Here is a 71,054-nt window from a genome sequence, read left to right on the forward strand (position 1 = left end):
TTACAGTGATAAAACTGAGCCTGAGACTGATGATGAGTCACCATTTTATTATTCATGATCAGAGAAGCTGCAGTCTTTAAAAGGGGTCTCCAAAGACCTGAGTCTAAAAAAGAAACCTTACAGCTTTATTTGACATATTTCTGAGTGGAAGTGAAATAGCCCAGGAGTTTCAGAGCTGGAAGTTTGACAGGTAAAACAATAGTTTGGATTTACAACGGAAATTCACTTAATGAATGAAAGCTGAACACCTCCTCTGACGTCGGATAAAGGTTTTCTTTCTTTTTGTTTGTTTTAATCATCACCACCGAATGCTATAAAAAATGATTTAATATTGATCTATATTTACAGTCATATCCACATAAGTTGGGCAGAGTAAGACCAGTACTAAAGTGAAGTCAACCAACAATCATTAACAACAGTCGTTTTACACCCAAAAGTTTGATTAGCAACGTGCACAACTGTAAATACACATCAAATGTGACACGGAAAATACAAGACAAACCTGGCTCAGTTCAGTTCATGAAATATGAGATTCAGATTAAACTAGCGTGCTTAGAAACTTGCGTTCAATTTCCAGAAGGGAACCGAATTCGTCAGTTTTGCTCCATTTCCGGGTAGCCATGTGTTTTCTCATTCGTAATGATGTCACTGGTCTTCTTTAAAGCGATTGGTCACTTGCGTCACTGTACACGCCCCCCACAGCTCATTGGTCACGGATTTAAACCTCCCCTCTCCGATTGGACGGAACGCCGTTCAGCTATTGGTTGATTTCACGCACCGACAATTTGAAATCTGTGTCCATTTTTCACACAGAGGAGCAGCTGCACAGAGGAAGGACACACACAGATTTTTGACTCGACTTGCTTGAAAATAAAGGTAAGCATGAAACTAAGAATTCGATGCGTACATTTTCAAACGTAGTTGTTACATTGTGATTTAGCGAGAACACGATGCTTGGTGATTGACTGTGGTATAGCAGCGCTACATTGTCTCAGCTCAGGCCAGACTACATTGAGTTTACAGTGTTTTCGTTCGTTGTCGGTCATCAAAATTTCCAAACACTTTTAGCAGATATTCCCTGCGATGGATGAGGCCCAGCTGCATTGCTGTGTGATAGTGGAGCAGCTCAATGCCTCCGGTCAGACCACAAGGAGGCAGGTCTTGCGCAAAGCCTCTGTTACTCTGGGCCGCAACGAGTTTCAGGAGATCATCCTCCGGCTCCACGATGGAAAAGTCCCACAGAGCTACCGTCTCAGGGAGTTTAAGATGTTCACAAAGTTTGCCAGAGAAGGAAAGTGCACTGTCAAACTTCTCCCTGAGAACATCCAGTTGCTCATGTCAAACTGCCCCCCTGACAAACTGAACCTCTTCCTCAAAACCCTGAGCATCAAGCACCTGGCCTGGCAGGCCAGCAAGCCTCTGAGCGACAGAGAGAAGCTCAAAGCAGGCCTGCCCCGCAGCTTTGAGGCCATCAGCCCCCTGCAGCAGAAAGACATTCAGAAAGCGAACGAGCTGAGGAATAAAGCTGCTCCTAAAGGCCTCACTGACTGCACCAACAAGACTGCTGTGGCGGGGACAGGACAGCAGGTCAAGAGGTCCAGGAGTGACACAAACTTCAGCCCTGTGAGTTGAACACAAGTGCAAAAAAAACATCTTCTCTACTTTGTCTTTACCTGCAGCACGCCACAATGTAAAATGTCTGTGCCTATTCAGCAATATTATGAAAATGTCTCTTTTTTTATTTATTAAGTAATAAATAAATAAATTTATTTTTTAGGTCAAGTCCAACCCAAGCAAGAAGCCCATCTTGGCTATGCCAACAAGAAAGCTTAACAAAGAACAGGCAGCTGTACTCAGTGCTGTGCTCAGTGGCAGGAATGTCTTCTTTACGGGAAGTGCTGGTGAGTATCATGCATACATACATTTTTTAAAACTTTTTTTTAAAATGTGGTGATAAGCAATCTGGTCATTTTCTTCTGATCTCAACTCATTTATTCTGCAGCCTTAAGTTAACACTTGTTTTCCTGGCATATCAGATCAGTTTTCTTATCTCATGAATGAAACGTAGCTATATAAAACAAAAAAGATCAGACCACACCACACCATGCTGCCTTTGCCCTCTCCAAGGACGTAAGCTAAATTCAGCTAAATTCTGTGTTTGTGATGTGCTTTGTCAACTCAGGATATGAGATATGATCAGCTGATGTTTAATCTCTTTTGGGTTGTGACAGTTTTGGTAAACCCCGTGGAAACGTTTTGCAGGTTATCTAAATACCAGTCATATCCTGTGTTTGTAAAGGAGAGATGTTTCAGGACAAAAATGATCGTCCCTCATTGTTTTAATGTGTGGAGTGTAACTCTTAGTAATTCTTTGGTGTGGAAAGTTAAAAATAAAGACAATTTTGGCATCAACCTCAATAGTCTGGTGTGGTGCCTGTTCCATGGCAGGTCTGACACGTATTTAGGAACAGTCTTCTCTCTGGTGGATCTTTTTGCCGTTATGACTAGAGATGCACCGAATGATGAGAGTGGATTTCTTTCTTTCATTTTGGGGGATTGGATCTTGAATACCTCTGGGAAGGTCTGACAGCCAGCCAGCCATTGCTTTTTGCTCTGAGACCTAAAACTCAGGACACTTTATTGGTTGTTTAAATTAAAACATAAACATTTTATTACCGACAGGTCAAGCTTTTTAAAAATTGGTGATCGGCCGGAAATTGTGATCGGTGCACCCCTAGTTATGACTCCGGACAAGGCATTATTTAAGACTTTTTAATCAGGAGTTAGAACTCCTCACTAGAGCTTTCAGTAGAGACAAAATGTATAAAATGAACACATTTTACATGTTAAAAGAAAAGTTTGATCTAAACCTGGATTTATTAAACACTGATGTTGATTTTTTTCTTTCTTTCAGTAATCTTGTGGTTGTGTTAGACTTTATGTTGAATGTGTTTTCCAGGCACAGGGAAGTCCTTTTTACTGAAGAGGATCATGGGCTCTCTACCTCCAAAGAGCACCTTTGCCACCGCCAGCACAGGAGTGGCTGCTTGTCACATTGGCGGAACAACATTACACAGCTTCGCTGGTCAGTTTTGTGTTTTTTCCGAGGGGATATAATTGATTTTATGTAAGCATGTCACAAATAGATTCCAGGAAATGACACATAATCAGTAGGAGATGATCAAAATAATTGGTCTCTTTGCCGGTTTCACAAAATGCTCGCCCTGAAATCAGGCTGAACTCTTGGTGAGCTCATAGATCAGGAAAAGAACAACTTTTGGGCTTATTAGTTGTTTTTCACTATCTTTAGAGAGATTTGAAAGAACAAGTAAAAGTATCTTTATTGTCGTAGAGTTTCCATCTTTACAAGTCTTGTTTTATGAGACCTGGAGTCCAGATCTGAAAGACAGTCCATGTACATTGAGACAAAACCAAAATGTTGGAGTCAGTTTGCAAAAAATTGTAACAACTTAATGTTAAACAGGTAAATATTTCATCTGTGTTAATCGTGCCTTCATTACAAAAAAGACATCTTAATACATTGAAAGTTAGTCTTTTGTGTTTTCTAATTTGAAGATTTTTTTGTGTTAAAGTGTGTGTGTGTTTTCTCTAGGTATCGGCTCAGGTACGGCCCCTCTGGAGCAGTGCATTGAACTGGCTCAGAGGCCCGGTGTGCTGCAGCACTGGACCAGCTGTCGACACCTCATCATTGATGAGGTCTCCATGGTGGAGGCTCAGTTCTTTGATAAGCTGGAGTCAGTGGCCAGGTGAGATCAAAGCAGCACACTGAACACGGGATCATTCTTTTTAAAACTGAACATAAACTTTCAGAGTGCACGGTATTGGATTTTTTTTTGCCGATATTCCATATGCCGAAATTTAACACCTCATTTAGCCGATTCCAATACTGATATTTTTCCTTGGCATATAATTGCAGAGATCATCAACCCTCTTCTGTAATGGAAGTAGCATATTGTCTTATGGTGCATACCCTTGTGACATTTGTTATGTAATATTCATTTCTTGTGCAAATTCAGAAAAATATTTACTTAAAACTGTATATTTATTTATGACAATTGCTTTCAAACAAAAACGTTTCCAAAAGATATATCCTACCTGAAAGCTGGATGATGCTCTTCCTAAGAAAATCGTGACAATCCCAAGTAGCAACCTCTGGTTTTGGAATATGAGACAATGATGAAGTGCTAAAAATCCACTGTTTCTCAAGTGTTCACTTGAGGCTTGCTTCAGGAGTAGCGGAAGTCACATACACACCAAGCCAAAAAAAGCCATTTTCAAAGCAGAAATTAATCTTTTTACAGCCTGGTTCAAAAAACGTCTCATGTCTAAGTCGCTAATTTTACTATCAGCACACACTGTACGTGGGTGAATTTTTTTCTAACTCTGCAGTTCAGAGGATATCAAGAACACGAGGCACAGCTGAGGGTCACGTGACCAACAGCCACCCTATAGCTGTAGGCGAAGCCCTTGCCACTACCAATATGGCTGCTATAGCCGATGTGCTTCATTCACTGTTTCAGAAACAGACGGGTGACATCAGGAAGACTTCGTCCATGTTTTATACTGTCAATGAGCAATACCCACAACCAGGGCGAATATGGCCAATTTCACAATTGAAAGTCAACAAAAATAACCTCTGTTCACAGGGAACATATGAGAAGTGCAACTGTACGTTAATTAAACCCAAATTGAATAAAATGTTTTACTTTTGTGCATAATACCTTACAGACTGCTGCTTAAATTCAAGTTTATCTTAAAACAGGAGCCAAATATGGGACCACGCAATCGGGTGCAAAAAAATCACAAAAAGTGCAAAAAATATCTGCGGCTTCAGCCCAATATTTTATCGGTTTATTATATCAGCAGATTTTGATATGTTGGCCCATATCAGATAATCTATTTTTAAGCCAATATTGGCTGGAACTGATAACTTGTGGATAATATCGTGCATCCGTATATAATATCGTATCCTTTGAAAGGTTCTTTAGAGATAAACATTCATCCTAGTTTAAATGGGTTATAGGGTTATGGGTTATATTTAAACATCAGGAGTATATGAACATGTTACATTCTAAGTCTCCGAACAGTCATTAGATGACTCTTCAAATATTTGTGTATTGTTTGTTGCTGTTGTGAATTACATATGCAGTGTGTAAAAAACGGTTTAGAATTTCATATTTCATCCATTATTGTTAGAAAAAAAGAGTTGAATTTGAAATAAAACCATCAAAATGAAAATGACCTGTTTTCCACATTTTTAGTTGCCACAAAACCCCCAAGGTGACCGAGGCAGGTTAACATTGGTACCAATGGTTGCTTTTACTCAATAACTGAATGATTATTTGTACTAATCAGAGAAATTCAGTATCTGGGCCTTTTTGTTTGTCTTGATCAGATTTTGGATTAGCCTATTACTGTGCTCCCAGAATAGTGCTTCATCAGTCTCTGGCACTGCTTTTTGGGGGGTCTTGGACTGAAAAGTCAGGGAACACTGCTCTCAGCCTCCTCAACATCTTCTTCCAAATTTTCTTGATACCTTCTTTAAAGTTAGATCCAGTTTCAATCTGAACATATTTTGTTAGACCTGTGCCTCCAGATTCTTGAATGGTTTTTATCTGCATGCCAACAAACAACTGAACAGAGCTTCATAAGTTCAAAGACTGTGTTATTATGAAAACTGAGATGGTGTGAATCCATTTTAGATTGATGCAACAGTCACTGTATTGGTAGCATGATCCAGGGGTAGTGGTTTATTAATATCTTATCTCGAATGGTTTTGGTTTTATACTGTATGTACGAACCACTAAGTAGAAGCTCCTTATCTCACTGTACAGCTGTATAAGTATAAATGCATTCAGATTCTGACATCACTTCACTCTTTGCAGGTCAGTGAGGAGGTCGACCGAGCCGTTTGGAGGCATCCAGCTGATCGTGTGTGGTGACTTCCTCCAGCTCCCCCCTGTGTCCAAGGGAAAGGAAAAGGCCAGCTTCTGCTTCCAGGTCAGGCTACTTTTACCCCTAAAACTTAAGTATTTCTCCAAGCCATTAAGTTATTTTATTAAAATAATAAATATTATACTCTTCAATCATTCATCTTATCACTTTTGAGACGGTCGGAGATGATCTCATTTAGTGGGTGCATTTTAAAGTCAAGATGGTGCTGTAATGATTTGTGTACTCCTCTCATGTAACTGGTTGATGAGGTCAAGGCACTGAATCATTCACACATGCTCACGGTGATCTGTGCTGCAGGCCAGGAGTTGGCGGAAGGTGATTCAGCTCAACATGGAGCTCACAGAGGTGCGGAGGCAAACAGACCGGACCTTCATCTCCCTCCTGCAGGCAGTGAGGGTGGGCAGGTAAAAAAACACCGCCATAATCCTCTTTTTTTTTTTTCTAGTTTTAGTTTCAGAATGGTTTACTGTTGCTACAATACTGTCTTTGCACACATATAATTTAATAGAGTTTATAGAAGTGTACAGTATAAAGTTTTCTGTGGAGTGTTTAACATGAAGGCTTTGAGCTTTTCTGCTTGAACACGTCTGGAGCACAGAAAACAGCTCTGCAGCTGAAACTGTTTTTCCTAACACTGAAGTAAAATCCATTTCCCTCTTCATAAACACTGTTAAGGGTGACGGAGGAAGTCACTGCCAAGCTGTTGGGCAGCGCCTACCACCACATCGAGAGAGACGGCATCCTTGCCACCAGGCTGTGCACACACAAGGACGATGTGGAGCTCACAAACGAGAATAAACTTCAGCAGCTGCCAGGTCTGAACTCTCCCGTTGGAGCTTTACCCCCTGATGAGAGTGAGATATGGGCTCAGGTGAAAATTGGCAGAGCTGTTATCTGAGGCCGGAGTCCTGTGTGGCAATCTTGTTGAAACCAATTTTCCTCGAACGATTTTATCAGTCTCATGTGGGCTTTACGTGGTCATGGTACCAGCTGTTGCCTGTTTGACTGTACTTTCATCATTTCATAACCAGCTTTGAGAAAATGACAACTTCTGTTAACTGGTGGTCTTTTTTTTTTTAAATTGCACATTTTAAACAATTCTTTGGTTGCCAGATCTGATACTTTTTAAGCCTGGTTATTTAGAAGTTATTGGACTTAATTGCAGTAACAAGATTGGGTTGTTCAAACAACAGAATGGGTTAAGAAATTAGATCTTATCAGGTTGTTTTACACCGAGGACATCCCCAGTTTGTGTTGTTTCAGTTTTTGAATGGGACAGGGATAATTTTGACCCTCAACTTGGTCCTTTTCTGGTTCTTTTGGTGCCCCCTGTGGAAAAAGTCTGTCATGTCTTTGTGTTAGCAAAATACAGCCTTGTTAATCTTAAATTAATTCAATCCAGTTGAATTACATGATCCTGGATTGCATAAGAGAGGATTGAAAGATTTTGATGACATTGATATTTTTTGATTTAACAGATGAACTTATTCTCTTTACCTGAATGCTTTTCTCTTCCCCATGTTTGTATTTTGTTCCTATAACATCATCTGTCTTTTTCTCCTCCTCTCTCAGGCTCAGTGCGTGTGTTTGAGGCTCTGGACAGTGACCCGGCTCTGGTTAAGACAATCGACGCTCACAGTCCCGTTAACAGAGTTATCCAACTCAAAGTGGGAGCTCAGGTAGGTGTGGTTCCCAAACTTTGCTTAGTACTGAACTGCACTATTGATATGCACTGGGAACCACAGTTTGAGTTAAACAGTGTTTTATAATCTTGTGATTTTTTTTTTTAAGGTCATGCTAACAAAGAACTTGGATGTGGCTCGGGGTCTGGTGAATGGGGCACGAGGGGTCATAGTCGGTTTTGAGCCTGGAAAACACGGTAAATGCCTTTTTTTCTATATTTAAAAAATAAATTATTTCTAGAATAAAATTTATTACAAACTTTAATCTAGAGCAGGGGTCTACAACCTTCATGCACAAAAGAGCCATTTTGGCTCAGCTCACCAATTAAAAAAAAAAAAAAAAAATCCAAAAACGTTTGGATAAAATGTGTCAAAACATTATGAAAATTTAGTTTTTTTAAAACATGTCAAAACATAAACACACTTATACAATTTGAAAATATTTCCAGCAGTTTTGAAATAAATAAAAGCAATAACTTGAAAAAAAGTGCCATAAAATAAATAAATAAATAAAAAATTGATAAAATAGAAAATTTCAAGAATTTGACAGAATTCTTGAATTGTATAACACACATTACTTATATTTCTCAACTCATTTTTTGCTGTCTTCTGATTTCTTTTCACATATTAAGCATGCTGATAGTAAAATAAATCCATCCACACAGATTTAAAATCTGTTTTTCTCACAGATTTGTCTTTTTGTTGATTTAGTTATTTTACTTGAGGTTAGCCACAGATGCATGGAAAGTTGTAGGCCTGTTGATGTTGTAGGTCGGGGGTGAAATAGAGTGATGGCAGGCTTTATTAACAGAGGTGATGCATACTTAGTTTTTAACAAAATGTTAAATCATGATTTTATTCAGTGTCAATGTCAAAATCGTCAATACCCTCTAAGAAAAAAAAATCTCCAAGGAGCCTTTAAGACCCACTGCAAAGGAGTCAAAGAGCCACTTGAGGCCCCAGAGCTGCAGGTTGCAGACCCTTGATCTAGAGGAATGAGCCAAATCTTTTTTCAGTCTGATGCACCCCATTGTAAAAATGAACAGAGAACTAAAAATGATCACTGGGTGAGGAGGCAGCCATTGACCATGTGCGTGTCTTGTGTATTATAAGGTCGAAACAAAGCTGCAAACTCCTGCTACGAGAAATGACACTAATGTGGAAGTGCTAAAAAGTGCCTGCTTAAAGCTGTCTCCTGCTGTTCCTCATCACTTTCATTTCCCCACCACAAACTGTATGGTTGGGATTTTTTGTGTAACTCCTTTGTTTGGAAGATAAGATTACAGGTCACAATCAGGGGCACAGCTCCTCGACTGACATACAGGCACACTGTAGCTGTTACCAAAAGGGTTAAAAGCTTGCCTCAACTCCACCTCTTTGCCTCACATCACCTTGATTGAAGTCCGGCAGAGATTTGCATTTCCAATAGAGCCGCGGATGACGACCGGCTTCAGAACCACATGGGTGACATGGAGTGTGCACAGCAGACATTTAGCATCCAGATGAAATGCTAGCTTACATACACAAACTAAAGTGTGAAAAAGAGTCACATCATCGTGTAGTTTGACTCCTTTTTTGGTATAAAGCTGAATTCTTATTCATGGTTTACATATCACTGCAGTTGCTTCTTCTCCTGTTGACATGAGAAACACATTTTCAAGATTGTAATTAGAAAAGAACTTGAGGTCATCGGGGTCAGACCAAATCAGTTTTTAAAATGCCACTGATTTTCTCATTATTTCAGCATCTGCAATTGATTTTGTTTTTCATTTATTTACTTTGCCAACTCATTCTTTGTTCCCCCAGGACTCCCACGTGTGCGTTTCCTTTGTGGTGTCACTGAGGTGCTGAAGACTGAGCGCTGGGTGTTTAAGTCCGGCGGAGGGATCCACCTGAGTCGACAGCAGCTACCACTCAAACTGGCCTGGGCTATCTCCATCCATAAGAGCCAGGTGAGCACAGTCACAGCCTCACAGAGTGTATAACATCTTATTAGCCAAAAACACATAGAAAGAGGTCCACTACAGCTCTTAATCATGTCTGGAGGCCAGCGTATAGTACCGCTGTATACTGCTGCATGCTGCCTGGGACTCGCTTCAATGAATGACTCACTTCATTAAAAGATACTTAATTTCATCGTCCTGAGACCAATTTATTTTCCCTCCATGCTGCAGTTGTGGATCTCTCCAGGCAGCTAGATATCGCAGGCGGTTTGATTGTTATGTCAAAGTCAGCCTCGAAGCTCAGTCAGTGTCCACATTATTGCTTCTAATCCAGGGTTGAGAGCCACAGGGGAGAGAGGAGTGTGTCAGAAATACAAACTGTGTTCATAACAGAAAACTTACTCCTGTGTTTATCATTCACATGAGTTCCAGGAATTCACCAGCAGCTCGATCAATTCTCATTTCAAATGGATTTAGCTTCACTTCAGCACAGTGGCAGGAATATAAAGCTTGCAAACATTTTGTTGATCTGCCTCCTTTTGCCTTTGTTGGTGAGTTGAATTTATCATGAGCCTTGCTCAGATATGATGAAACCCAACACAGACATTTTGATATTAATGCAGCCACATTATGTTTCTTTACTGGTGTAAATCTATCAACATTCACTGGATGGGTCTGCAGATAACTTTGACACAGACATTTAGTCTGATGAAGCCTGATCACTTTAGTATTCAGATTATTCCAGTTGGGGGTAAAATGTGTGGTTTTAGTTAAATGACCATTCTGCACATTGCTCTTTAATTGTGTTTGGACACTCTTGTTACATGGATCTTTCATCATGATTGTTTTTAATTTCGCTCATTGACCCTTTTTTACATTTATATTGTGCTTTAGTTTCCAATCAACGTGATTTTGAAAGAAACCAGTCTTAAGTCTCCCAGCAAACAAGTTACCTGACTTAAAGGTCCCATATCATGCTCCTTTTCTGCAGTTTAATATGGATCATTGACATCTTCATGAAATGGTAGTAACATGTTTTGGTCCAAAAAGCCAATAAATCAAGCACAGCAGCATTGTTTCCAGGCTCTCATAGCCCCTCTGTTCAGAACGCTCTGATTTAGTGGGCGTGGCCTTCATATGTAAATGAGTCACTGCTGATACCACCCCGCTCTTCCACGTCACTGAGAGCGGCGCCACGAGCTCCGAGTGCACAATGTTTAGAAAACAGCAAAGCTCGTTTACCGTAACATTACAGGCTAAAACAACAGGCTAACAGCAGCTAAAGTTAGCATCCTGAAGCTAACACAGAGACAGGGGGGACACTGAGGAAAAGCTCTTACATCTGCTCCACAGCACGCAGCATTTAAAATACTCACATTTCCAGGGTCCGAGGTTTGTTGGTGGATGGTTTGTAATGCGCCTGGATTCAGGACTAGTCTATTCACTAGCCCTCTGTTGTACTGTCCAAAGTTGGAAAAGCAGTCGGCCGTGAAGTGACTAGCACACACATGCACAGTTTTACTGAGTGTATCTGGCACATTACCCTCATAAATTAACTCTAACCACTTAGTCTTGTCTTCTTCCAAGATGGGAAGCTTGTGCATGGAACCATGTGGCCGTTTACAGCCAAAAACAGAGCAGTGATGGCTCTTCAACTTTGGCATACCCCCCCTCGCTGTCGGAGAGATTTCTCTCCAGCAGCGGGGAGAGGAGTGGACGTGGGGGTATCTGCTCCGGTGGACCAATCAGGTCAGACTTGCTCCTGATCGGTCAAAAAGGGAATCGCTAATGTCGGCAAATCCCCAAATTCCAAACACCTCGTTTTAGGTCAGATTTTACATTCACAAGCACTACTAAGTACAGGTTTTGTCATTAAATATCACATTTTGTGGGCTGGGAGGAAAGCCAAAGACCCACAAATTTCACTAAAAGCCTTAATAAAGTGATTTTTGCGAAATGTGGGACCTTTAATGTTGGAGAAGTAAAGGAATGTTTTGGTATGGGTTAATGTCTGCAGCCTGCAAAAAATTTGTAGCAAATTCATATCATGAAGCAAAGCAGTGATTTGTGACAATATTAGATGCTCACTTTACATACCAAACATATACAGAATGACATTGAAGCTTTCTTTATCGGTATCAATTAGCAAATTGATTTGGTATGCATAGAAGGTTTAAGATAATTCATACTCATTAAAATAAACAATCAGCCTGGATTTAATTAAAAGGTTATCTTTTGTTTATGTTGTAGGGTGTCTTCTGGCACCATACAGCCTCTCACAGTGTTGATAAGACTCTCCAAGGAGTCTGCATAAATATAGAAGCCCACAAGGTGGCATCCAAGCCATGATTTTAGATAACTCAAACCAATAAATCTGATTGAGACGTTTAACAAAAGTATGCCAAAGTAACTACACAAATGTCACTAATCATGTGCATGAGTATCAAACCCGCCAATATCAAGAGGAATACTGCCCCTTCCCCATTTTAAGTATTACTTCTTTGTAGCACGGACCAAACCCTTCCAAAACATTTGTACTTTCAATGTTTCGAAGCAGATGGGAAGACATTTGACTCTCCAACCTTTCATTTTGTGCAGTATTAGCTCAAAGTAATTCAGATAAATCAGTGGATACCACAAAAAACCCTTGGATCAAAGATCAACAAAATAAAAACGGGAAAACAGTTAAAACAGATAAACTATATGATTAAATAAACATCTCCTTTGCTATGCTTTGGATTTTGGGTTGAAACATGAAGAACTGATTCTGGATTTAAAAAGTGTGAACTCGTGCATTTAAAAGTTTTTTGATAGTGGAGTTACATTAGCATAACAAAACATAAACAAAATTTGATGATCTAATTCTGAGGATATTAACATGAGGCTATCAAATTTACTCTGTTGGTGTTTTCTCTATATTCTTCAAAGACTTAAAGGGGCTGTGAGGAGTTTGAAAGTGATCTTGAAGAAGTCTCCCTTCTAGTCGGATGGTAATCCAAACTTAAAAATGACATAATCAGTGACAATATAGGGTATTTTGAAATGCTACTTTGTAGCCATTTTGTAGCTTCCCAATCGGCTCGAGCAACAATGGATTGATTTATGGCATGTCCAAGTCTCTATGACAACTTCACGCCGGCTGATGAAGTTCAGAAGAGAGGCCTGGGTTTTTCTCTGCTGAAATCGATTTCCGTGATTAACTTTCTAGAAAAGAGGAACACTGGAGCATAACTGTTGAACAGAAAAAGGACAGAAGAGCAGAAGGAAGTTAAAAGGCAGCGTGATACAGCCTGAGCTAAAGGCTAGACTGCAGTGGTCTGTTCAAACTTGAGAGTCCATCAATAAAATAAAGAGTGAGGTTACGTTAGCTCTGCTTGGTAGATGACTGGTATAACATAGCTAACCAGGATTTACTAACATAACACAGCACCGAACTGTCAGTGGGGCAACATATGGACAGCTACTAAAGTACTGTACGAACTGACAGTTTGCCTGCTGTCACATTAACCTACGGATACATCATAGTACCAGGCTGCTAGTAGCGCTACATTTTGCTGGCTACCGGCGTATGGTTAACACTCAACATTTGCTTGTTGTCACGTTTCAAACAACAGCGCTACTTAACTGTACTGATAAATACCTCACCTTGTTGTACCCAGTTAAAGTACAGGGTGTCATCTTCACGACAGTGTGCATGAGACTGCAGGCCAGAAGGTGGCGTGGCAGTCCAATTAAAACAGATCCTCATCATAGCATCTTTCAGGTAAAGGAACCACAGGCCACAGTTGATGTCAGAGAGAAACTCAGTGCAATTTGTTATTAAGGGATCTTTTGGTAAGACGTGTGTAAATTTACAATTAAGATGTAAATTACTGCTGAGACATGCTCCGTTTGTAAAGTGTCTGTAGATTCTATTAGCTGTGAATTGTGCTAAATAGATTTGAATGAAGTGGACATTCACTAGCTCACATGTGTGGTGCGAATTTGGGTGGAAGGGTCTTATTTTTTTTATTCTCAGTAATTGTAAATTTTAGATGTAGATGTCACAGTCAATGGCATATTTTTTGATTACAAGAACCCTTCTGGGGGAAACACAATGCATTTTGTATTATTGTTTGGTGCAATAACTACCTGCTGTGCAATTTCCATATTTAGGTATATGTGCAATAATCATAACTTATGCTCCCTTTTTTAGTATCATATTCTCAGCAATGATATAACTTATGTTTTATACTTATAATACACTTCTGCTTCAATTTTTTTCACTTCTTGTAATTTCTTACATCTTTAATTTTATAACTTCTTATATTGTTATATGTTGTAATTTCTCAAATCTTGTAATTTTTGTACTTTCTATTTTCAACTTTTTGAAGGAGTAGCTGTGACTAAAGAGCAATTCCCCCTCAGGGATAAATTAAGTAATTCTGATTTTGATTTAAAAATGTACTCTGCTCTGACCTGCCCCTGATATTAAATATGTTGTTCTTAGGAGGTGTGGGATTTCAGGCAAGGCTTGTAAATAAATACAAAAAAAAAATACAAAAAGAAAAAAAAACAAAAAAACAGACAAAATGGAACCAAATCATAAGAAAATCTTTAATGTCCATGTGACAATAAGGAAGGTAAGCCTAGTCTATGATACTGTTGGTATCTACATGTACAACCAGGTTGTCACTGGCTTTAAAAAATGCTCCTGAGGTGTACTGATGACCTGTGTGGGTTTAAGCCGTGACCGTACAATCATACATCCCAAATATCTGCAAGCTGGGAACACTGACTCTTCAACACCCCCTTCTCCTGTTTGCATCCATCTGTGAGGGATCAAATAAAGGTCCTCACCAATCGCTCACCTGTTTCACCGGCAGCTCCCTCTACTCCCACAGCAGACTGTATATCTGCAAACTCTGAAGTCAGTCAGAAATAAAAGGTGCCCCTGGGTAATTGAGTTCACTGGTCACAATGGTGTGTCACCAGTAAATGACTACAGCTGAGGCGCTAAAGGGGAGAGAGGAATAATAAATCTAATTCCTGCAAACATTCAGAGAGACCGAGGGGACACAATGGGAAAATGGTGGGTGAGATTAATCAGGTGAAAATGTCACTGATGTAGGATTGAAAAATGAGCAATGGAAAAAGCTTCACTCAGTAAATTTATACAAGAAAAGAATATTTCAGATGGTGAATCAGGGCTGCGCTGATCCTTTTATTCAATCTTACACCAATACACACTCTTTCAGAGCCCTGTGTCTATTCTTCTATTCTGACTTCAGCGTGTCTTTCAGGGCATGACGCTGGACTGTGTGGAGATCTCTCTGGCTCGTGTGTTTGAGAGCGGACAGGCGTACGTGGCTTTGTCTCGGGCTCGGAGCTTAGAGGGTCTGAGGGTGATGGACTTCGACCCCAGTGTGGTCAGAGCAGATCTAGATGTTCTTGCCTTTTACAAAAGGCTGAGGAAGGAAAGGCTGCTAACACAGGTAAAAAAAAAAAAAAAAAAAAAAAAAAAAAAAACAGGGCCCTCTATCACATTAACTATTGTTGAATCTCCATTTTCATTCTTTTCTTAAATAATATCTCCAACTTCCAACTGCTCTGCTCTCCTCAGGCCTCCATGGATGATTTTGTCAGCAACAAAGAAAACTGCTGGTGAGATGATGAACTCATCACCATCCTGTGTGGCAAGTCATGCACTGTGTGCATGACTTATCTGCACATTATCACCATTTTTTTAACCTCTTGGGAGTCCAGATGTATTGAACTGCCGTGAACACATGAACACTCAACGTCTACCTCGGTTTTCATAAAGTTGTGGTCATACTGCCCTCATGTGGTCAATACTGTAATTTTTTATTTTTGTAAGAGCCAATTTTTAAAGACATTCTTATTTATTATCATGTTTTCTGCTTTGTTTCCAAATAAATTTTGAGTCAAACTATATCTTTGGTTTATGCTTTGATAAGAAGCTCCCTTCACACACTCACACAAACACAGAATAATGCACCTGGAGACCTCTGAGGCAGGTTATGTGATTCTTGATTTTTAAGCCCCTTTTTTCTCGTCTTTTTTTTTCTTTTTTTGTTGTTTTGTTCTTTGTTTTAAGTTACACATTTTGCAGCATTTTTGTTTTTATTTAGAAGGACAGCTGAAGGAAGAATGTTTGATATATTTGATAATCAAATTAGATTTTTAATATTAATAAATAAAATTTAATCTAAACTAGAAAAATATAAAAGGAAAATAAATTTGCTTCTTGTCTTGAGTCCAATTATCCACAGTTTAAACGATTGTGGTAATTGGTAAATGTGTAAGATTTACTAGCAGTGACAGTCTCTTAATACAAGTTGAATATTTGTAGTTGCTTGAACAGCATTAAGTTTTTCAGGTTTCACTTTCAAAACACTTTCACCTCTCCTACTTTGTACTGTGAGAACATAGATCCTTCCGATCTGAAGTCTCCACTGAAATCAAACTATCCTCTCTGAGATTCTATGTACCTTTAACATTATCAAGTCAAGGTATGGAAATCATTTTATCCCAGAATATTTTACTTAATTCTGATTCACCCATGCTGTAGTAACAATCCACAATCCGTACAATATACATTTCTAATTTCAATTTTGTCCACAAAGCTCAAGCATGAGCTCATAAAATGGGAGTAGTGAGATCTTCATGATACCTGAGAGTACAAGTTTTATAAAAAGAAGAAATTTCATTAAAGTGATGAAACTCAAACTGAAAACTAAAGAAAACCTTTATTTGTCTGGTGAGTAGTGTGAATCTATGACCAAACCTGAGAAGTTCTGTTAACAAAGCAGCATACTTGTGTTTGCATATGAACGGGCACAGTGAGAGGTTGTTTGTCGCAGCCCTTCCCTCAGTCAACCTTGATCAACTTGGATGCACCCATTGCCTATACGAGCAGCTATTTATACTTCACATACTGCCTCTGACTAAACAAGCATGCACTGCATATAGAAAGGGTGACATGTACAAGTATTTAGTCCAGGAAACCAAGGAAATAATTTACATCAATACACAAGAGAACAACAACAACAGAACGGTCCTGATTCATTTACAATTAAAGCTGTTTCTTGAGTAAACAGCTGCAAGTGGTGGGCACTGGGAGAGCTGGTCATTTCACTTTGTGGAAGAGCTTGTGTGCTACCTAAAAAGGACAAAAGAAGATACAGTTATTATTGGACAAAATCAAAACCAGATCACAGCAATGACAAATCATATTACTTTCTACTCTGTTTGTGTCTAAAACTTACACAATGGTCCCTTGCATGCAAAAAGTCAAAGAGTTCTTCAGTGCAGTCCTCTTCAGTACTGGACCTGGAGCTAACTCGAGCCTCACAGAGTTCCAGGCGCTGTTTTGTGTGCACACAGTGTTCAGTCTGTTCACACTTCTCTCTTATTGTTTCTAAAGGGTCCTGATAGGGACAAAAAGGAAAATGACACCATAAATACTCAAACCTTCTCAGTCATTAAACAATTCAAACAAAGTATCTCTGAGTTATCACTGTACAATGGTTTGGAAAGGCTCAAACTTAAATACTGAGGCATTTAGCAGATCAAATACCAATCAAATAAGTAACCACACGATGACCACCATGCAAAATATTTATTCATCTCACAAATGAAATCTTTTCACTTAAGCTTTAATGTGAATGTTGTGGCTGGTGAAACACTGCTCAATAGCTGGTAAAGTTCCAAGTGTGGACCAATAAAATGTAGCTTATCAGCCCCAAACAGACAATCAAATCAATCATAATACTACATCATTATAAATTATAAGCAGAATGTGAAAGGTAAATACAAAAAAAGTTATCAAATGAGCACAAGTTTATAAGGTATCTCCAGTCATATGTTCATTCCAAAACAACAGGTTGTTTATTTTTTAAAGAGACGCCTTCACCTCATTCATCATAATGGCATTTTGGAAAAAATGCCATTATGTCTTCGTTTTCAAATTCACACCACTAATCTCTAATTCTTTCAATATAATTTTATTAATTGTTACAGCACTTTCTTTCCTTTTTAAATCTCATTTTATTTTTCGTTTTGCTTTCTGAAAGAATGTTGTATCAGGGCACTGGTGGATTTAATGGTTACACTTAAACATTCAATAAGTCTGTTGAGAATTTACATACCACCATTTCTTCCTCCTCTTCCTCTTCTTCTTCTTCCTCCTCCTCTGCTGCTTCTTCTTCCTCCTCAGCGGGAGCTTCTTCCTCCTGTTCGGTGTAATAAAGACGGCAGGTATTTTCATAAGTTTGGTCTATATTTATAAAATTGAAAAAGAACTACACAACAGCATATATCAGATGTCAATACTAACACAGTTGACCTTTATCTTACTTATCACTGCTGCACTAAATGGAAAGGGCACTGAGCTGGTGAAAAGTCGCTGTAAATCATTCCTGCTTTTCCTCTGAATTTTTTGTTTTGTTGTTTGTATTTCTGTTTTTTCTTTTTCTTTCTTTTTTTTGTCTTAAAAAAAACAAAACATTTTTCTCCATCATACATCCATGTGAATATTGAGACGACGGTGTTACATGTTAAATCTACCGTGATGAAACGTGTAGCCGGTTAATACAGTCGGCGACGCTGAGTGTCGCCGGCAACGATATAATTTAGATACAATTTCAGCATCAGTCAGCATTTTTTTCTGATTTTAAATCCAATGTGTGCTTTAATAGTCAGCGGCGGCGATTTTGACTGTTTTGAGCGTTACATCACCAACGTCGGACTGACCAGCTGAGTGTGGCTCCTACATACAGCTAGATAACCACACACGCATATAAAAAGCTACCGAATACATATGTACCACTTTTTCATTACCTCGTCGTCAGGGTCATCGTATGTAATCATCTTCCTCTCGAAAACCATGATTCCGGCCCTATAACACACCAAATGATCCCGGCAGAGGACAGGGGTCCTAACTTCACGGCAGCACCGCTGTTGGCTGAGGACGTGAGGTCGGTCACTCGTAGGAAATGACTGAAGATTCACCGGATACAATTTCCTGTTGGTTAAATTAGTTATTGACGTAGCTCTGATCCAATCAGAAGAGAAGCTGTAGTGTAAGGCCCGCCTTTAACTTTGTGAAACTATGCGGAACTTTTGTTTTGGCTGTTAGGATTAAGACGGACTGGAAACTTGTCGCACAGAAACATGGCGCTGCTCATGGACAGCAGACTCCTTTTGAGAAAAATTAAAGATTTAAGAAATTTAACTCCAAAGCGATATAGAGTGAAAGAGAAATGGGTAAGTTATTGAAGCAGTTGTGAATAATACAACAAATAAGTCAATACATGCAAAATCAGCATCAGCATAAGGAATTTCTTTGTGCTTGAATGGAACAAAACTTGTCTATTTTAAAGTTGTTCCGAGTAAATCTTCCAGAACAGAAAACTGAATGTCTATAATAACTATAATTATATGTTCACAGCTTTTGATTTGCTATATCTGGGCTTAAAAGTTTAGCTCCTGAAATAAAACTAAATGGGCATATAAAATGGATTACAGCTAATATGTAGTATCTTTAAATAAGTATGATGAATAGCATAATCTGAAAGTCAAATTGTTAAATTAGTTTTTTTTTTTTTTGTATATGTATATATTTATATATGTATCTAGTTTAAGTGTTGAACTTCATTAATCTCACGCAAAGTTCAAACTAAATGTTTTGCTCCTTCCACACAGGCAACCACACGCGCTAAGTACCCTTCCACTACTCTGGCCCTGCGACACTTTGATTCCACATACGACAGCCAGCTGGGGAAGCTGTGGCCGTCAGTCAGAGTTGCTCTGCTGTCAGAGAGGAAATATGGAGCCCTTTTGAATAATTTTTTCCAACATGCTTGTCTGGAAGATCTTGAATCTCAGGGATGCCATGATTTTATCAGAGATGCTGATAACGAAGGTAGGAGTCTGGTAGACCTGTTAATGTCGGCATTGTAATGGACTTGCACATTGAGAACACACAAATTAATAATTACTATTGTCTCTACCTTCCTACAAATTCTTATTTCCCACTGATGGACTTTTAAAAATCAGACAAAAACCAAGAAGAAAACTATTGTTGTTACTCCTTTATAAAGTCTCTGAATTTAACTCTGTGTTTAATGTTTATAAAAATGGATCTCTCTCCTTGTTCTTCTTATGTAGTTCAGCCAAGTCTAGAGCAAGAATCTGGGGTTGTTGCCGAGAAGGAATCAGTTTGTGTTTCTGACAATCAGCTGCTATCTCCTCTGCAACTAAGTCCTAACATCAAGTGTTTGGTGTTTCCAAGAGGGAACATCTCAAGATTCAAGCCTGCAAGGTGAGCTCTGTTCATTAGTTTTGGGGAAAAAAAAATTGAAGCTTGCTTAAAGTTTGTTTTTGTAAGCTCTCACTTGGCATAGTAAGCCAATTTAGGCTGTCAATTCTTTTTCCTCTAAAGACCAGATAAGTTTGGCTTGTTGGGTTATTACCTGATGGATGCAGCTTCAGTGCTGCCATGTCTGGCACTGAACATTCAGGAGGGTCACAATGTGCTCGACCTCTGTGCTGCTCCAGGAGGGAAATCTTTAGCTTTACTACAAACACTTTCTCTTGGTAAGTGGACATTTTATACATTTCTCCGACTATTCATGATCAAAGCTTCTTCCTCCAACACCTGTGAGAGTCATTGCCCTCAGAACACGTTACCAAGTGTTGTTTGTTTTATACTTAAGGTTTTATGTGTATGAACGACTCCTCTGTGTCTCGCACGATGCGACTAAAAAGGGTCCTCAAAAGCTACGTCCCCAAGGAGCGTCTAAGTGATGAAAAACTGCGCGTCACATCCTTTGATGGCACCATGTGGGGTGAAATCGAAAGGAACACATTTGACAGAGTGAGCCAGTGTGAGGATTCACAGCATTGCCTAAATGCTAAAACGGTAACAATCACTTAGACAAACTCTTCTGGTGTTCAGGTTCTTGTTGACGTCCCCTGCACAACAGACAGACACTCGGTTATGGAGGATGACAATAATATATTCAAGAAGAACAGGGTCGGCGAGAGACGGAGGCTGCCACAGCTGCAGACAGAGCTGTTGCTGTGAGTTTTGTGAATGTTTTTGCAATTATATGTCATATTTTCACACTGGTAAATATCTTTCTTTAAATCAACAACTGAGCAATCCTGTCTTCACTCCGCAGAGCAGGGATCCTGGCTGCTTGTCCAGGTGGGGAGATAGTTTACTCCACCTGCACACTCTCTCAGCTCCAGAACCAGAGTGTTGTGGAACAGGCCGTCCACTTAGCCCATGAGAATCACGGCATCCAACTTCAGGTCAGTCACTCACAGTTGTCTGTATTTAAGAAACTGAAAAACAGTTATTGGAAAGATTCAAACCTCTTCAGTGACAGAGATTCCAATGTTATGATGAACATGGGATTTCAACAAATAGTTTCACTTTTGTGGTTCTTTTTTTTTTTCCTCTTTTCCTCATCATGATCTACATTCAGGTTGTTGACCTTCGACCCCTCACACACATGTTTAGGAAAACATTTCACTTTGTTCCTGACCTCCCTCTGGGTGAGATGGTTATCCCACACTTAGCTGCTAACTTCGGCCCAATCTACATGTGCAAACTATGGAGGCTCACATAGACTGTGGACACACTGTGGTGGACTATTGAAACAGCGGACTACTGTTGGTTAAATGGTTGAAACAGCAGAAAGCCAAAAGAAGGATCTGGAAAGTGATTGCTATTGCTTTGGACAATCCACAATTTTATGAATGGAAATGACAGTTCAAGTCAAAAAAACTAATGTGATACAAGATCAGGACACAAACTGTTGTGACAATTTTCCTTGTACCAACTAATAAGATATAAACTTGGAGTCAAACAAGTCTCTGGAACACTTCAGAAATTGATCTCACAGAGATGCAAAAAAACTTAAATGTCCAGATGAGTATAACATTCTTCATATTTTATATAACTAAGACATTTTTTCTGGGATAAAAAGAAGAATAAAATCTTTTTATTTTTTTCCTCATTCCACTAATAATGTAAACACCTACCCTCTGCCAGCCCTGCCAATCTCTGCTCACAAAGTATTACACCAACTGTCAAAGTCATCTTCTTCTTTCAAATTAAAAGAATGAAGACCTAAATGTTTCTGAAGAATCACACTAATTTCAACATTTAACACATAAACACCTGAAACAGAATCATAGAGCAGAGACTGTATTAATTGTATAAAGCTTCTTCAAAGAGTTTTTGTTTGCTTACAGGCTGAAAGAAAATTATGTTTCAGTTAAACAAAAGCAAAACAAAAGTAAAAGAAACGATCAGCAAGAAGAATTAATGTGCCGACGTTTCAACACTGCTGCCAGAAGTCAGGTGATACATCCCAGAAACATGCTGCCAAAGAAGCTCTTTTATTCCAACTTTCCCTGACAGAAATTCACTGCAGATGATTTAACAGTCAAACAAACCACCTCAGACTTTTTTAAACCAGAAAACAGCTCCAATGTAAATGCAAGACATGATCAACAAAGCAATGAAAGGAATCAAATTCACCTGAACAGCAACTTCAAAGCACGTGTGAGGAGCTCTCAGCTTATACAGACCTCATTCAAGTTGTAACACTGCTGAGCTTATGAATATGAATAAATTAAGAAAAAAAAATTGTTTTCTACTTTAAGATCTCATCTTGCACACGGTTAATCTTTGCTGTAGGAAAATGTCAAGAAAGTGTGAGCAGTGATTGAAATTAAGGTTATTTCCCCAAATGATGATTTCTGATCCTTTAAGTTAAACTTGAGTAATCTGATGACTAGAATTAATATGAACTTGTATTTCGCTTACTTGAGGGTTACAGCACTGTGAGTATTATTTGCCCAGCAATATATTTTTTTGTGTGACTTTCATGCAATGTTCATACAGTTGTAATTCAATTACAGTTTTATCCAAAAGGAACATTGCATTTTTTCCTCATTTCTTTTTCAAAAGAATTAATGATTGAAAAATAAAAAGTGAAGAATTCTATATACATTTACATATATACTTAAACATGTATTAAAAAAAATACGAGTGTGGCTCACTCCTGTTCCCCGTATCCTCTCCAACAGCTGGAGCCTGCAGATGAATTTTTGCCATATTGGCAAGGAGTAATGAAATACCTTATGCTGAATTTTCATGTAAACTCCCTCCAATGTTTAGATTGTGAGGTCTTTCTTCTTAAACTGTCTCTCCACTCTTCAGGGATATTAATATCTCATTCTTTTGCCCAGTTTTCACTTATTTTATTATCTACAGTAGTAGTCTTCTAAAATAATTTGCATATGTATGGAAGATTTCTTTGTCTTGACTTTTGTTTTGAAATAGCTGTACAAACCTATTTGTTAGTTTTTCCTCCACAATAGATCTTTGAGCTGTAGTTTTATTTTAGTCCAGTAGGTGGCAGCCTTGATCAAAGATAACAGTGTCCCGTATCTTCTGTCCCGAGTCAAGGCCTAAGAGATTTATCTGTAAAGGTTTAAAGGTGGAAGAAGCTCCAAGTCTGTCCCTGTGACAGACTTCAGAATCACACGACACGAACACAGATTTTCATCATCACCTCCCGTGAAAATGTGTGTTTGTGTTTGCTCTGTGCTTATTCATCAGGCTTGATAGCTGTGCCTAATAATGCAGTATACGGCTGTGTTGTAGGAGGGAATAATGAACAGGCAGGTAATGACTTATTGACCATTTGGCTCCTCACATCTGAATCTGTGCAACTTTCATTATAAGAGCTGGATCGACTCGTGTTTTGCATTGACATCACTCAGAGGTGAAATGTTTCCTCTTATCATGAGCTAATGTGAGCGCAGAGGTGCCTCTCTTTTCCATCACACCACGGATGACCCTTTATGTTGTCCTGCACAGGCAATGTAGCGTGAAAAAGGTGTGTGTGTGTGTGTGTGTGTGTGTGTGTCTGTGTGTGTGTGTGTGTGTGTGTGTGTGTGTGTGTGTGTCTTTCAAACGAGTCTACCATCCGCATCCCACTGCCATTAAGCCAGTACAAACGCAGGAGCTGAGTCCCATCCCTGTGCAGGGACGGACGGCAGCCATGCGGCTCCCAGATGAACATTAAAGAGGCAACAGAAAGCTAAAATGGGACGTCTCGGCCTGTTTTGCCCCTGCGCTTTTTTATTCCACAGATGAGTGCAGATAATTTCCTGTGCGATTGTGAGTGATTACTGTATTACTGCGGTAAAAGGGGGATGTATCTGGGAATGCAGAGGGAATTAATGACACATAAAAACTATTTTTGTATTGACTGCTTTCGTCTCCGGGGCCTTGAGTGCCTCCTCGTACATCGTGTGATTACCTAAACGTATTGTAAATATGTGTTTCCTATGGGCTCTTACATAAATTTACATGTTTTAACACTCAGGAGACGGCACACTGTTAGAGATGAGTTACTCTCTATTCTGCCTGTCTATTGACTCCGCTCGCTCCCTGCTTTATTATTGAATTAGCCAATGAACCGCTGTCTATTTGTGTCCCTGTGTGTAAGCCTGTGTTAGGGAGACATATGCTGTGTATTAGAAAGATGAATATTATGGATTTAACCACACAGCCGTGCCTCTGTTGTCTTTTCAATTTGAATGTTGCTTTTTTTGGTAATAAACATGCAAAACACAGCTATAGTCAGCAACCCATCAGTAATGATCCCCATTTATTCAAACTGAACACCTACAGCAGGTGATTGAATGACAGCAGCAGAGAAAAGTGACTCTTGACAGGTGACACCACTCTTCATTTCAGGTCAACATAAAGTGCCATCATGTTTACACTGAAAACCCCAAAGTTCAAGTCTCTCCATTGGATTAAGCTACAAAAACTTAAAATTTGTTATTAAGTTCAGTTTACTCAAATGTCTGAGTTTTCAGTTTTGAAAATGATGATTTCTGAGTAGATTTAACTTTTGTTGCTGTTTAAGTAAGCACAACTTAAAATCATTAGTTTGTGACTGTGTTTTGTAACTGTGAGTAAGGAGGGGATGCAGTCAATATTAGACCCTGCTGAACTTCTAGACATGCAGCAGTTGCACAGGTTCTCTGTGCTCCACATTATACAGAGTGTCTGTCTGTGCTCCACAGCATGGACCAGCTGTCTGTGCTCTGTGTGGCATTGATCAGCTGTCCATGCTCTATGTGTGGACTGACTGTGTCAAAAATAAAAAAGATATATCTTTATGCTTGATTTTCAAATTGGCCTAAATTGTATAGTCCAGTCAAACGTTTCATTTATAAATACATTAACCATTAGGTGCACACTGCAGACCCTGTGCCATGGAGCACAGACCACCAGTCAGTGCTGTGGAGCTCAGACAACCTGGGCCCCCTGAAGAAAAATATTTCAATGTACAGCAGGGTCTCATATCTACTGCCTTCCCTCCTCACTCACGGTTACCAGAGTTATGAAATTAGAGCTGATTTTTGTTGTGATGTCATTTTTAACCATGAGTGAGGAGGAAACACTGTGAATATCAGATCCAGCTGTTCTTTAAAATGTTATTTAATTTAGTTTTTCAGATCTGCTTCAATTTTTATTATAACATTTATTTAATTCATAAGGCAAATTTATTGATATCACATCTCTCAGTTTTGAGTAAGGTCAACTTTTTATGTTTTACAGTGATATGAAACATTTTTTTTAAAGTACTTCATATTTTAATTTTTTAACAGATAAGCATCAGGTTTATTTTATTAAAGACATTCAGCTGAATGATTTTCCATAATAATTATAACTACTTAACATGTCGAGTTAAATTAACATATTTCATTACTTAGTTTTTTTTAAGGTAACCGGTTTACAAACATTTTTCAAGGAAACTCAACATATCTGGGAATACGGCGTGATGAGACACACCTGGTGGAGTAAGTTGTACTTTGTGTAGTTAAAGCAGATGTTGATGCTCCTGCTGAGCTGATTCCAGCCCAGAGGTGAAGATCAGACACTGTGTCCCTGTTGGCAGTGGGAGTGGGGATTTCACCAGTGGGAGTCTTTGTCAGAGCAGATACATTGTGTGGACTGAGCCCAGCAGGTTGTAAACCCTGCAGCTTTGAGCCACATGGGACGACAAAGAATGCTATGATGTGTTGTTACCCAGCAATTTGTATTTTCATCTTTATCTCCTGCAGGTATTTTTGTTTTAGCACTGACATCCAGCTGAAAATAGATCGTTTGTGTCAGCTCTTTAGATAAAAAATGAGGAAGTGGTGAAAGTGATTAAGAGCAAATGATATAAGATTTTTAAAATCACTCTTCATTTTATTAATTTTTTTGAAGGTTAAGGTGAGCCAGGCCTGTATGACTCCTTTAATAAGAGTAATACAATAGGGCATTAAGTATTTTAAATGTGCATGGAGAGCAGTGTGTATTGAGTCGTTCAGTGGATGAGGGTGAAATGCAAAGAAACATTACTTTGCATTACTTGGTCATTGACCTTCACTTTTACCTTTTTCTGACTTGTTATACATTTTGGGAGTTGATCTCAAACTTTACTCTGCAACCACAGCAGCAGAGCACTAAGCTCATAAAAAAGGTTTTTTACATCTCACTGAAGCTTATTTGAGTTCCAGAGGATGGCAAATGTTGTCCTTCATAACGCAGCTATGCTGGGCTTCATCCATACACTTTTTAAAGAATTGTAGAGATTTATTGTGAACATCCTTTTTAAGAAAATCTCCTTTTGGAAGTAGTGGTAGACATAACTGCAAATCATACTTTTGCAATTTTTGTTTTTATTTCAAATCACAAGGATAGCCAAGGCTTACTTTTGAAAAAAAATGAAATGCCTTTATTGTCTCAGCATGCATGTTGATTGTGAAACAAGCTGTATTGATTGACCTCCCTCAGTAAGGTTTGATCAATGCTCCCATCACCTCCTAAAACTCAGAAATGTTGTCAGTCAAATCCATTAGCGTCAAAAAACTTGATGCAAATCTTACCTATGGAAGTTGTGGCATTTTCCCCTGACAAATAGGTTCTTGTGTGGACAGTCTGGTGGCACAGTTTTGAACAGATAAAATCAAATAATGATATATTTTAAGACCACTGTGAATATGCTTCAAGTGATTTTAAACAATCATATTGTATCAGCCATCCACCCACTAACTGATCCAAGTATCCTGTGTCTGTTAGACTCAGAGCTCCATGAACTGGCTGAGAGCCTTCATGAGCGTTTCAGCCAGGCCCGCATTGGAAATGCGGCCGCAGGTTTAGGCTGCAGCCAGATTAAGAAGAGAGAGAATGGGGGTTTTCTTCTCTCTAAGAAGATTACCCAGGGAGGGGTGAGATGGCAGTCAGAGTGTTTAAGAAAAAAAGGACAAGAAGAAAATAGAAGATGAAGTGGAACTAAAGGAGGGTGGCCCAGGATACACAGTTTAGCCACCTGTTGTCTGCCTCTCGAAATCACTGCAGTTTTGTTTTCATGTCTCAGTTTGATCCATCTTCAGTCTTTTTCTTCTGATTCCTTTTTTAAACTCACTGAGATAAAAGTTTTTAAATGCTCTTGAGAAAAAGTTAAGGATCAGTTATTGTTTTCAGAGTTTTGATACCTTGTACCACTGTATCTATGTTGAACGTCTTTGCACTTGATGTTTCTGCCCTCTACTTGCGTGTACATGTGCAGCCTTGAGCCTGATTGTACTCTTGCCGCCCCTGCTGCTGGTTTCCAGGAGGGCTTTGATGTGTATCTGAGCAATGCACTATTAGAGGGATTTCCCCGGGCCTGACAGCTTCGAGAATATGCTGCGAAATGGCGATGCCAGTGGGCTAAAAGAATGCTGGAAACAGGATTAGGATCATATTCTGGCAGACCCTGTCACCTCCTCAATGGGCCGAGCTCTCTAACGCTGGCACTTTTCATTCTCGCCATGGTTAAAACCTTTAAGAGAACCATGGAGAGGAGGGAGAAAAGCACTGATTGAATGGTACGCTGTGATTTTGTGTGGCGGTCTTGCTCAAGGGGGCCTGCGAGTGAGAAAGAAAGAGAGCTAGTGGGTCTTACCTGCCCCTTTGGGTCTGTTACAAATAAAAAAAAACAAATTTTCTTCTGTTTTAACATTTTACAAATATAATCTCTTAGATAGGCAGACATATTTTGGATGCATGAGTTTGATCAGATCTAGTAGTTTTACTGCAGCATACTGAAAGCTCTTTGTGATTGTTTTTACACAAAAAAAAAAGTTAAATGTAATGTAATTTATTTTCTACTCTGTTTCAAAGTCATAGACCTTTTTTGATGGTTCATGTCAAACAGTCCCAATAAAATCAATTAGACTCATACTTGTAACCTGATAAAACATAGAAAGGTTGGTGAGGGTAAATTATGGTACATTCATCGAGTGTAAATATTTAAATTTCTAAATATGACAAAAATACTTCGCAGGTATATGATTAAAGCTAAATTTTTGAAGGTAAGAAAACTGCAACACTAAAAAGATCTGGAGTTATGACATAAGTTTAGCATATGAAATTATGTTTCTGTAAATACTTTTAAGTCTGTTTGAAGTTTAGAAAACTACGAATCAAACTTGATTCAAGTCACAAAGTATTAGGTTCATCTGTCACATTTTTAGCTCATATCTCCCTCTCAAATACTCTCATGTCATGACTTGCTGAAAGGAAAGTGGATGAAGATCTGTGTGCACCTATAAATAGAAGATTACGGCAGTATATTGTTGAATATACAGCCCTGAGTGTTAGAGATGGAAGCACCTGATCCAGCATCAAGGGCTCAACACACTTGACCCTGCAGCACTACAATCTAGCAATCCCTGTTCAACCCCCGGGCCGTGTGTGTGTGTGTGTGTGTGTGTGTGTGTGTGTGTGTGTGTGTGTGTGTGTGTGTGTGTGTGTGTGTGTGTGTGTGTGTGTGTGTGTGTGTGTGTGTGTGTGTGTGTGTGTGTACATAGATGCTTGGGGGGATGGGTGTTTAGAAAAGAGAGAACATTTGGAACAAGAGTCGTGTGTTACATTCAGCGCTGCAGAGCCCCATGGGAGGAAACTGTGCTGTGTAGCTGGATAGATTCATCCGCTGGATAACAAGGACATTTACTCCTGCTGCATATCTGCACCACCATCTGATCAGTCACACAATCAGGGTGCCCTTGGCTGAGGACACACACGCACCAAGATGTACATGGTGTAATGAAACACAACAAGGTGAGGGTGAGGTGTTACGCTCACATTAAGGCTGCTAATCTGGCGAGATCATCTCCCGATTTTCAGATGGTGGTCATTCATAACAGTGTTGAAGCTGCTAAATTTATCGGCTGAGGTGTGTTTGTTATTTACACACACACACAGACTTAACACACACACACACACTGAGGGGACAATAAATGTTGAGGCGTATTAAATTAATGGTGCACCAGTGTCATGATGTATGGATGTGTAGGTGTAAAGTTTGCTGTGGGAAGAGTAAGGGCACATTCAAGAGGAGGTGGCAGAGATGCTCAGCTGCCCTGCATGTGTGTGTGTGTGTGTGCGTGTGTGAGTAGGAGCAGGGTTGGGGGTGTGGGGGGTCCGTGCGTTTTGACAAACCATCCTGTTAAAGATATAATAGCAGCATAATCACCGCCCCGGGCCGTCATTCTTCAGGATAATGGCCTGCTTATTCATTGGGGATGGCTTATGTCTCTGCTCATTTTTTTATTTTTCGGATTCTTTTCAGGTTACGTTGTTCTCCTCTGTGTCAAACACACACACACTCTTTGTCCCCTGCAAATTCACATACCATCAATTTATTTGTTATTTATTGCTCCCTCATTTTGACCCTTGTCCACATTCTTCCAAACCCCCAATGTTATTTTTTCTGTCTCTTTCTCCTCTTTCACCTTTCATATTTATTCCAAAGCAATGTGACCTTAATGAAGTCATTTTTTTCTTTTTTAGCTTTGATTTGCAGTTCAATTTTACATTTTTTTAAACCAGGATTTTAATTCAGCTCCGTTTCCTTTGTTTCATTGTTTTGCACTTCATTATGAGTGTTTAATCTCATGCACGATAGTTTAATTGACAGTACAAGAAATACCTCAATTGCTAGCAATGTGTTGTAATTTCAAATGTTTTTTAATCAGGACTGTTCTGCAGATTTGTGGTTTGTATTTCCTAACTGGGTGAGGAAAACAGAAAGGGATATCACAGAAAGAAAAGTCACTGTTGTAAAGATCTCCAAGCACTGTCTTTATTTGTGATTATTTTACAACAACACTAGTTCAAGTCTACATTGTTAGGGAGAAAACAACACTGCTGATGGTCCACTCACCCTCTCCTCCCCCCTCCCCGTCATCATTCATCAATCTTTCACTGGACCGAGTCGTCTGACAGAGACAGTGAGGGGAAGAGCGTAAAGATAACAGCAACAACAGAACTCAAACAGAGTCAAGACAGCAGGACACAGAGGACCGGGCTCAGATATTACTCAAAATCTCTTCACTTTCATTGATTTATCTGTCTAGGCTGCAGAAATACAGTAGGTGGCTCTTCTTCCAGGAGTCCAAATCCATTCATTTGCGTGTTTTATACAGTTTCACAAAATAACATGGAGACATTCAAACTATTAATTGAACCCAGGATCATTACAGAGAAACTGAGGAGGGCAGCCAGTGAGCTCAGCAAATACAATCTTACAATCCAAACGCTAAAGGAATTTTATACAACATAATAGGGAATTTACAATAACCTTACAAGTAAACATTAATAGATAGACTTTTTGTATTTTACATAACTAAAATAATGTGCATTTTTTTCATATGAAGACATCAGCTCCCAGATCACATGAACAGAGGACACATGAGCAGACCTGTGATCCTCCTCAAGTGCTATCAGTCAGCTGCAGTTTGTAAAGATGAGCGTTTCCCTCAAGAGGATATCAAAACCAGGAAATAAGGGACATTAAGACATTTATAGAGGAGTTATTGGCGCTCAAATTCAAGGGAAATTGTTTGACTCGGTGGAAAGTGATTCCAACAGTTTCATCCTAATTGAGTGTTTAAGTGCACAGACCTTTTGGATGTCTAAATGTGGTCTTAAATGGTATTCATGTTCATAATTGCATTTGCCCCGGCTCCCTCAGCCCGGGGCAAAATGTAATTAAAAGCTTTCAGAATTTACTTACTGAAATCATTTCTCATTATCAAGCCAGCCTTTTGTACAAAGCGGCATAATACTGGCCATTAAACTGGTAAATTAGTCACTTTTAATTACGCGGTTGAGGACAACATGGCATGAAGTTTATTTCTATTCCTGTGCTGCTGTGTAGTATCTGCTATGTACATAACTGCTGCTTCATTGAAATGATGATGATCCCGTGACAGAGAGCTTGTATTTTTTCCTGATGGATGAGCCTCATACCTCAAAAAGTGCCCCATTTATCCACAATATTCTTGTAAACGTTATTTGTCTTTTGAAGTTAGTGCGTCCATCATCAGCTCTGTGAACACCTTCTTTTAAAAGTTGCTTTAGATGTTGAAAAGATCCAGCTGTTTTTTTTTTGTGAAGGAGGCAGTCAGGAATATGTTCACCGCCCTTTGCAAAGGATGTTTATTTCAGATGTTGTATGTATTAAAAATGTTTGATATGTTGAGGGTTCTTCATCTTTTACACCTCACCGTTTGATCTTCAGTTGCTGTGAAAGCTCAGAGGAGTCAAACAAGTGTGTGTCTGTTGGAGAGCAAACCACTACGGATCCTCTCCACGTTGTCATGTTTTATTGGAATACTCAGAAGTCGTCGTCCAATCTACTCTGGTAGAGCTCAATGCATGTTTCCTAGAGAGCTAAAGCAGTCACAGACACGCAGTGGGGTGAGATGATGTGTCTACAAACTTCCTCAAATCGTCCTTCATCTGGATCTCAGTTAGACATGGTGTCTAGTCCCAATGAGGCAGCGTGCTGTTTGGCCCTCAGACGCAGGTTCTCAATGCTGGTAGTCTTGTTGTTGTGGCTGCTCAGGCCGCCAGCAGCTGACGCCTGCAGCAGCGGGCTGTTCCACACCTGCTGAGCATGATGGGAAAGGGACTGGTAGTAGGACTGGCAGGGCAGTGAGCCGAGTGGTGCAGGGGGCATGTTGACATTCATTCCCAGGTAGGGGAGTGAAGATGGAGCGGCGAGGTCGAAGGCCGGGTAGTGTACTAGGTTATTGGTGGCGGCCATGTGCTGACGGAACTGCTCCTGCAGGCGGAAGAGGCTGAGGGGGGAAGAGGAGTACGAGTGGCTCTGAGAGAGGGGTGCACTGCCGGTCAGGCCGCCGCTGGAGGAGGAGGAGGGGGTCACTGAGGGCGAGACCAGGGGAGAGTCTGGGCACAAAGAGGAAAATATGTTACCCTACAACATATTCTCATTTGATTATTGTGACTGAAACAGTAGAAGTTAAAAGATGCCACAAAACATCCATAAAGAGGAAATGTGCTTCTAAGCTGCTCACAAATTGAGAAATGAAAGTAAGGCTGCTATAGGTAATGAAGGCAAAAATAAATGAGAAAAATAAAAATAATTTTAAAACTTATTAAAACTGTGCACAGTGGGAACACCTTTTACAAAAACGTGTAAACACTGTATAATGACATTTGTGTAGCATTAAAATGTTGAATTTGAATATAAACTTAAATGAAAGATATCCTCCCCATGTTTTCTTTTTAGTTTTTTTTTTTTCTGTTTTCATTGACCTTCATGGTGTTAAAAATTGTTCATTGCCTTATCTTATATTGTCATCTTTGGTTGAACTGTTAAGACTCAAGTTACAACTCTTATACCTACAGAGTCTGCAAATATACCTCTCTAAAACCAGTGAATAAAAAAGACATTAGAGGAAAAACACGCATTGCTAAAGAAAAATCATAGTTTTGACAAACTCAAAATGTTCTGTTGAATTTTTTATGGGTAACTGACTAGAAAACTTGTCAGTACCACATCTTGGTCTATATCCAAGGGTGATACTGATACTGTCAACTCTGAGAACAACTTTTCTCTCCTCCCAGTTTAAAGCTCTGAGTGAAAGGTGCTGTATGAATGGAGGTCCGTCTGATACCTGGTTTAGGACTCAGTCTCTTGCAGACTGGAGAGATGTCTCCTGGTGTCACCGCCCTCTCACACTTCATCTCCTCTCTCTGACATTTACTCTCCTCTTCCTTATCTGTGGCGTTATCCTCTGTTGCCGACTCGCTGCCGGAGTGTTCAGCAGATGTAACATTCAGCTCCATGTCCAGAGGTACAGAATGGACCACAGGACCTTCTATCTCCAGAGAGGAGGAGGAAGAGGAGGAGGATGAAGGAGGGAGCTGGGTGTCAGGGATGATGGTTGTGGAGGCAGGTGCATCCTCCTTCTCACTTGTTCCTCCTTCCCCTGATGCCTCCTTCTGTTTCTGGAGCTGCTCCTTTTGGAGGCTGCGCTGCTTCTTGCGGAACTTGGCTCTGCGGTTTTTGAACCAGACCTGGAGTCAGAATGAGATGAGGGAGAGTTAGAGAAGACGGAAATGTAAACAAAAGCAGAGGTAAATGAGCAGTGACTTCCACACAATCGACAGGAGTTATTTCACTCAGATAAAAATAATTATTAAAGCCCAGAGCCAATATTTTATACAAATCAGAAACCTAACGACAAATCTGTAAAATCTTTAGGATGCTTAAAAAGCACAAAAAGGGGATCGAGAGAATGTTTTTCTTCTTAATAGAGAAATTAAAGTTTTATGTCTTTAGATTAATAACCTAAATTTGCTGTTGTGTAGGTGCAAGTAGAAATTTGGCTGCGCAAATCAAGTATTCTTTCAATGAATAAATACATCTATATATATATATATATATATATATATATATATATATATATATATATGAGTTTTGTATAGTATAGTATACACACATAAGGATGTATCCGCAGCAGTGCCCTGCGTCATGTATCGTATTTGCGTACCTGCACGCGGGCCTCTGGCAGGTTGGTGCACATGGCCAGCCGCTCCCTCATCACCACATCCGGGTAGTGAGTTTTCTGGAAAGTCTTCTCGAGCGCTTCCAGCTGCTGCGCCGTGAAGGCGGTGCGGCTGCGGCGCTGCTTGCGGTGCTGAGAGCCGTACCGAGCCTCCAGGATGATGTCTTGAAATGCACAGCCGTTTGGAGGGGAAACACACAGGTATAGTTTATGTCACTGCGCATGAATCTGGTGTCACGACTTCCTGTACAATAATTTTAACTGTGTCTGTGTGAGCGTGCACTCAATTACCAGCGAGTCTCTCAGCCAGTGTGAGCGCGTGCACAGATGGTCGGTAATCGGGCGCGTGCTGCGCCTGTTGCGCGGCCTGCTGGTGTAGGTTGTACATGGCGCTGAGGGAGTTCATGGCGTGTAGAGAGTAGCCGTTCACCCCGTAGTGCTGCATGATGGGAGGTCACTACCTGCAGACCGAGGGAGAGGAAGGTGGTGGTCAGAGAGAAGAAGAGATGGCTTTGTTACTACAAGAGCACGTGCTGCTTTGAGACACAGAGTTAAAAATCAGTTTTTTATTAGAGAACTTGAATGATAATCTATTTATTGTATATCCACTGGTATTTACTGATGTCATAATCCATGTAGACCAAAACACGCACGAGCTGACAGGCATCAGGTCCTCGTGCTCAAGGGCCAATAGATTTAAATGTGCGCACTCAGACAAAAGTGTGATCCATTAACATCCAATTATCGCCCTGTTCAATCCATTAATTATACAAAAGACTTTTAATTGGGGTAATTATGACGCGTTCCCATAATGAACCGTGACGGATGCTGTCTGAATTTATTCACCGCGTTTCTGTGATCCAAGAAAAAGCCAAATCCCCTCAGAAAACGCGGCTTTCACTGATCAGGGCACAGATGAAAGGTGTTGGAAAATGAAATGAAGATAATTGAATGATGGTCTTGATTTTAACCTGCATGCAACTGGATGGCGGGATTCTTTTCAATAGGCTACGAGTATTAAACGATGGCTGACTCTTCTGAAAATAATTTTCCAATATTTATCGGGGGTCCTTTTATTTTTTTTTAAAAAAAGAAAAAATCACACAGGCCAGGATACGTTCAGCTTCTTATAAAAAGGGGAAACTTTTTTGGAAGCTCTTTTGCTTGGCCGTTAATTTCCAAACTCTTATTGCTTAGCTCTCCTTCAAATCGGAGATTTTCATAGATGAAACGCCGGAGGACACGATTAGATATGTATTAACGGGGAGGGAGGAGGCTGACAGGAGGGAATATCTCGGAGGCCCAAACAGTTATTATAACTATTACAACGAGACCACAGGGAGGAGATATAAATCTTTCTGCTTATGACAGGTACACTGTCCGGGGAACTGCTTACCTTTATGTGCCAGTTCTTTGAAAGCATTGCATTAAACTTATTTTGTCGTTCTAGTTGAAATCAATACTGTGTAATAATGGGGCATGTCTTATGCGTTTGCTATTAATTTCAAAGAAAGATATTTTTATGACTCTAAAAGTTATTTCCGTAATAGAGGTGATCCCTGCCCATCTGACACAAAATATCTGTGTAAATTTGACCCGATTTGTTCTTGATGGCCTACATTTATTACCTGATAAGGTGGATTTTGTTAAACCAGATAATCAAACTGCAATTTGATTTAATAAGAGTGGCACAATAATAATAATGATAATAATAATAATAATAATAATAATAATAATAATAATAATAATAATAATAATAATAATAATAATGATGATGATGATGATAATAATAATTTGTATAGGAGAAAAATGCATTTTTTTTCAAAAGGGCAGTTTCTTCTTGTTTCTTTGCTTCTTTGCTTTTGGTAGAGCCCACGTGTGCATGTGTTTGTGCGCATGTGTTTGTGCGCATGCACGTCTTCGTGTGTGTGTGCGCTGTGAGATGCCCGCAGTGCCCATTTCCAGCCTATTAAGTGTCCGCGGCGGCTGATGAATGTGATCAGAGGGCGGTGGGGAATAGTTTAATTCGCCGGGACAGAAGGTGCTTCGCTAAACATTTACTTTACTCCCCCAAGTATTTGAGTTGAATGGTCCCCCCACACCCCCTCCTCCTCCTCCCCGTCTCACCCCCCTCCCCTCGCCCTCTCTAGCGGCCTCTTATCCCATCGCCCCGGGGCAACGTTTTGGCTGAGATGTATGGCTTCTCCGCGGGTAAAAATATGCATGTTGATCCCCATTTGGCTCCCCGTCTAATGGAAGTGCAAATAGGTTTCGACTGCGAGGCCCTCCATTTATCATCACCGCTGACACGGACGGACGTACAGTGAGACCGGCTGGTTAGCTTTGAGTTGGAGTTCCCGCCTGAGCGTGTGCGCAAGTGTGAGCGCGTTCCCCATCCAGAAATATTACCCACTGCCTTATTTCCTCTTTGCTTCACCAAACAATTTAGGGTGATACAAACAAAACATATGGACAATTGATATTTTGAACACAGATTCGTGTATCTTAACACATGCAGCCCTGAAATTTGAAGCGACTTGGTTCCGTCTAAATGAAATCACGCCTCTGAACGTTTTGAACCTCCTCAGTGAGCAAAAACGCTTTCAGCCTCAAGTCTGACTTTCCCTGATTACTAGCTTTCCCCACCTTTTGTACACATGGTCTGGTTAGAGCCTGTATCCTCAGTCCCATATCAAATGCAGCACAATAGCTCATCACAGTGAGCCTGTCAGCGCAGTTATTGTCATTCATAAGCCCCTCCGTGCTCCAGGCTCTGGGCCCTCCTGGCTGCCCTGCTCAATGTTTCGATTATCAAACCGTCATTATGTAAATTGGCATGTACAGTGCAACTCTTTGATCCGGCTAAATGAGGAAAAATGTTATTTGCTAACAGCCCCCAGGGGCACGGGCCAATCTGACAATCTGCTCTTTGCTGTGTCACAGTGTAAACAGTCAGAGGCCGACCTGTGCGTCTACTCTCAGCTGTTAGGATTGTTCTTATGCAGAGGACAAATTGAAATAAAAATATCTGGTAGCCCATTTCATCCTCGGCCTTTTTAACTGTTGGTTAACAATCTGAGCCCATTGTTTGGGTAAATTATTCGCTATACTTTAAGTTATTTAGAAATAAAAATAAACACATAAAATGCTGAACACTTTAAAAAGTAAGTAATAATAACATTTCGACCCGATAATATTTACAAGTGGGCAACTAAAAGTCATTATTTCAAAATAGACTATTTAGTGAGGTTACTTTTTAGCCATGTGTGTCGAAGTGATGTTGAATTTGGGAATGTCACTTATGGGGGTTGTGCCGACAAAGAGGGATGCTTGTCAAAATTACCCCAAGCTTTTTTATTTTGTATGCAACTGTTTATTTAGTAAAAGCCAATAACTTTTTGATTTATAATAAAGTAGGCATATTTGTTTTTTTTAAATATTATTATTTATTTTGTTTTGGCTCTCACGCCACGTGTGACACTGTAAGAGTTTTAGATGAGCAAAAAAGTGAAATATAAAGCTGGCCAATAAGAATTATAAGTAAGCTTCCGAACACGATAATATCTTCCTCCTGATATGCTTATAAAGTCTTTTTTCTTCTTCTTTTTTTTACTAGCATATTAAATCTCATTATGATTAAAAGCGAAAAGTTAAATTTATTCAACAAGCATTTCTGTTTTCGGAACACCCAGATTTCCAAGACAATTTTTTTCTAAAGACACGGTTTATTGGGTAAACAGTGTTTTAAAATGATGCCAAAAAGTTTTTACCTCTTGACAGCTTGCTGTCTCCTCCGTCTCTTCTTCCTCAGACAGCACAGAGATCCGAGCTGCTGAACTTCTTCAGGTGTTTTCTGCTCCTCGTGAGTTAAAACAGTTTAATGCACACCTGTCCCCTTCTTTTGTCCGTCAGAGAGATCAGTGAGATGAACCGAGGCAAAGTCAAACTCATCCAGTCTGTTGCTCCACTTCAGGTCCGCTCGCGCTCCATCTGCTCTCCTCTCGTGCTGAGTCCTCCACGTCTCGCGCACGGGTGAGAATCCGCCATCTGCTGGAGCACGAGAGCCCGGCGGAGGGATTTTAAGGGGAGCTTCGCGGGGGTCATACTGTCTTTCTATTGGTTGCTCGGGCTGTCAGTCAAGGTAATAAGATAACTGTCTAGCGGTGGACTCTGGAGCTCTGACTTCTTGAGTTATTTTCAAATATGATCAATTTAATCGCATTATGTCCGCTTTCTCCCCTCGTGTCTGGTGACATATTTTTCCATACGAAGATGAAAAATAGTCGCCAAAAACGAGAACTGGTGTTTTTATTTTGGTAGGCTTTATTTTTTAAGAAAATGAAGATATTCACTTGCGTTGAAATACGATGTAAGCTTTAAAAGAATTAATTTGCTAAGTTTAAGGCGTACATCACACGAATGTATTCTGTAAATTTTAATGGTGAACTTTCAGTGGTAATTACGTTATATCATACATTCATGCAAGGGTAGAAAAGAAAAGTTTGAATAAATGTTGAAAATTAAACTCAATTAAATTTCAGATTTATTAACTATTGCCTCAATAGGTACTCAGAATTATGTGGTACATTTTGTGAATATGCGGTTTCGTTGTTTCTCCAAAAAAACACTTTTACCCAAAAATGCACTTTGAGCTTGAATCCATTCGCCTCTCCTCGGTATTTGTGAGGAAAAGGAACCAACCTTTAGTTTGTTTGCTTTTCGGCTTTCCCTTCATGCCACGGAGGAGAGAGAAAGAGGGAGAGACTTTGGCGAGATGGCTAATAGATGCCAGGGTGCTGCCTTTAGACTCTCTCCCGGCCTGGAAGGATTTGGGATGGGATAGGGAAGACAAGACGCCATCTCAGCCTCCAAAAACCCCTGTCTTAAAATGACTGCGGGTAAGAGGATTAGGGCAATAATGCCCTTCTCTTCTTGAAGGGTTTTTAGAGCAGATTTCTTCTCCCGGAGCAAAACCGTTTAGGTGGGGAATTAAGGGCAGCGCAAAGTAGCCTTTTAATGTAAAGCTTGCATATTTTGTGGGGAGATTCTTTGGAAAAGTGTTTGGCCTGTGACGCAGTTTTATCTCTGACCAGGTTTCTCACATTTAAACAGTAGACAAATGACTTCGTGGAAGAGAGAATATTAGTCCGTGCGCTTTAACGCACAATGACTCTCAATGTGCACAGTTTGTGGACCACCAGTGCGTCGCCTACATTCGTTTTAAAGTTATTATAAAGAGCTGTGTGTGTCAGGTTTTGTTTCTGTGTGTAAAACAGGAGTGAAAGACAGATGAGCACTGCAGGTGAGAGGCGCTTTTAACTTTGCAATAAATATATTTTTTTATTAAACACAAAACTTATCGTATTATCGTTCGTTAAAGAATCAATAAGCTGGTTATAAATGATTAATTCGTAATAGAAGGCTAAATGAATTCAATAACGATATGACAGCGCTGAGAAACATGTTAAATTTGTCTATTTTATCAAACATTGATCATTTTATTAAAAGAAAGAATTTATTATTATTATTATTATTATTATTATTATTATTATTATTATTATTATTATCATTATTATTATGTCTTCCCTGGTGCGTCATTCCCTCCTAATCTGTTCCTCATCCAACACCTCAAACTTTTCCACACGTTTTTCGACCCCCCTCCTTCTCTCTCCTGGAAAAACTCGTGCGCCTCTCTCTGGTTTCTGCTCCTATCACTCCTTTTTTCCCTGCGAGGTCTGAGAAAGAAAGAGGATTAACTTGTGAACCAATGGAAATAAGAACTTAAACGGGAGGTAAATCTGGCCACTGTCTCTTTGTGAGGACCGTCTCTAAAGCAATTAAAGCGAGAAAGAGTTTCTTCTCAGCGCCTCTCCACCTAAAGCTCCTTAGAGAGACTAGAGCTGTCCAGCGCGTCTGAGGGGCTTAAACGCCAAAAAACGGCTCCCCTTACCCCTGTACCCGGCCAGGCATGATGAATACAAGGTGCAGGAACAATGACCCCCACATGACAAACAACCAAACATTTAAAATGTTAATTTGGAAAAAAAAAAAAAAAAAGTCCCATCATCTCTTGAGGATATTTAACCTCCTGAAAGCTCCTCAAACGTCTGCTGTTGCTTTATTGATTTTCTGTCAGGTCAAACCCTTTTTGTCTTTTATTTAATTCCCACATAAGAAAACATACCTGGAGTGAATTTACTCCTCATGTCTCAGCCTGTATTTGTTATAAGCAAAACAACTAAAAAAGATCTTTAATGCTGTGATTTCTGCTCTCTAATAGCTAATTAATACTCTTAATGATGTTTCTGCAACTTCATGAATACATTAGGGCCACAATCCAGCAGGCCTCAGCCTCCCCGCCTCCATTCAAGGGTATTTCAGCATCTGTTCATCCCACGGCAATTAATCATTTTGATGTGTAGTTTAAAATCGACTCCTTGCAGGAGACCCTTTTTGACAAGAATAACAAAGCAATTTGCCAGGAGCCACCTCTTCGACACCTTATTAGCAGCGCTTTCACAGCGAGACCCGCTCATATTTATTTCTTTTTTTAAAAGAGGCTGTGTTAGATAAATGAATTTAAAAGGAAGGCGATAATTTTGCAGTTTATTGTCAGCACCACGCCTCTGAATCCTCCTGAAATCCCTTTTTATTGGTGACAAGATCTCAGGATCTCCTCAGAAAATCCCTCCTCTCAAAGTTTTCAACCTGTCAGTTTCCTCTAAAAAGCTGCATAATTCCCCTTCTTTTTTCTCTCCCTCTATCCCCTGCTCTCTTTCTTCTTGCCCTCTTTTCTCCCTTGTCTCAGTCTCTCCCTGTCTCATTTCTTCTCCTTGCCTCCTCTCCTCTCTCTCTTTCTTTCTCTCCTTTCTCGGTCTCTCTGGCCCGGATCCTTCTACACAAGGGGCCCCATTGTGTAGTCCTAATCCAGAGGCAACACAGCTTTAGGGACATGCAGGGATAAAAGGCCCATTAAGCCCACAACTTTATGGGGGCAAATCTCTCCCTAATCCTTCGCTTTATCTAAACAAAAGCCCCTCTGCCTTAATCCACCTATGTGTTGAAAAAAGTGAGGAAAAACTGGAGAGAGTGGCGGAGAAGAAGAGAATAAGAAAGAGGAGAATAGGACGCAAAAAAAAAATCACACTCACTGTAGGATTGAACTCTGCACAGATCATACAGGGAGGGTCAAAGTTTCTTGGAAGAGCAGAGTTTTACTGCTTTCTCCTGGAGGGGGGAGCTTTCATGTGTTAACTAACTTCTGCATGAAACACAAACCTTTCACTATAGAAGAAAACTGTAAAAAGGAAAAAGATTGATCTGTTACAAAAGAAATATTATTAGCTTGTTAAATAGAGCAGGTTTAACGACAGATTTAAAGTGAAGAGAACAAACTAGATCAAGCTGTGTGTTGTCATATCAGAATAACAGACGTATTAAATGGCAAAAACAACAACATTGTGAACATTGTAGGCTGTCACTCAGACTCAAAGTACTGAAGGTGATACTTTAATACCATTGTGTATTAAACATGCATGTAACTATTAATTTTCATCTGGGGAGTCTGGGAGTTTTTATTGTCTGTCACTTTCCATCATAGAGGCAGCAGGAAGTAGGAAGAATCTGCAGCTGTTTAGCTATGGTGGCCGAAAGGGACAAAATAGAGTGAACATTTACACCGGGATTTGATTACATCATAGTTAATGTTGTACTCTGTGACCAGAAATGAAACTCAACTGAATTTTGCAGACATCACAAAATTTTGCTTGAGTATAAATTGGCCTAATTTGGAGCAACAGTTAATCTGTTCACATTTATATCTGTTTGCTTTAAATATGAAAAAACAAGCTGAACAGATTCTTATAGATCCCATAAAACACTCTCCTTCCCTCCACAGGCCTAAATCTGCTCATCCAGCCTCATAGTTAACTGGCTAAAGGCAGTTTAAAAAACCAAACTTATATGGTCAAAAGCTTGACTAATAAAAAGAGTTGTATGGGATGACAAATAAAGAAAATGTTTTCAAATACAAGTCACACAACAATTACAAGATACACTTTTTCCTGTTTACTTAACTTTTTATACTTATACTAGGATTTATTATTTGATTTTCTTCTTCAAAAAATGCACACTTTAGCAAAAGCCACTTCTTTACAACTATAGACAACAGCACTTGTTGGAAACCCAGTCTTCATCTCAGAGAAACACTTCTTATTCTGTCTAAAGGGGTCCTTTGAGTCAACACATCATCAAAGTTTCTCACTGGGGTTTTGAAATCCACACATAATATGGCCCAAAATGCCAGATTCCAATTAAAGAAATGGAGATCACGAGGCCAAATCTTAACAGCGCTGACAAAGCTAAAGCTCCTGTGTGGAGCCAGAATCCCTTCACTTCCTCTAAAACATCTGTCTTTACCAGACAAAATCCCTCTGTATCTGCTGCTCTGAGGACCATCAGACTCTAATCTGGAGCTGCTTTAACAGGCTGAGGGATTCAGACTGATGGTTTTAGTCTGAGCTCTGAAGGATAGGTGCTGATGAGGTGAAACCTGATGCATTATGGGTAAAGTATTGTCGCTCAAATTTGAATTTTAAACAGTTGTTGTATTAACTCTCAAATTGATAGTTAATTTTTACAATTTCCCTTTAAACTTTTTAAATTTTCCTCTAAATGTTATTTACTTGTGACTGTTGTAGAAAAAAATTCCCTCCATTCTCTGTTTTTGTTTACTTCTACTTTCTGAACAACACTCATCATGTTGCCTTCATTAACACTCTCAATTACCGTCTCCTCTTCGGCTCCGTTCCTCCCTAATAGAGCTGACAGGAGTTAATGGAGCAAATAGTTGGGACAATTTAGTCATTAAAGACAATTAAGACAATCCAATACAATCCACCTCAGACCAGGAGATGAGCAGAGTAGCAGGGGAGAAATCCAACAACCAGCCACCCAAACCCAGCGCACTTCTCAGACAGCTTTAGACTGGATTGGAGGAATTTCCCCTCTGGTGGTATCACTGGTAATACTTGAACCATTATAAGGCTGATCAGCAGCTGGCTGAAGGCATCTCTCTCCTCTTCCTCTGTATGGGGATTACACCTGGCCTCAGGAGGAGGAAAATGTTTCCTAAAGAGGCAGGCAGACGGCAAGGCAGACACAAGGAAGGCAGCCTGGATGCATTCCACCACAATAAAGTATAAATCCTCCTCTTCACAGCGTATTACAGGAATGAACATAAGGGATTGTGTCATTGTTGCCCTATAATCTGGCTTTAAACTCCTTGTTTTACAAATGGTCCTCTTTAAAAAGCTTTTTTGTCTTGCTCCTTTTCTCTCTTCTTTTCATCCTGTATTAACCTGCTGTTTCCTCATCAGCGGTTTTTTGTTTCTATGTGTGTCAGATTTGTTTTCCAACCTGTGTTTGTAGCATAAGTCCCTTAATATGAATGAAATGCTGCTTAATTACACACAAAAATACAATATCATACATTAGGTGCACTAAGTTGTCTATTATGAGCAGTGATAGCATTTTTAGCATGCCACCAAAATAGATATTCACGCTAAAAGAAACATGCTGTGTACTATAGTTTTCCACCTTTCCATGCGTCTTTCCATGTGTCCCTGCTCTCATAAACTGAGGATGATATGTTCTTCTACCTTGAAGGTGGAAATGAAGGCACTTTTTCTGTTGGCTGAACATGCAGCCTGCATGAAATAACTCCTGACACAACCGCTAAGGCTGACATCTTCTCCTGTTTGTCCTTCTTTTGTATCTTAAGACCTAATTCATGGCCAATTTTGCATACACAATCCTCAGTCAGACCAAAGCAGGTATGAACTCCTTTTTTTAAACACTCCACTCCACTCTGTTTGCATATTGAGCCGCAAGTCAAAGAACATTAATCTGTGCAAGAAAGCCAAGAAGAAGAAAGGAACTTGGTCTCATTTGTTGCTTGCTAACTTGTTGTTGGTTGTTTTGATATGTGTAGTAACATGTCAGCCGAAGTCACTCCATTAGTAACTAGCTGAAATGGCGCCTGTCACACTATTTACTACTGATCAAGCTTTAAAGGTAAAGGCTCCATAGACTGTAAAAAAAACTCTACATCATCTTGATTGCCTCAAAAAGAGGTCGCCACAAAAACTGCTCCCCCTGGTGGCTGGCTGCAGTAAAGGTGAAAAATCCAGCTCTCCAGTCATTCCAGATGGGCTGTGGTGTAACTTTAAAAAATTAATACACCTCATAGAAATGTTTCTTACGTCCGATTGTTGTGGTGATTTGAAAATACCATTTGGCTGCCTTGTTTTCAGGTCCTCTTTATTTCTGAATCATTTTGTTTTCACAAGTTACAAGAGGTAGAAAATTAGGCTTTAAGTCACGTTAAAGCTGCCGTTCAGGTGTAGTTTTTAGATACAAAATATGTTGTGAGGGAGAGCTATGAAGAGATTACACTCTTGAAAAAAAAAAGAGAATTATTTTTGTCCCCTGGCCCCACTTAGGTTCTCTCATCGTCTCTACTGCACAGACTCTGGCTGCACGTCTGCCAATGGCGGGGGCTGTGACATTTTGGTTTCAAAACCGTACAATGATAAATGGCAGAGCCAGGCTGTCCACTCCATATACAGTCTATGATCAACACACATTGTATGGGACGGGGTGAATTTTTTTCTAACTCCACAATTTAGAGGATATTAAGATTGAGAGCTCGACCAATCAGAGATCATAGTTTGAGGCTGTGGGTGTGCGCTGCCGCTGATCCAATGAGGAAACAAAACATTTTTATAAATATATATAAGTGATGATGCAGAGTTTTGGCTGTTGCCATGTTGAAAAAGGCTGACTCAATCAATCTTCCAGTTGACCTAACCTCAAAAGCAAAGGAGCAGTGCCTTTGGCCCCCTCACCAACAGCTACAATGAGCCTGCTGTCAGTCAAGCTAGCCATGACCCAAATTATTTCAGATTATGAAAAACATGTAGCCTTCAAATCTTTGAAAACACAATTTATAAAAACCAAACCAAACCAAAGAATCAACCCCTATTCATCAGCTAACACAGTTTTTCTACACATTTATCTTTGCCATACAACAGACATTTTAGGGGGTCTCCTCTTTTTTGGAGCCAGCCTGAAGTGGAAACTTGAAGAACTGCAAGTTTTCTTTCTCTACCACTTATACTGGATCATAACAAAAGTTATCTCAAGCACTCCACAAAAAGATCATGTCTGAGCTGTACTTTTAGTTTTATTGCTTACACAGACCCAACACAGGCCCGCTATCAAGCCTGGGCAATATTTGTTGACTGTTGGAAAGACAGGCCTCTCTTTTCACAGACAACAGCTATCTACATCAACTATATGGGCAGTGAAAGGAGGATATTCAGAGAAAGCAGGATACAATGGAGAAAAAAGCAATACAAGAAAATACAGACCTGAACAAATGGAACAATATGTGTTACAATAGCGGTAATAGCATTGACGCACTGATAATGATAAAAATCACAGCAAAGTCAAAATGTGTGTCATTTACATCAGCAGTTTAACAACAACCAGCAGCTGGGACTGACAGGCAGCATAAGAGGAAAAGAAAATGAGTTCTCCAGGGGTCGAAGGGTTCCCCACACCTTCCAAGAAACAGATAGTTTGACTCACTTTGACTGTTGGGCAGTAATCAAGTTATCCTGAAAGGCATTTAACACAAAAGAAGCTCTTCATCAGTTTCTTATTAAGACGTGTTAACTGCAGTGATTGAGCTTTTAAAGAAGCAAACCACTGTGACTAATAAGAGAGCGGGCAAAAATGATTCATGGAATATCAATGTTCAATCCCTCCTCCTTAAGAAGAAATCTAAAGTAAATGAGAGAAGTTTGATGACTTTGTTGCCAAAGTTGAAACCAAAGTAAAGATTTAAACCCAGTTTTAGTTTTGCTCACACACACAAACACACTGGCTCAGGTCTGGCTTTGGTCTGCTGTTTTCTGTAAGCTGCTTCACTTTTTTCTGTGTCTTGTTTCCTCCTCTCTGAATCTCACATGCCATGTCCCCTACTCCTCCTTCTTCTCCTCCTCTTCCCTCTCCGTCGCCTCTGAAAGGAACCTGCTGGGCCCAACTGTCTGTGTAACGAGCGGGGCAGGACAGTCACAGTGGGGTGTACCATTGTGAGAGTCAGAGTGTTTACACTTGTGTGTGTGTGAGCATTTAGTGTATCTTTAAGGATTCTCCACATGAAAACATACACTGGGCCTCGTTTGTTTATAGCTCTTTTAACACAGAAACACACCGACACACACACTCAGACACACACCTTCCACCTCTCAGTGATCCTCCAGCCCTCCTCCCCAGCAGGGAGCAGAGGGAGGAGGTGGAGCAGGAGGCTAATGGATACGTTTGTTTACCTATTTGTCCTTGACATGATCAATTGATCAGCTGGCTAATTCACTGCCACCATGGGCTCATTACATTTCCATTTAAATTGCAAATGGATTTCTACAAGGCTTCATCTTCCATTCCCATTTCCACTGCACACGTGTGTGGCCTGGATGTACAGTAGAGGTGTGTTTGTGTGGGTGTGTGTCTGCCTCTACAATATACTCAAATATTACCTACTCTCATTTGATTCTTTATTTATTGATTTATTTTGAGACAATGTAACATAGTTTTTAAATCAGATTGTCTTCCTTTTTCCCCATTTTGTACACAAGGATAATTATCTCTATTGTAAGGAGCTGGTTTCAGTCATCAAGTCTCACACACACTCACACACACAGTCTCCTGAGAGCAGTGTGAGCTAATTCCCATGCAGTAAAAGCCTGTGATTATGTGTTAGTAGGAAGATTACAGTGAAGGTTTACTGATTTGGAGTTTTAACAGCAGGGAATAAATGGTCAAATCGAGCAACAGCAGGAGACCAGCGTTATGGATGATGAGCTTTGGGCGAAGCTGCAGAGGCATGTTAGGACACTTGGAGGCTGCTAGGTGACAGGTATCATTTTATTTCCTCCGATTTATTCTCTTTGACTTTTTTTCATGAAAACATTAATGTTTCATCAAAAACCTACTCAACTCCTTACTGAACATAAAATGGCAAGATTGATATCCCACTTTATCATTTTAACACAGAGCTGGAATGGAAATGTTAGCCTTGCTGTTACTAAGGGCGGGAGCTAAGAGGCAAAAGGATCCATTTAAACTGCTTTATTTTGCATATCGGTCATAATTTGCTTCTGTATACACAAAGGGAATAATAATAGAAATTCCTTAAGTTTCTCCAAATATACATTTAGGTAAGTAACATATATTTGTATATCACCTTTCACATAGAAAGCTCTCCAAGTGCTTTACAGAATGAAAATAGTAGTAACTGCATGCAAATAAGCAAGCAAAACAAGAAAAAACACATTAACAGCAAGTTAGGTGACAGGTTCGAAAGGACATCGGCCTAAACAAGTATGTTTCAAGATGTTTTTCAAAATTTATGACAGATTTAGCAGCTCTTAGAGTCTAGGGGAGAGTGTTGCATAATTCAGGTGCGACTGAGGCCCCGTTTACATGACACCGAAAACGGTCAATTCCGCAAACATTTCGTTGCATTTTGGCCTTCCATTTAGATGAGACCACGTTGCGATTTCAGTGAAAACGCACTCTTTTGAAAACGCTCCCCAGAGTGAAAAGATTTGAATCCGCTCCTCCATCCAGCCTCGTGTAAACACAGAGCAGAGCATTTCAGGGTAAAACGCTGACGTCACCGCATGCGCACTTGCAGTTTCAGGTGAAGGCTCCGCGCTCAGCCACATTTCCAGTTGAGCCATTCCGGTCCAGTAAGTGGCGGTAATGCGCGTCATGGTTGGATTGCCGACCGTCTCACACAACAAAACGGCAGAAAAAGAAAGAACAGAAGAAGTGACTTGTCCTCCTGGAGTCGTATGAACGCGGATCGTTTTCACGCCGTCCTCATGTAAACGTGGGTGGCTTTTGGAAACGCAAAGGAAGAATCTTTGCGGGAGTCTCTGTGTAAACGGGGCCTGACTCAAAAGCCCCGTTTCCACCAAGCAGTCCGGTTTAGATCAGTACGGTTTGGCACGGGTTGGCTCAGTTAAGCTCGGTCCTGTTCACGTTTCCACAACCAACCGTGCCCCCTCATGGTAGGTGGCGCGTAAACCAGATACCAGCTGCATCAGTAACATAATAGTGTGATGCCATAGCAGCGCGCCACTAATAAATCCAACAAAGAATAAAAACGCAACACAGTAAACAAAGAGCAATGATGGAAGACATCCAGCATTTCGTCCTCTTTGTGATTAGTCAGCGGAAACACCATAAAATGTGTGCCGTGCCAAGACCAACCGAACTGAACCGCTTGGTGGAAACGGGGCTAAAGGGTAGGTACCCACAAGTCCTGAGTCTAGTGTGAGGAACTGGTAACAGGTTGTGACCCGTTGACCTGAGTGTCCTGCCCGGAGGACACCTGTAGCAGCTCAGACAAATACTCAGGTGTCTGACCATGTAGAGCTCTGAAAGTTAAAACAAGCACTTTACACTGGATTACTGGGAGACAGGGGTAATATGATATTGTTTTGATGTCTATTCTGGAGCCGATCAATAGAGTTTTTGCTGAGACACAGAAAAAAAATTAGATCAATCCAGGAGTGATGACACAAAGGCATGAATATTGTTTATGATTCAGTATGTGATGTAGAAGAACTCAGGTTTTAGAAATTTCTATGCTGGAAAAAGCAAGTACGGATCAAGGTGAATGGGCTTATGCGTGGCATACATCCTGCTCATCTAACTAAATAAATTTAACCTGATTTAATCAAAGGCTACATCAATCAAACAATGCAATAAAGAAACATTTTAAAATTAAAACTCAAACTTACATTGGACACATTTTCCACAGCGAATAAGACAGCAGGGTCCATAGGCTGGAGATTCAAACAGAGCACTGAGCTCTGTTCCCCTCTTGTAGGGAGCTGCTAAGTAGTCGCTGGCTACGTTTACATGCAGGCAAATTTGAGTAAAGGTCAGTGTTCAGGTTTCTGAAACATTCAGACCCATTTACATGCGTGTGCAAAAATGGTTACTCCTGTTTACATGGTACCCTGATCAAAACACTGACGCACGGAGAACACCATGACGCAATGGGCATCATGCACTGCGTCCCTTATTAGTGACACTAAGAGACACACTGAAAACGCTGTGCTGTAGTGGTTTTAGGTGGAAAATAGGAGCTGTCAGTGGACACAAGCCTTTAGTTTGGCATCTTTTTAGCCAACTCAACTAAAACTCCCATTAATGATTTGTGAAAAAGGAAAGTGAGAGTTTTGAGGAAACATGCTGTTGTCACACAGAGGTTCATACTGGGATAGAAGGCTTCCTGGGGTTTCCATTGTATGATTAATTTTTTAATTAATCTTTGGTTAAAAACAAAACAAACAGTTAAATAAGTTAATTTTTGAGCTACAGAGGTCAGAGAAAGAAAGACAGGTTTTGTGATTTCAGTACTGACTGTTATTTCCCTTAATCTAAACCTGTATGCTAAGCTAGGCTAACTGCCTCCTGTATGTTAGCCTCCAATTAAACAACAGTGTTTCTGCTTTCACACAGCAGACAAGCTTAATGTGTTACTGCACGTTCCTAATTAGTCTCTTTTACAGTCCCACAAATCTAGGCAAGCTGTTTCCACCTGTTTATGGTGTCTTTATTGAACTAAGCTGTAAGATTTACGTCCGTGCTCACATCTACCTCACCTTTACCTTTGGCAGGCGGCTGTGCGGTAGTCGTCGCCTCTCAATCAGAAGGTCGAGGGTTTGATTCCAGCTCCTGCAGTCACATGCTGAAGCGTCCTTGAGCAGGACACTGAACCCCGAATTGCTCCCACTATTGGTCGGTGGTGTATGGATGGGATGTAAATGTGTTGGTTCCCTGTAGAAACCTCTGCCATCAGTGTGTGAATGTAGTGTGGATGGGCAGAGGTGTCAAGTAACTAAAAAAAAAAAATACTTCACTACCTTACTTTAGTAAAAATTTGGGGTATCTATGCTTTACTTGGGTAATTATTTTTTAGCCAACTTTTTACTTCTACACTTTACATTTTCAGGTCTGGATTTTTTTGGAGCACAAAAGGCACATTTTAAATCTTTTATTTGTGTTATTCTCAGTTCTTTGAGAGGACTGACACACAGGAATTGAAGGGTCTTTACTCAGACATCTCATGGGATTCATTTGTTTCACTGGCTCGTTTGGCCGTAATGGGCTTTATATGATGACTCTTCACCTCTGTCAGATACCACCATGATCCAAACAGACACACACATTTGTCACGTCCAGTGGTCACAAACACACACACACACACACACACACACACACACACACACACACACACACACACAAACACACACACTCAGCCTCAATCAATGGTCATAAATTTGATCCCTGACAAGCCTGACACTGGCACCCATGAGGCCTTTGGTCGCTCTGTTTCTCTTGACCACTCCTTATGCAACACACAGTCATATACTCACACACATTCACACACATGGACAAACACTTTTTCCCCTTCCACTCCTTCCTTCCCCTGACACACTTGTCAAGGACCTCGTTGACCCCTGACCCCGCCCCACTTGGTTCAGTTATTGATTTTTTCCTCTGACCCTCTCAATCTGGGATGAAGAAGGGTGAGAACGGGAGAATTAGTCGCTATAGTCAGGTATAAAGGAGGGGAAGCTGAGGATGAAGGGGAGCAATCGATGCACACTGATGGCTGAGCTTGCAGCAGCAGAAACAACAGTCAGCCACAGAGAAAATCAAAAGGGCTTGAGGCAAGATGTGGAAGAAACACTGATGGGGGGAGGATGGGGGGATGAGGGAGGCTGGGGTGAGGTCTTGTTGACTTTTCACAACACCAACCACTAAAAGTATTTCACTTTGTCTTGTTTTTGTTTAGGTATAAAGACATAATGATTCTTTCATTTTTGAGTTCACGCATACATGCTAACATGATGTCTTTTGCAGCAGCAGCAGTTAATGCCTTGATGTCTGAAAAGGTGATAAGAATTGTTGTTTCCAAAGATCCTGCAGTAGATGAAAAAAAGAGCACTGCATCACATTTAATAAAAATAACATTTTAAGGAGAGCTGGAGACAAAGTCAAATTTTGAGTGTGAGAAGCATGAGTCAGTGCTTCTTCTGTTGATTTTGTGAAGTGACTGAAGCAGTGGAACAAAGATGATTGGTTAAAGTCTTGATTAACAGCAAGTGGGCAGCGCTCACAGTGGTCCCACTGCATCAGAATCAATAAATGTGTCGGACTATTATTATTATTAGAGGTACAATGCACAGTCACTCATGACAAGCAGTTCTGTAAAGGCCCATTTATACTCTGTTTCAAACAATGTTATCGTCACTGCCCACATACTTCTGTACTTCCTTTACATTAGCATTGCAGTTAACTAATACATCCACCAGGGGGGTAAGCCCAGAGTCAAAAGTTTATGACAATGAAACTCAGAAACAAACATGGAGACTGTGGAAGAGGTATTAGTAATGTTGCGCTTGCATAAAAGACAAAAACGGAGGAAGCGTTGTAGCAAACGATCAATGTAGCAATGGTCAATGAGGCAGTTAAATACACCGCAAAAGTTCCGCCATGGTTATTTCTTCTTCGTGTCTCACGTAAGCCTTGTATCGGGTAGGGCTGGGTATTGCTAAGAACCCCACAATTCGATTTTGATTTCGATTCTTTAGGTTGCGATTCGATTCAATTTGATATTGATTTAAATGCTTTGATTATTGATTTTCATGCCTCATGTGAAATGTGCCATTTTTTTGTTGTTTGGTCTCTTGTGGCCCTCGTCCACACAACGCAAATCTCCATTTGCCAGGAGAGGAATTGATTCGGAGGAATTGCTGAATTGATATTGAATCTGGCGAGACAATATTTCAATGCATTGATTCATCAATATTTTTACCCACCCCTAGTATTGGGTAGTAATTGCAACACTGCCCTTACGGTTTCCAGTGGTACTGCCTCGTTTGATCCGTAAGCTTCATGGAAACGTGCAGAAATACAGACGAAATGAAAGCAGAGCAAGGACAGAAGGCTCCGTCTGTATCAGTATGAGTACAGAATGTTGAGCATAAATGGGCCTTAAATCTTCAGACACAACAGCCAGAGATCAGCCAGAATCTGGCATGAGTTAATAGTTAACGGGGGCTGGATTCATATTCAGTGACATAACACAGAGGATTTAAGAAATATTTAGTACATTCCTTATTTTTGATGTTCTCACCATAAAGGGGTAGTTTAGTCCATAGTGAGTAGAAAACTTTGCAGCATTCAGCAAGTAATAATACCAAGAGAGAACTTCCTTCAACAGGCAGAAACCCCGAGAAGAACCTGACTCATGTCAGACAGCTGTCTGCTGAGACTGTTAGAGTTAAAGAGAAGGATAGAAAAAGATGCAGAAAGAGATATAGAATAAATAAAAGTGGTACATTGAGACACGCTAAGACAATACAATCAATGAAGACGGAAGTAACTGCTGAAAAACAGTAAATTAATGATAATAAATAAATTGATGATCTGTACCCAAACTACTGTGTTCATGTGATTTCTATTGCGCTGCGTGGGTCCTTGGGAAGCTTCAGGCTGCTCACTGAGAACATCAGAGGTAGACATTTTTTTAAACAGGGATTTTCACCTGGCGTCAATTATTCTTAAAGCCTTCCCTGGACAATGCTCACATGTTCAAGGAATGGTTTGATTATTATTATTCCTTTCTTAGGATTTTTTTACTGATGACTTCCTGATTTTTCACTAGTGTTGGAGCCTCACTATAGGCCCATGATACCTTTTTCTTCGATTTTTTTTATGAGATGTACATAAAGGCTGCATGGTGGCGCAACGCTTAGCACTGCAGCCTCTAAATCCCCACCATGGCCGCTGGGCCTTTCTGTATGGAGTTTGCATGTTCCCCTCATGCTTGCGTAGGTTCTCTCCGGGTACTCCGGCTTCCTCCCACAGTCCAAAAACATGCTCACCAGGTTAATTGAACAGTCTAAATTGTCCGTAGGTGTGAGTATGTGAGTGAATGGTTGTCTGTCTCTGTGTCAGTCCTGCGATTGGCTGGCGACCGGTCCAGGGTGTACCCCGCCTCTCACCCAGTGACAGCTGGCTCCATCCACCCACGACCCTGAACAGGATAAGCGGTATAGAAAATGAATGGATGGATGGATGGATGGAGACGTACACAAAAATAGAGGAAGAGTACTTCCTTTTGCCATGTAATGTTCTACTTCAATATATTTTGAAGAGAAGTATTTTTGGGGGGGATTATTATATTTGACATCAGTTGTTAGTTAGTGTTAATTCTGAGGTCTCCTGTAAGCATTTTTAAACATACACTGTTGACAGAAGGGGTTATACGCCTCATTAAACCTCTAGGTTTGGAAAAACTCAACCTAACGAACTAAAAAGTATAAGCTGTGTCTGACTTGTTTTGACTTGTTTTTATTTCCTGTACATGATGAGAGTTTCAAGTTCAGCATCCGATTCCTCAGAGTTAAATTTATCTTCAGCAACAAGAAAAACAATCAGACGTCATGTCTACCTGTCTTCTACAAACGCGTTCATCACTGATGTCGCACACGTTTGTACGTGAGTATCTTTGTGTTTCTCAGATGAAGTCTGAGTCAGGTTGATGCGTCACCTTTCTTTGTCATTGCTTGTTTTTGTGCGTCACACATGGATACATCGCATCGATGCGTCTTTGATATGTGTGTGCTCACTTCAGCGGTAAGCAAAAGCTCTTTAAGCAACCATGGGTCCTTCTTTAACGCGGCTTGCAATAATCCATTCTGGCTCCCCCTCTCCACCGCCACCTCCTCGTGGATCAGGTTAGAGATTTCACAGCAGTGTTCGGAGGTGACACACTTAGACATAATCTTTTTTTTCTTATTTAATTTCCCACCATCCTCTCAGCTGATTCTCCCGCTGTCACTTTAGACGCAGCTGAGAGACTGATTTGGCTTTTATAATCTCTTCTCGCATTCCCCCCTCCTCTGCTTGAGGAAACCTCGAAATATCATAAGGAGATTATTTCATTCGTAATTGATTGAGTGGCTCCTCACCACAGACCAAGATACTTCAAAGTGTCTGAATTAAGACTTGGGGTTGGGCGACTGCGGGAAGGAGGGGTGTGAGAAGGCAATGTGGCTCCATGAGGCTACGGCCGGGGTCGAGCAGCTGAGCCTCTTTGGCTGGCAAATAAGAGTTGAGTCTGATCCTGTGATGGCAGCTAATTGGCTAAAGCAAAGTCCGGGGAACATTTAGATGAGACTCCTCAGCTTCTACAGACTGGGTTTCAGGCTGCGGCTTGGTTAGGCAGATATGCAGGAAAAGTTTGTCAACTTCTGACACCACTTTACCTTTTCCAGAAAACTTCTGAGGCAGTTTTTTGTCTGCTTTGAACATTTTCTACAGATTTTGCTGTAAGAGGAGTAGTTCTACCATTTTTGACCAAAACTGAGTTTGACTGATTTAATTATTTAATTACAACTTGAGACTGGTGCATCATCACACCATACTTGTCATATCTGCCATATCTTAAATAGAAGGCTCTAGAAAATATTAGCTTCGCATTCTGAGTCTTAAAGAGGAGAAACAGCTAGCCTGGGTCTGTCAACAAACTACCACTACAGGCCTCTCTTCATCTGTCTAAATCATACCCTTTGGCTTTAACATCTAAAAAGACTTAAGTATGGCGACAATAAAAAGTAGTTCATGACTGCAGAGCTGTTTACAGGCAAAAAGTTTCCATGGGGTTTTCTTCAGCGCCTCTTTTTAGAACTGATGACACAAACAAAGAATGTTGTGTTAAAAAGTGAGGATACAGGTGTTGATATGTAGATGAAGTGACTTCCTGTTTGATATTACACTTTTTCTCCATTGGTTTGGCTCATTTCTTGAAACAGAAATTACATTGTCATCACATCTCATCAGATAGTGGTATTGATCTTCTCTTTTGACTCTAGCTTAAAGGCAAAGCTAAGGAAAATGATTTGCCAAAGTTTGAATCCAGAATATAAGTCTAGAGTTCATTATGTATCTGCACATCAAGCTATTGGTGAACAAAATATTTCAGACATCATTCTTCACTGTAAAGCTCCTCACCCTCCTCTTTCACCTCTAAATGCACAATCCTGCAGATTCACTCGTCATTCGTCACCCCAGCCTGCTCGTACCCTCCTGCTGCCTTCAAGCTCTCCTCTTAGTGGGAGAAACGCTCTCAGCGCTCCCACCGCCTGCACAGACAATCCAAGTTTCAGGTTAAGAATTATCCGGCTGCTCCTTGAGGGATTCACAGATCCTATATGATCACTTGGGGGTCCGAAGAAGAGTGTTCAGGAGCTGAAAAGAGCAGAAAAGATTTCCCAAGTCTCCATTTCATATCTTTTTACCCCACATCATCAACTGCTGTCTAATTTTCTAATAGTCTCTTTTTTTCTCTTCTCCCCCTTTTTTCTTTCTGCTCATCCTTTTGTCCCTCCATCACCCATCTTCTCACTATCAGTCCTGACCCAATGCTGATCTTAATCCTCTTACCTCATGGCTCCATTACCCACTTCAGCCATTTTTGCATACACACCAAAGAAAGAGGGCCTCCTCTCCTCGTTTTCACACCCCCAAAGCTAAGACCCCCAAACCCCCCCCCCAACCCCCCCCCCCAATCCCCCCCAAATATAGATCTCCCAAACCCCAGCCACATTTATCATCTCTTATTTGATTTCATTTTCAGTCAAATGTGGATGTTTCTAAATCTCAGGGGACATTTTTTATTGAAGTAACAAGGCCAGGGATAAATTATTCGTACCCCTTTTCTTCTTTCGAGCCCTCATCCAAATTGAAAATGGCATAAGTCAGTTCCCAGGCGGGTGTGGTCGAGCTGTGGGATTATCTCCTGTTTTGTGTTGTTTTTAATCCCTAAATACCACTTCTGGTCCCAGCGCTGCTGATAGGGAAATGCAAATGCAGAGCTACACTGCTTGTTTGCTGTATAGTAATTTACCTTGGCCAGTGTTAATAACCTAAGTGAACAGTAAGTCAACCTTCAGGGAATTTCTCTAGATTGTCTGACATGTGTTTTTCATGCTCTGTAATTCATCATGTCAGCTATCTCCTTTTCACCGCAGCAGTTTATGATCTCCTCTTTTCCACCTCTTTATTTCCTTTATAATTTACTGTTTCTTTTTCCCTCTCGAGGGAGAGATTAACCCCTAATCCCCTGATGTCCCACGGTTAATTGATATGATTTAACTATTACAAGGCCCTGGGTGGTTCCACACTGCTTCCTCGGAGAGAGCACACCCTGTGTTGGGAACCTCCACCCTCCTCATTCCCCCATCTTCCTCCGCTCCTCAATCTCCCATCCCTGGTTTCATTCGTCTGCTTTTCTCACATATATCTCTAGTATCTGTCATCTTACTGTGCCTCCTCTTTTCTCCCACCACGCCCTAGCTCCTGTTTTCTCCTCTCGGAGCTCCGACTGCACCTTAACACCAGCTCACTGACTTTGTGGAGCCATGAGTGCCTTTGAGATGCTACACTGCTGTTACGTCATGAAAATTACAGTAAAGGAAGCTCAACAAAGGGTTTCTTCTGATGTCATCTTTTACCTTTTCTGCTCATTGAAGTGGAATAACAAAACATTCCCAAAAAACAAAATAATTCTTAATATTTACACAGACATGAATAAACGCATGTTGTTCTTAAAGTTTATACCTTTTTGGGTTTTCTATTACACAACTTATCAATGATTACCCTTAAGGTTTTTTATGACTGCAGAAAAAAAGTTAAAAAATAAACAAATGGACTAAGAATGTATCAATCAAACTACAAAAAGACAATAATCAAAGATGCTATGAGGAGGATCTGTTTTAATTGCAATCCCTCGCCACCTTGTGGCCCGGAGTCTCCGCACACTGCCGTAAATTACTTCTAATAAGGCGTGTTTGTTTTAGAAATAACTGGAGATCGGATCGAAACAAACTTTCTTTGTTCCGGACAACTTTTATACTGGATACGACCATAGACTGTAAAAAAGATGGACGTCCTCTTGCTCGGCTTGAAGTGAGGTTGCCACAAAAACTGCTCCCCCTGGTGACTGGCTGCAGTATAGGTAAAAAAAATCAGGCTATCCAGCCATTCCAGATGAGCTGTGGTCAAACTTTAAAAAATTAATACTCCTCGTAGAAATGTTTCTCACGTCCGATTGTTGTGGTGATTTGAAGATATTATTTGGCTGTCTTGTATTTAAGTCCTCTTTTTTCTGAAAAGTTTTGTTTTCATTAGTCCTACGAGGTTAAAAACAAGGTTTTATGTCATATTTAATGATGATTGACAGCTGCCACTCGTGTATTTTTTTCGGGGGGATTATAAAATATGTCTGGAAGTAGAGTCACGAAGTGACTAGTCTCTCAAAAGAAAAAAAATAATTATTATTTTTTTCACTCGGCTCCACTTATATTCTCCCAGAATCCCTCACAGTCTTTACTGCGCAGACTCTGGCTGCACAACTGCTTCAATGGCTGCGTGGTGGAGCCATGCTGTCCACTCTATATACAGTCTATGGATACAACGCGCTGAGGTAAGGGACTTATCAGTACAGTTACGTAGCACTACGGTTTGAAATGCGACATCAAGCAAATTATAGCAGCCGGCTATAACTAGCAACAACGGTGGCCCGTTGCTCAGCCGTATCTGTAGGCTAATGTGACAACAAGTAAACACTGTCAGTTTGTAAGTAGTTTAGTAGCTGTTTATACTTAGCTCAGCTGGCAGTCCAGTGCTCTAAGACATGTCTGTAATGTGTAATGTTAGTAAATCCTGGTTATGTCCTGCCAGTCATCTACCAATCAGAGCTAACGTAACCTCACTCTTCATTTTATTGATAGACTCTCAAGTTTGAACAGACCACTGCAGAATAACTGTTGACTGCGGGTTGGAATCAACATTAGCACAAACAGTTTAGATACAGCCCGAGCTAAAGGCTAATTAGCCTTTAGCTCGGGCTCTCCAGTTTAGCTTTCTTCTGCGCTTTTGTCCTTTTTCAGTCTAACAGTTAGGCTCCAGTGTCCACCATCACTACAAAATTAGTCAGAGAAATCGTCTTTAGCAGAGAAAAACACAGATCTCTGTGTTTTATCTCTTCTGACTACTGAACTTCGCCACCCAGCGTGGTGTTGTCATAGAGACCTAGACGTGCCCGTAAATTAATCCGGACAACCTGTCCTGGAGGCTAAGAAGCAGCAAATTGAAATAACCTGTAACCAGTAATATTGGTGCTGATAATCTTATTTTAAAGTGTGGATTATGATAAGGCATATATCTAGAAGGGAGACATTTTCAAGATCACTTTCAAACTCCTCACAGATCTTTTAATATTATCATTCTTTTACTGTCTTTGTGACAGTGACAAATAAGAGTTGGTGTAAAATGCTTTAAACTTGTAAAAACAACATGTTAGATGTTTGTTTCAATGTGTAATTTGCATTTCTGTTGCTGCCATAGTATTTTATATGAGATTTTTCACCATTTTTAACCCATGAAAGAATCAGCCTCATTCAACTGTCAGTATTAAGTAAGTATCAAATAATTCACCTTCCTAGAAGTTATGCAAGTGTGATGATGAAATAAGTTATTTGTTGAGAAATCTCTAAGGTTATGTAAAATATTTTATTTCTAAACTTGAAAAAAAATTGGTTTCATTGTATTTGTTTTAGGAGACTGCTAAAATCATAGTCATTGCAACTTTTTTGCGCAATATCAGATTTTTTTATGTGAAACATTGGTTACACAGGTTGACATTCATCAGTTTCACCACCTCACCACGTCTTTCCCTTCTTCAAAGGCTTTGCCACACACACTGTCAGGATGGTTTAAGGTCATGAGGGCAAATAGTGAAGCTGTTTTTATTCCTTTCCCAGAGCAGATTAAAAACTGAACAGCTGTGAAAATCCCTGGATTTTCCCATCACAAATACAGAGATTATTCTGCATTTCTGTTGCTCATAATCTTCAAATCTTGTTTGTGCAGTGGAGAGGTGATGCCTCTAAGATCCAATAACAAGAGATATTCAAAGGTTTTATAGTTTTATTTTGTGCATTTTACGTTGTTTTTTTAGACAAGACAGTTTTTATTGGATTTTTAATCTTTTTTTTTTTAAATTAATGTAATTTATGTTTATATTGCATTAATGACAAGTGAAGCTTTAGAGTATCTGACTCATTAGAGCTTTTGCCCAAAGTTGTCTGAAAATGTGCTTATTCACATTTTTTGCTTTGTATCAGTCTGTAAAATATAAGGCAACAGGGAAGTTAATTTTAGCTTAGCTTAGCTTGACATAACAACCTAAAATAAGAGGAAAGAGCAATCCTGGTCAATTCAATTTTTTTTCTTTTTTTTCCTTTTTTCAAGAAGAAAAAATAGTATGTCAAAAATGTTGTATCCAACTTGGAGTAAAGAAGAAAAGTACGGAACAATTTTTTTTTCCAAGACAGCCCCATGATCCAACTCTGGGGTTTGCTAACTTTTATTTCAGTACAGCCCTCATATAATCAAGTAAATACTACTTTAGTTTACACAAGACACAAGCTTTAAATGGCTGTGAAGATTTTCTTTGATTAGCTGAAAGTTTCTGTAAGTTTCGCACATTTTGTAACTTCTGCTTTTTGTGGCACAGTTACCCTGACGGTGAATCCAGCTCAAATCTGTGGTTGACTTGCGGTGAAGAGGAGCTTTTATTTGACACTCTTACATTCCTCATATACATCCTTTTGCCTCTAAACCTGTGCAGAGTGTGTTGACTCTATTATCAGTTCAGTGTTGAAATGTTACACTCTGACTTCAAATACGTAACATGAACTTCCTTTCACCACTTCTTTTTAGCGCCCTGTCATCTTCCTTTCTTTCCTCTCTTCCTCTTATACTTCATCTCTTGGGTCATTTTCATACAGACACACATGACTCATACATGTCCGCTTCACACAGACTCTCAAACACCTCCACATGTCGACCGACACTGAAACCTGAGAGTGTGTTGGTGAAATCACTGTCATATTTCTCAGGCTACTGGAACATTCTGCTCAGGTCTGAAAACATAATAAATAGAGGGCCGCACTGTCTGCTCTCAGATTTAGCATGCATTTGTAAAATGATCATTCTCCCGCAGCCTCCTCGTGTCCTTTTATCGTCCCTCAGATCAAAACATCCTCCCCTCAGCTTTAAAGAAGGAAGACACAACAAAGGGTCTTAGAGGTCCTTGGTTTATAGCTCAAAAAAAAACTGTCACTAAAAAGTGGTTTCCAGGCTCTTTCACAAGTTACACATTGATTTCTGTATTTGTCAGGGTTTAAAGCATAACAGCGATGTGATTAAGACAAAAGAAGAAACATTTCAAGACCATGCATCTTTCTGATTTTGATTTCAATAACAGGACATTAGATGATGAAACAATATAATACATAGAAGTTGTCTCCATGAAGTCACCCAACTGTTGATGAAGGAGAGTTTTGTAGTTTTGGAAATGCTGACTCAACCTGACAATAGTCAAAGGGGAGGACTTCAGGCAGGTCTTTAGCATCTTAGCCAACAGCTCCTATTTAGCACTTTATCATAGGCTGACCTTTAATCTAATGTTTGACACTGTAAGCTGTCAAACAGGGCCTCGTAATTTGTCTGTCTGTTGTTGTTGCTGTTGTTGTTGTTGTTTTTGATGGACCTGGTTCACTCATTGTTTATCCCCAAACAGTACACTAACCTTAGTAACAGTCAAATAAAATCTATATTTGTGATGATAATTTACATATTTATTTGTCTGTAACAATCAAGTTTTGAATGAGTGTGTATGGTTTCCAGTATTTCCAGAGTCAGCCTCAAGAGGACACTTATGGAACTGCCATTTGGGGACTTCTGCATCATCTTCATTTCTCAATCACTGACTCCGGACATTAGAAATGACCATTACAGGAAACTAGTCAAATATTAGTACAGCTTAAAAAAAATGTCAAAGGGATCATTCTTGTCTTGAAGAGGGTTGATTTTTAGACACTCAGACAAACACCAAACACTTCAACCAAACATAATGTCCATGTAAGTGTTTATTGGTTCACATATTTTTCTGTGCTTTACTTTGCTTACAGAAAGCCTCATGTCACTGTTTGCATTATATGTCCCCATGTGCAGCATACTGTGCCTCTGTTTGGGTCTTGACTTTACCCAGTACATTGGTGAATTGTAAATTTTTACATTTTTTAATATCAGTTTCGTATAGTTTTAAGCAACAAATTCCAATTGTTTACAACAAAGTACAACAGCAGAGTTTGTCTCAGCTCAGTTTTCTCTTCAGTAGCTAGCATTTTGTGGCATTTCCACTAACTCATCCTGGGACAGATCCCCAAATAACCGAGATGAGCCGCCCACTTTTTAGGACCCTTTCGTATGGGTGCCAGCCTGAACCGATCTCAGAAGGTGGAGCTACAACACTGCAGACCATTGATTGGTCAAAAGAATCATCACTTACCCGCGTCAGTGGCTGCATTTCTGCATTTTGCAAATGGGATCAGTCTTAACTGTACTAAACCGTTCCAAACCGTACTGAACTGAACCGGACTACTTGGTGGAAATGCGGCTAATGTTTAACTCTGAAGTTGGCGTCCAGCTCTTCGTTTCTCATTTAGATCCAGCTGCTAATTGTTGTAATACTGAACTGAATGAGAAATTCTTCAGAAAAACAAGGACCAAGGTGATTCAGGTATTGGAACAACACCTGACACGAGAAAGTATCCTCACCAAGGCCATTTGAGGACTAATTTTTGAGGACTACTCTCAGGTTTGTGTGCGGTTGTGTCAGCTGAGGACTTGGCTGTACTCTCCTCAGTGAGCTGTAGGTGTTGAGGGAAAGTGTCATCAAGGGGGTTTAGAGTACTAACAGGGGAGGGCTAAAAAGGTGTGTGTGTGTGTGTGTGTGTGTGTGTGTGTGTGTGTGTGTGTGTGTGTGTGTGTGTGTGTGTGTGTGTGTGTGTGTGCGTGCGTGTGTGTGCGTGTGTGTCCATTGCCCTGCCGTTTACCTTTTGGCTCACCTAAATGTCTGTGTCCACTCGTCTTTCTTCTCCTCCCACTCATCCTCAGAGCCCCTGTAAGTCACTGAGGTATTTCCACAGCAGCGTGTCAGGGTTAATATTTACTCTGATCTCATGGTTGGACACAGGAGCAGCTTCTCACACCTCTTCTAACCTGTCTGCCATGTTTACAACACCCAATGCCAAAAAGACCATCATTAAAATAGAACTGGCTAAAATAAAACATCTCAAGATGTTTGTTGATGATTTTTGTGTTCAAGTAGTGAGTTTTGAACCATGCATTTGAAATGCCTGATTTAATTTTTGCTGTTGCTGCATTCATGTTCTGTTTATTCGATGCATTTCCAATGATTGTCGTTAAGCCCCTGGCTACCTGGACTGTTACACCAGGAGGAAATGCAACCCTTATTTTTTTTTTTTTTTTAGTTTTTAACCAAGACTCTTCAAACTTTCTTTAAACAACTTAAAATAAAAATAAAAATAAAAAAAGAAGACTACCAATCTACACACTAAAAAAAAAACTCATCTCTTATTCTTTAGAACAAGCTGAGAGATGAAGAGTATGTGGTAAAAACCACCACAGGTGTATTGACAAAGCATAGGAGTAGTTACCTCAGATTATGACTGCAGTGCATTGTGGTCCATTGAGTTTTGTCTTTTGTGTCAGGATAAGCATTGGAGAAAATGGTAACTTAAGAGAATGAAGCCTCTCTTCTGTATGACCCAAAACAGGTCTCGCATTTGTACTGGCTTTTCTTTAGTTGTAAAGACAAAAACAAAGCAGTTATGCAAAAAGTAAGTCAGTGTGTTCAGGTCCGATTTCCAGAAAAAAAAAAAAAAAGTCAAAATTCAACAACCACCAGGAGTAAATCTAAAGCCGGGTTTCCACTAAGCAGACCGGTTCTGTTTGTCTCGGTGTTTTCATTGACTTTTCCCGGGACAGATCCCCAAATAACCTAGACGAGCCATCCCACTTTTTGGGACCATTCTGTATGGGTGCCAGACTGAATCGATCCGCTCTCGCAAGGTGGAGCTACAACACTGCAGACCGTTGATTGGTCAAAAGAATTGTCACTTACCATGCGACAGCGGCTGCATTTCTCCTGGCGGCAAAAAGACTTCTCTGAAACAAAGCTTGATTGCACCTTGTCTCAAAGAGCTACATGTCAATCACAGAGAGGACAAAATGCTACATGTCTTCCATCGTTGCTCTTTGTCCACTGTGTCGTGTTTTTCTTCTTCGTTGGATTTATCAGTGGGGTAAACTGTGTCGCGCTGCTACGGTGTCAAGCCAACAGCTGCGGCTTTCGGCATCCAGCTTTCACGCCACCCACCACGAGGGGGCACTGTTTTGCTGTGCCCCCTCGTGGTAGGTGGCGTGAACAGGATCAGACTTAACTGTATTAAAACGTGGCTTAAAGAGAGCTAAAGAATCAAATACAAGAACAGAAAACTTCTGGGGATTCATGTATATAGAAGGTTACAGTAAATATAAGTCTCTGATATTTACCTCACCTGGCCGCCCCAGTCAGATAAGAGAGGCTCTAGCGGTGACATTCACTCATGTCTGAGACTCTTCTGGTAAAGTTTGTCAGCCAAAAACACATTTTCTAATAGGGTGTGGAGAAACTCAACAATCAAGGCCCCATTTACATGACAACGTTTCATCTGAAAAACGCTGAAACGCAGTAAAAAAAACTGCATTTACACGGTAACGCTGAGGGACTGAAAACACTGGAGTAAGCATGCCAGGCCTGTAGGTGGTGCTATAACTATCTTGTCCAAAAGCATCTTTTGGGAGATCTTCACCAAAGTAGAGTTGAGTCGATCATCTGGTGTATTGGAGAATACTAAGAGCAGAAGTGGAGCAACAGATGCTCATTTTGTATAAAGACAGTCAGCAGATTCAGCAGATTCAGCAGCACAAGCACAACACGGCAGTCCGCGACAATTATAATGTCGGTACTGTTGTCCTGTTGTATCCTTTTTTGTTTTGCTGTTGTGTCCTTTTTTTGTTACACAGTTAATGACTTCATGTAGAAGCTAAAAATCATTACATCACTTCATCACTCTGCATCCTGAAAACAGTTTTCTTGAACAAAAAAAACCTGATTTTCAAAACATCTGTTCCATTGATTTGCTTCCAATACAAATGTGAACAGTGGCATCAGAGGCTCACCAGAATCCACACACCATGAGACCCTGACAGCGTCTTTAAGGTTAATGTACCTCTTTGTTTTGCCCTGTGTGCTACCCCCGTGCAGTGGTATGACTGATGCTAGTGTTCAACTTTTCAAAGCCCTCATGTCTCCATGGAGTTGAGTTGTCTGGGTCAAACCTGCAGGTCATGGGGTCATGAACTCTGGGTAAACTTCAAGCTGCCGCCTCCCAGTGGGAGAGAGGCCCACTCAGTCTGTTCAGATCAGATGTGGTGCTACATGAGGGGAAAATCCCAGGACTTGTTAGGAGGTGCTGAATGTAGAAGTCTTGTTTCTGTGTCTCACTCAAAGCGGGGTTTCATCATATGTGGCAACAATCTGGGCTTTAGCTCAAATTTTAGAAAGTTACTTTTTATGCTTCTGTAACTTTTTCTTGAATTTCTTTTTTCTCACTCATTATGATTTTCTCATTTTCATCAGAGTGTTTAATGTCTCTTCTCTTCCCTTAGCTCAGTCCAACATTGTGTGTCTGCTGCTTCACTGTTTCCTCTGCTATCACAGCAGACTGTTACACTTTAATTGGCCTGTGGCGATAATTTGACAGTCGATAGAGCAACGACCCTCATTAAACACCAATTTCACTTCCATTTGGTGTCAAAAAGAAAAAAAAGACAATCAGCAGCACCTGACTGTTGACTGAGAACGATGATGATTTAGTTAAACCAAGTATCCGATGACCGCCTCCCTCAGCCCTGCGATCAGCACTCAAAACACCTGATCCAGCCGATCCAACAGAGAAGGAGAGGGGGAGAAAAAAGAGAAAAGCTGGCTCCTTTTTCTTTATCCCCAAAGCAGGATAACAGCCCGCGTTAGGGGAATATCCACGCCTGCCAATTGCAGTAATGGCCCCTAATTCCAAATTAATTCAGTCTAAATGAAGTGTCAGAGGGAGATTGATTTGTTGGAGCTGCTGTCTTGATGAGTGCCGTCATGGGAGGGGGGTGATTAGGCGCTGAGGCCTGCGTTGCTCTCACACTGCCTGAGGGTATAAGGCTGGATTTTTTTTAGCAGACCTGGACCTGAGCAGGGGCAACGCTGGCTGTTTCTGGGATGACAGGTAAGGAGACGTGTGGCCACTTGGGAAAGACGTCCATGGAGCAGGAAGTGGAAGTAGGGACTATAAGTGATCAGGGACTTCTTGAATTTGGGGGACAATCTGACACTCAGGGTGGGGTTTATGATGTTTTGGTATCATATGTGACACTTCTAAGATTCTTCAACCAACGAGAAGAATATGCATGTTCTAAAATCTGTGGTTGTTCACTCTGTATGTCCTAAATGGGGTCAATACATCTTGAGTAAATTGAACATCTGCCCCTGAGCTGTTGAAAAATGTTTTGATGATAGATTATCAGTGACAAATAAAAGAGGGTACATCCAAATAAAACAAATTTAAGTAACTAAACTATTAGCATGGTGCCAGAATTCATATTTCTTATTAGAAAAAGAGGTAACACTTTACTTTAGAGGCCTGCAAATTTCCTCACACTTAGGTAATAATTAGACAAAGTTTTTCATTATTTCTTTAAAATTAGCACTAAAATAATGTCCATATTTATTGGGGGTTTTTTCAGTTTCTTTGAAATTTACTCCAAATTGCAAGGTAAGAAGATGACAATTAACAAATAATTTATTTGAAATGAAATCACAACCCACCACAAAATGTTTTTAGAAGTATCCCAAAGTTTCTGCTCTTTCCAGAGAAGCAGGTGATAAATAGCTGCTTAGTTCTTGAAAACAGAAGTTAGGTTCATTGTTTCCTCTGATAATTATCTTTGAAATGTTCAGTGAATGATTCAATTTCCCAATAAGCAGCTGATAGTTAGCTATTTGTTATTTAATTTTACCAAGTTCTTTAGTACCCAGTTTGTTGATATGCATGATTGAGATCACATGTAAAATGAAAAACCTTTATGATTAGGCCTATAATGTTTAACATGATACAACTGAAGGCTTCAGATGTGATATTCACCAAGAGTGGGGTTGTAAGTTGGCCTCACCTGATTGTGAGAGACACTGTGAGTACAGGCGCACTGCAAAACAGAATCTGGGCAGAAGTTATGTGATAATTTTCACCAAGTTATCATAAAATTTTGGGGGTAATTTTTAAATTGATAAATTATTTGCTATTTGTCACCTTCTTACCTTGCAATTTGGAGTAAATTTCAAAGAAACTGGAAAAAAAACAGTAACCTACCAATTGTGACTTGCGACAATAATTATTTTAGAGAAGTTATGTGCTAATTTTAAAGAAATAAAAAAAAACCTTGTCTTATTATTAGTGCGATGAAATTTGCAGACCTCTAAAGTAAAGTGTTATCAACAAAGATAACAAGATCCTCATCACAATAAGTGAAGAACATTTGAGAAATTACATACCATCTGCAAATTCCTGAGCTAATCTGCTGCACTGATTTCTTTTTCCTGTTGGAGCTTGAAACTCTGAAATAAGTTTCGTTCTGCAGCTGGAAACACCAGGATGCTTCATTTCTTTGATAACACTCTGATCTATGCGTTTATATTTTGTGGGACTCTTTCCTTGCAAGTTTATAGTGTCCTATGAGCGTGTGCTTGAGCTAATGGTGATATTTATGAAAGACAGAGTCGGAAAATAAAATCAAACAATCATTTGTAGAGAAACCACCCACCTGAAGCTAGTAATTGCCAATAAAGACCACCGTATTTTCAATTAAACCCAAAGTCAGTGTGCTTCTTTGTGTTTCTCATCCATAAATTGAATTTCACACCTAAAAAGTTCCTCCTGCATATAGTTCCAGGCTTTTCCTATGAAGACAGCCTTATTAATAGGCTCTCTTCAAAGTTAATTAGCTGTGGAAACGAGGCCAGAGGCAGCAGCGTCTTTTTTTTTTTTCTCACCCCAGAGGACTTTGCTATCCCTGCTGATTCCTGGGCTAGGCTAATTATTTCCCAATAACCTTACTTACTGGCCACGCTCCCTCCTCTGGGCCTGAGCCTAACAAGCGTCACCCTGCGAGTCGATAGGCTGTTCTGCTTGGAAGTTTTTTAGCCACCTGCCTTCACGCATGCAATGCAATGCAATGCCCGCCAACCCGGGAGATGTATTTCCTGCTCTTCTTCACAGCGAGAGGAAGCCAGTTCAGAGGCTCTGGAGCCCAGAACATGCGGAGGCGAGCGGGTGGCGGCTGTTTGATGTTGAAAATTAAATTCCTTCAAATTCGCCATTAACGCTATTACTTAAAGTATTGGACACACTCATAAGTATCCCAATGGCATTATGTCTGCTGTCATTAATTTCACTCCTCTCCTGTAGCTCTGCCTGCAAATATCGATATCAGGGAAATATTTAACCTTATTACCCTGCCTGTTTATTTTGACTGTTTATTTACTCCCTTATTTATTTATTTATTTATGTCCTCCCCAGCAGAATTTTCAGCTCTCGTATATGAATAAATATGGGCCACATACATATTCTGGGCTGAAAAGCTGTTTATCATGCAAAGAGGGAACATCAGAGGCTAAGAGGGGAGGTGGGTAAAATAGGCTGAGCTATTAGAATGGATATTAGAATACATGAGGAAAATTAAATGTGAACTTTTGATCCTTTGACATACTTGAAGATGAAAGGGGAGAAAGTCACTTCTTAAAGATCAGTAAGTACGATAATAAGTACGTTTGGCTAACCGTATAAAATAGCATTTTCCAGGTACAAGTCAGGATAATTACAGAAGTATAGCTTCATGGAGTTTACAGCAGACGTGAACAAAATCAGCATTTGATCTACTCTCTATTTTCTGACTCTGTGCACTTCATTTTTACATTAATTACTGCATGTTTGCCTCTGCAGGAGTGTTTTTCCCAGTTCGCCTACACAGTGTTAATCCCTCTTTAAATCTGCCCCATTACAATCCTCACTAAGCACACACACAGACTGTACACACTCACTTATACTCACACACTCATGTGCACAGAAACATGTTTTTCCTCCTCATTGACACTGATCATAACAGATTAAAGGGCAGGTTTTCTTCATAATAAGTGAAAGATGCATGACATGTGTCTTTGCTAAGTTGGTTGTTTTGTTGCACCCTTGTCATGCATCCATGCTTTAAGTGCTGCTAATTCCTCTCATCTACCAGAACAACACACACACTGAAAGTGTTTGTCCTATAAGAAAAGTATTAGTCTAAGATGTTTTTCTTGTAATCCTTTGTCCTTAAAAATATTTTTGTGAGCTCAGAGTTGTTACCTCAGATGTTTGGAGAAAATGGAAAAAATACATTAAGGATCGTGTCGTTTTCAGTATCAGCAGAAATAATCTGCACCAAAAAGAATCCCCACAAAGTAAAACCAGAAAGCTCCTGATACTCTATGATCAATATAATGTGTTACATGTCATTATCAGTTGTTGTTAAGGCCGATTTATGCCATCCTGATAGGAATGATCAGCTAACATGTATTAATACCAGCAGGACTCGTAATGGTAATCTGCAATAGATAGATTTTTAATATAAATTTAAAAATAATTTTTTGAAACATCCGAGTACTATTTTAGATGCTTAATTTTTTCACTTTGCACAGAAAAACAAAGTTACTTCATCAAAAACAAAAACACCCAAGGTCAAAATTACAACCCCTGAGAGGAACAAAGCACCTCACTTAATTAATCTTTATTGTTTTCCATTGGTCTGTGGCTCTTAGTTAACTTCTCGTTTAGTGTTGATTTTTTTTTATTTTGATTTTGTTTGTTTACGATAGTTAAGTTGTTTATTAACAATAATGAGAAAGAAATTAAATGTTTTTCTAGAGCCCAAGACAAATTTCCTTCAGAGGACCATAAACTGTATCAGATCTTATCATTTCTCATCATATCGTATCATTTGCCTTGGCATCACATCCCATAAAGTCACACAACATTCTTTTGGTTTCTTTTGTATCTTAAATCACATTTTATTGTGTCATAACATATGACAACGTATCATATTGTAGCATTGTATTGTATCTTATTGTGTCGTATCCCATCATGTTGAATTGTATTGTGTTGTATCATATCTTAACTTGATGATCAAATCAAAGTATTAATGTATTATAGAGTGGTGAGTGTATTGTACTGTTTTATACCATGTCTTTAAGTTTAGTATCTGAGGTATTGTGTCCTGTCAGTATGTACCAATATTGTGATCTCTTGTGTCACAACTTCAGGGGGAAAAAAAGCTAACAACATGTCCATGAAGAAAAATGTATTAATATAGTTGTACTCAAATAAATCAAATTTGGGCCTAAACATTTAGGATGCTATGAGGAGGATCTGCTTTAATTTGACTGGCTCGCCACCTTCTGGCCCAGAGTCTCTGCTCATTGTTATAAAGATGTGGCTTTTAACCAGTGTGTTTGTTTTGGAAATAATTTTCTTTGTTCAAGACAACTTTGAACAAGTTAAGGAATTTATCAGTACAGTTTATGTAGCGATGTTGTTTGAAGCTTGACAACAAGCAAACGTTGTGAGTTTTTAATGTACATCAGTAGCTGGCTATATGCAGGGCAACTGGCAGCACGGTGCTCAGAGACATGTCAGTAATGTGTAACGTTAGTAAATCCTGGTTAGCTTTGTCCTGCCAGTCATCTACCAATCAGAGCTAACATAACCTCACTCTTCATTTTATTGATAGACTCTCAAGTTTGAACAGACCACTGCAGAATAACTGCTGACTGTGGGTTGGAATCAACATTTTTACAAACAGTTTAACATGTGTTTTAGCCTTTAGCTCGGGCTGTATCACTGTCCTTTTAATCTATCTTCAGCTCTTCTGTCCTTTCTTCTGTCTGACAGTTAGGCTCCTGTGTCCACCATCACTACAAAATTAGTCACAGAAATCATTTTCAGCAGAGAAAAACACAGATCTCTCTTCTCACTTCTGAACTTCGTCAGCTAGCATGGAGACTTGGAGGTGCCATAAATCAATCTGGAGCTGCTTGACCTGGTCAAGCCTGAAATAAAATAACCTATACTGGCACTGATAACGTGATTCAAAGTGTGGATTAAGATCAGGAATATATCTAAAAGAGATTATTTCAAGACCACATTGAAACTTCTCATAGCCCCTTTGAAATGAAAAATACAAATATTGTTTGAAAAGCGCTCAGAGAGAGGTATAATAAAGTGAGAGGTACAATAAAGGTGGAACATAGTTTGATGAAAGGACTGTACTGAATCATGTCTACAGACCTGTACAAATCCCCTGACTGACACAGTCCATTTATTTATTTTTTACCCATCACTGACTGAAACATAGTGGCATGAAGTCTCCAGTGATCTGGCGTATGGCACCTGTCCTCACTCAGAGGTATTCTCTCTTATACAGTTGATCCAACCTGAGGAATCTAAAGACGTGACTCTTGAGCAGGAACACACATTGTTGTGAATATTTACTCTTTACTCTGAGGCCCCGTTAACACGACGTTTCATCTGTAAATGTGAAAACACAGCGAAAAAAAATCTACGTTTACACGGAAATGCTAAGGGGCTGAAAACACTGTAGTAAGCATGCCAGGCTTGTAGATGGCGCTAAACTGTTTTTTCCAGAAGCCGCTTCTGGTAGATCTCCACTGAAGTTCAGTTGGGCCAATCATCTGAAGTATCGGCAAATACTAAGAGCAGAAGTGGAGCAACAGATGCACATTTTGTATAAAGACAGTTGGCAGATTCTGCAGCAGCACAAGCACAACATGGTATTCCACAATGATGTGAACAATGGTACTGTTGTCCTGATGTATGTGCTCGCCGGCTTACTGTTCACATTCTTAACAGTGCCGGCAGCGTTTCAGAAAAATTGCGCTCTGGAGGCTGCTTTCAAAAGTTTGTATTTCTGTGTAAACACGAGGCTGAAACGCCTCAACAACAACAATTCTTTTGCGTTTAACCCTCAAACAGCTGTTATGTAAACAGCCCTGAGTTTTTATTCTCTCGATGGCAGATGTTCATTGATATTTGAAGGAAAAAGAGGAAAAACAGTGCCTTACCAGCTGATTATGATGTTGGTGGATCTGTCCACTTGTCAAAAAGAGACTGTGAATGACAGAAGAGAAATAGAAAATGGAAAAGCATCAAATTAGAGAGTTATTCTTTTACAAACCAGGCAGAAATTCTAGTGTCTCAGAATAAAATAA

General features: G+C 40.0%; 4 protein-coding genes across 5 annotated transcripts; 2 read left to right on the forward strand and 2 right to left on the reverse strand.

The window, feature by feature from the left end:
- Window positions 1-762: 762 nt before the first annotated feature.
- pif1 (PIF1 5'-to-3' DNA helicase homolog (S. cerevisiae)) lies at window positions 763-15,555 on the forward strand. 2 transcript variants are annotated; one of them, XM_074688882.1, is made up of 13 exons: window positions 763-876; window positions 1,072-1,623; window positions 1,778-1,901; window positions 2,960-3,085; window positions 3,614-3,767; window positions 5,907-6,021; window positions 6,274-6,380; window positions 6,652-6,791; window positions 7,549-7,655; window positions 7,768-7,855; window positions 9,465-9,610; window positions 14,884-15,075; window positions 15,204-15,555. In XM_074688882.1, the coding sequence occupies exons 2-13, from the start codon at window positions 1,084-1,086 to the stop codon at window positions 15,246-15,248; spliced, it is 1,884 nt and encodes a 627-aa protein (XP_074544983.1). In that variant the 5' UTR covers window positions 763-876; window positions 1,072-1,083; the 3' UTR covers window positions 15,249-15,555. The 2 variants fall into 2 exon arrangements, with proteins under 2 accessions (XP_074544983.1, XP_074544982.1); XM_074688881.1 differs by having other exon boundaries at window positions 764-876; window positions 1,069-1,623; window positions 15,204-15,552.
- A 776-nt stretch (window positions 15,556-16,331) lies between these two features.
- LOC141804523 (cytochrome b-c1 complex subunit 6, mitochondrial-like) lies at window positions 16,332-18,608 on the reverse strand. The gene is made up of 4 exons (XM_074688984.1): window positions 18,443-18,608; window positions 17,752-17,835; window positions 16,870-17,031; window positions 16,332-16,763 (listed from the first exon to the last, which is right to left on the reverse strand). Exons 1-4 carry the CDS (start codon window positions 18,488-18,490, stop codon window positions 16,731-16,733), a joined length of 327 nt encoding a protein of 108 aa, XP_074545085.1. The 5' UTR covers window positions 18,491-18,608; the 3' UTR covers window positions 16,332-16,730.
- Window positions 18,609-18,745: 137 nt separating this feature from the next.
- nsun4 (NOP2/Sun RNA methyltransferase 4) lies at window positions 18,746-24,193 on the forward strand. The gene is made up of 8 exons (XM_074687814.1): window positions 18,746-18,868; window positions 19,307-19,526; window positions 19,772-19,925; window positions 20,046-20,200; window positions 20,320-20,480; window positions 20,562-20,686; window positions 20,788-20,920; window positions 21,097-24,193. The coding sequence occupies exons 1-8, from the start codon at window positions 18,776-18,778 to the stop codon at window positions 21,238-21,240; spliced, it is 1,185 nt and encodes a 394-aa protein (XP_074543915.1). The 5' UTR covers window positions 18,746-18,775; the 3' UTR covers window positions 21,241-24,193.
- A 5,668-nt stretch (window positions 24,194-29,861) lies between these two features.
- Window positions 29,862-37,593, reverse strand: dmbx1a (diencephalon/mesencephalon homeobox 1a). Its single transcript, XM_074688923.1, has 5 exons — window positions 37,327-37,593; window positions 33,848-34,017; window positions 33,542-33,720; window positions 32,663-33,065; window positions 29,862-31,931 (listed from the first exon to the last, which is right to left on the reverse strand). The coding sequence occupies exons 2-5, from the start codon at window positions 33,999-34,001 to the stop codon at window positions 31,489-31,491; spliced, it is 1,179 nt and encodes a 392-aa protein (XP_074545024.1). The 5' UTR covers window positions 34,002-34,017; window positions 37,327-37,593; the 3' UTR covers window positions 29,862-31,488.
- Window positions 37,594-71,054: the final 33,461 nt, after the last annotated feature.

Source organism: Halichoeres trimaculatus, unplaced genomic scaffold, assembly GCF_033239565.1.
Source record: "Halichoeres trimaculatus isolate MK-OKI-2021-1 unplaced genomic scaffold, fHalTri1.1 fHalTri1_scaffold_15, whole genome shotgun sequence".
NCBI lineage: Eukaryota > Metazoa > Chordata > Actinopteri > Labriformes > Labridae > Halichoeres > Halichoeres trimaculatus.

Bases quoted from the DNA above. Each gene is read 5' to 3' on its own strand.
- nsun4 (XM_074687814.1), top strand. From the start codon at position 18,776: ATGGCGCTGCTCATGGACAGCAGACTCCTTTTGAGAAAAATTAAAGAT. The intron at 20,201-20,319 runs GTAAGTGGACAT...TTTATACTTAAG, and splicing joins ACTACAAACACTTTCTCTTG to GTTTTATGTGTATGAACGAC. The intron at 20,921-21,096 runs GTCAGTCACTCA...ATCTACATTCAG, and splicing joins ATCACGGCATCCAACTTCAG to GTTGTTGACCTTCGACCCCT.
- pif1 (XM_074688882.1), top strand. From the start codon at position 1,084: ATGGATGAGGCCCAGCTGCATTGCTGTGTGATAGTGGAGCAGCTCAAT. The intron at 1,624-1,777 runs GTGAGTTGAACA...TTTATTTTTTAG, and splicing joins GTGACACAAACTTCAGCCCT to GTCAAGTCCAACCCAAGCAA. The intron at 6,381-6,651 runs GTAAAAAAACAC...AACACTGTTAAG, and splicing joins CAGGCAGTGAGGGTGGGCAG to GGTGACGGAGGAAGTCACTG.
- dmbx1a (XM_074688923.1), bottom strand. From the start codon at position 34,001: ATGCAGCACTACGGGGTGAACGGCTACTCTCTACACGCCATGAACTCC. The intron at 33,721-33,847 runs GTAATTGAGTGC...GTGCATTTCAAG, and splicing joins ACTGGCTGAGAGACTCGCTG to ACATCATCCTGGAGGCTCGG. The intron at 33,066-33,541 runs GTACGCAAATAC...TTCTGACTCCAG, and splicing joins TGCCAGAGGCCCGCGTGCAG to GTCTGGTTCAAAAACCGCAG.
- LOC141804523 (XM_074688984.1), bottom strand. From the start codon at position 18,490: ATGGTTTTCGAGAGGAAGATGATTACATACGATGACCCTGACGACGAG. The intron at 17,032-17,751 runs GTATGTAAATTC...TGTCCCTATCAG, and splicing joins AAGAGGAGGAAGAAATGGTG to GACCCTTTAGAAACAATAAG. The intron at 16,764-16,869 runs GTAAGTTTTAGA...TGTCCTTTTTAG, and splicing joins TGCATGCAAGGGACCATTGT to GTAGCACACAAGCTCTTCCA.